Consider the following 72,089-nt stretch of genomic DNA (forward strand, 5'->3'; position numbering starts at 1 on the left):
AGACTGTCAGAGGACGAATGATTAAAGACTGAACAGTATGAGAGGTTCAGAGAATTAGGACCTTGATTTTGGAAGAACAGAATTAGAAGATATCCTCTGAAGTTTGAAGGACATATCTACAAGTAAAATGAGAACTTTTTGATGTGGTAGGTATGAAAAAATAATGGCATTAAGAAAAGTTGAAAAACTTAGCAGGTAGTACTTCTACCTTTTGATCAGTGGGAGGGAGAGTTAGAGATGACCTTGCTAGATTTCTAAACTGCACAGGAAAACACTGCTCAAATCAGCCCTTAGTGCCACTTCCAGACAGACTACTGAAACTGGGCTGTGCTTGCTCAAGATGACAACTCATGGGATCTCAGTCTATTGGTCTGGAAAGGACAGTAAAGAAACCTAATCTAGCTTTTTTTTTTATGGGTACAGGAACTGAGATGCAGAGAGGCAGAACTACTTGCCCGGTGTTATTCATTTCATGACAGCCTGGAATAGAAATATGGCTTTTTGACCTCTGGTCTAAAGTTCTTTCCACTATGAAATATTTGATCAACTAAAAGACATCTCTATATCCACTCAAAACTAAAAATCATTATTCATAGCGGTGACTGGATTGCTTCTTACAGAGGCAGTGAGTGTTAAGTAGAGTTAAATGCTATTACAACTTCTCTTGTGGTGATTGGATCTTGCTGGGGATCTATTTTCAACTACATAGGCAGGCAAAGAAGTCCACTATTCCATAACATAAAATGGATAACTTTAGAGTCAGAACAATTATATGAATATTACTGTAGAAAAAGTTCTTTTTTTAATAGCCTTGTATTTTCTCCATTTCCTAAAATAACGTACCGTATCTTAAAAAAATAATGGAGCTTAAATACCCAGATGCCCTAGGCTGACTCTAGTTGGCAGTCCTTGATGTTTGTATTTAAAAAGATGATCAAGGAACAGGAATTTTGCATTTGGCTCTCCCAAGTTTATCTTATGGAGAAGACAAGATTGTCTACCAGTGTGGATAAAACAATAATTTTAATCAGTTAAATATTTTGCCTATACAATTAGATTTTAATTTATATTATTGTTTACTTATATCCCTGTGTCTCAATTTAACAGTTTAAAGATTCTTGTGTCTTCTATATAACATTGCCAGCGTTTACAGTCTTCCCTAACTCTGCAACACTTTGTTCTTCCAATACTGCCAGTGCAAAGGAAAGTTTAATTTTAAGTTATATTTGCATATTTATTATATTTATTTATTTATTTATTTATTTATTTATTGGTGATACTGGGGTTCCTAGAAGCCCTTCTACCTCCGGGCTACACTCCCAGACCTATTTTATATATTTTTATTTGGAAACAGTTTCTCTTAAACCAGCACAGCTGGCTTCGAACCTGCACAATCCTCCTGTCTCTGCCTCCCAAGCGCGGGGATTACAAGCGTGTGCCACCACGCCCGGCTATATTTGTATATTTAAAATGGATGTTCAGATATTAAGTTGTACATCAGGGCAACCTTCCTTTGTTGGCATGCCCTTGCTTTGCTGTTTGTATGTTATGAAAATTTACAAATGGCAGATATGATGATAATGATTTAGGCATGTCATTATTTGACTTTTCAAAGGCCAAAGGGGAAGCTGTAGTTTGGGCCAATTCATAAAATCTTGGCCAACTTACAAATATTGGAATTAAATTTTACTATGTCCTTAATTTAGAGTATGGCAGAACATTTCAATTAGAAAACTTTATTTATTTATTTATTTATTTATTTATTTTTGGTGGTACTGGGGTTGGGTTCCTGGAAACCCTTCTACCTCTGGGCTATACTCCCAGACCTATTTTATATATATTTTTTGGTAACAGGGTCTCTTAAGCCAGCGAAGCTGGCTTCAAACCAGTGGATCCTCCTGTCTCCGCCTCCCAAGCGCGGGGATTACAAGCGTGCACCACCACGCCTGGCAGAAAACTTTATTTTTTAAAAAATAGTTTCTCTATTCTTTTTTACTTTTTTTTTTCTGGAAAAATAACTAGACATTTAAAAATGAAATCAATGAATTCCTCTAAGATCCACAAGATGGTGCTATGAAGTGGCATTTAGAAAAAATTTAAAAAATCATACAGCTTCTAGAAACAAACTTAGAGAATCAAATACATATCATCTTATAACATCAACCCTGGGTGAATGCTACATTTAAAAAGTAGTGGTGAACCAGATTAGTGGATATAAGGAAGGCATCAAATGGTACTTTAAAATATGCTATTCCATAAATTACACTTATGTTCTTGTGTGTGTGTGTGTGTGTGTGTGTGTGTGTGTGTGTGTGTGTGTTATCAGGGAATGAACCCAGGGGTGTTCTACCTCTGAGGTATACCCTGAGTACTTTTTCTTCTTTTCTTTTGAAACAGGATCTCACTAAGTTGTTTAAAGTCCTGCCAAAGTGCTAAGGCTGCCCTTGAACCCGAGCCTCCCAAGAACTTGGATTACATGTGTGTGCCACCATACCCAGCTTTAATTTTGCTTTTGATTTCAGGTCTTAAGACAAAAAATTTGAGACTTGGTAACCCACACACGCATACACATGATGTTTTTTGACAAAACTAAGAGTTGAAATCAGATCTCAAGAAGAGTAAGCAATAATGGAAAAAGTACTGGACTGAAAAAGAGACAAAATTTCTAATCCTGGCTCTTCTCCTGAATCGTCATATCCAGCAGTCTTTCCATCTATTTCAAAGCTCTCAGCCAAGGATACATTTTGTCTCTGAGGTATATTTGGCAACTTCCAGTGACATTTTTGGTGGTCATAATTGTGTGGGTGAGGGAGGGAGCTGCTGTTGGCCTCTGGTAGGAAGAGATCAGGGATGCCGCTCAGCATCCTGCAGGGTACAGGGAGCCCTAGCAAAGAACACCCAGCCCCAGGGTGACAGCAGTGCCAAGGCTGAGGAATGTGGCCTGCTCATTCACTTTCTTCTGGGTTGGTTTCTTCATACCTTAACTCAGCCACACATTCATGTATTTACATGTAGTTATTCACCCATTGGTTCTTCATTTCTTCAGCAAATTTTTATAAAATGTCTACTATCATTCAAGACTAGATTCAAGTCTAGACAATTCTAGATTAAGCTCTGAAATAAAAAAAAAGATAAGTAGTAGAGAAGGTTGAGTAAAATTTATGGTAAGACTGTACACTCAGCTGGGCATGTGGTACTTGGGAGGCTGAGACAGGAAGATTGAAGGTTCAAGTTTAGCATGTAGTAACTTAGTAAGTCACTATTTCAAAATGAAAAGAGTTGGGAGTAAAGCTCAGAAGTACCATGTCTCTGGGGTCAGTCCCCAAAACCACACACACACACACGCATGCACATGCACACACACACATGCACGCACACACACACACACAGTGATTATATATTGGAGACAACCTTAGTTATCGACACAGTAAACTAATAAACCCATAGAAAGATCCAATATATTCTGCAGACTAATCTTTTCAAGTATATCCAACATAATTTTTATATTAAAATATATTTCTTTATAGATGTGATTATTACTGATAGTTATGTCTAATATGCAATATTTAATATATCTAATAGATTGATTTTATAAGTACAAAGCAAAGTTTTGAAGCTAAAAGAAAACCTCACATGGTTCTCAGCAAATGCTTTAAGGGTATGAAACTCAGACCTAAAGAGCTTAAGTGATTGCCTCATGGCTAATATTACTTTTCTACTTAAAATTTAAGGATTATCTTTGAGGATGCCGTTCAAGGCCCTTCCCAGAGTGGCTCTGCTCTTTTTTTCCCTAGGATTTTCTCTGCTTCCCCCCCACCAGCCTTCCTCCCCATTCTAATCTCATGCTTACCAAACACATGTTTGACTATTATATACCTCTGTCTTTGCTTAAAATTTCATTCTATGATTCTGCAAATCTTCCTGTCTCCCAAGTACTGGAATTATAGGTATGCACCACCACACCTGGCTTCATGGTGTGAATTTTGGGTGAAATTAGTAATAATCAAATAAATATTTGATATAATTTATTTCTGACTTCCAAAATACATTTTCATTTTATAGTTTATATTTTTAACTTAAATTTAGATTTAAAATATAGTTGGCTAAAACCACTGCTGCATATATAGTTCTGTAGTCATTCCAAATTTGATGTCAGAGATCGAATGGCATAATGTGACCTAAAACTATAAAAAAGAGACAGGTACAGAAAACAAGAATAGGCCCCATGTAAACAAAATTCAGAAATCTCCTACAAAGAACACTGCCACCCTTTTGTCCAAAATAGAGAAAAGAAAATATTGATGTTAAAATTAACAGAGGCCCTGGGGAGGGGAGGGCTGTCTTACAGTCATCCACACTGGCTGATCACACAGTCACTCAGCCACTTTCATCCTTGCCTGCTGTCTGGACTGTAATCGTCTACTCAGATTGCATCTTTTTAAATAATTCTTTCTCCTTCCCCCAGGTCACTGTCCTTATGGCTTCTGTATCACATTTCCTTGAGTATTAATTAACATCTTTTATGGAGAGTTTTAGATTTGAATATCCATTTATATTTATTTTCTTCCATATAAATTATTAAACACATCCCATAATTACAAAGTAACATGGGCTTTTCAGAGTGCTTGCATTTTGAGATCACATCATGGCCTTCATTCCAAGATCGAGGGTTAATCTTCAAAAGACGAGAACCCTCTATGAGGTTATAAAAAAGGGATTCAAGGCAAAGAGAAGTGGATGAACTATGCTGTGGTTTTCAAAGGCACCTCAGAGCTCAGGGAGGGGCCTTGGAAGAAGTAGAAATAGGGACAAACTGCTGAACTGCAGGGAATGCCCCAGCTGCCCCCACCCCTGGCCTGGTCTCTCAGTTCTGTTTCCATCTCTATTGCCTCTCTCCAGGTGAGACATCATATGAACAAAGGGTTTTGAAGAGATGCCGAATGGTCTAGATTTATTGAGATCTCTTGTGCCCTGAGATCTTAGCAATTTTTGTTTTCAATTTTTGTTCACCATGAACATAGACTTCCAAGCTAAAAGAGCTGAATAGTGTTTGAAAGGCAGAGGTGTAGGAGATAAGAAACAGTAAAACCAAAGCACAGCTGGACATGGTGGTGCATGCCTTAATCTCAGTACCTGGGGGGCTGAGTCCAGAGGATCACAGGTTTGAGATCGGTCTCAGCAATAATGAGACCCTCAGCAACCTCCAGTGACCCCATTTCAAAATAAAAGATAAAAGTTGGAGATGTGGATCGGAGGTAGAATTTCCCTGGATTCAATCTCTAGTACTGCAACAAACAATTTCAGCACCAAAATCCAAAATATTCATCTTTTCTACTTTTTTCTAAGAAATTAGATATTTTATGTTTACAAATGATAAAAATGTATATTTTTGTTTATTTATTTATTTTGGTGGTACTGGGGGTGAAACCCAGGGCTTTCTACCAACAAGCTATGCTCCCAGACTTATTTTATATTTTATTTGGAAAAAGGTTCTCACTATGTTACTGAGAGCCTCACTAAGTAGCTGAGGCTGGCTTCGAACCTGTTCCTTCCAAGCGCGGGGATTACAAGTGTGCGCCACTACACCCTGCTAAAATCGTATATTTTAAAAAGTTCAATCCCTTCAAACTAGTAAATCAACCTTCACCTAAATCTTCAGTTTGAATGTCCTTAAGAGACAGATGTTGGAAATCTGCCGAAGATCAGGAATGCTGGTTCTTTCCAGAAAGGCTCCCTTTTAAACAAGGGATACCTCTGAACACACATCAGGAATCAGAATGTGGCAAACGTCAAACCTCACAATGCAACAAAAATTCATGTTACTCAGGGAATGATGTCCAAACATTCCCAGTAGTTTTCTGAATATAATGATACATTTTTCCAGGTGTGGTGGCGCACACTTGTAATTCCAGTATTTGGGAGGCTGAGACAGGAGGATCACAGGTTCACAGCCAGCCTCAGCTTCTTAGTGAGGCCCTCTGCAACTTAGTGAGACACTGTTGCATAATAAAAAAATAAAAAATAGGGCTAGGGGTATAGCTCAGAGAGAATGCCTCTGTGCTCAAACCCCAGTTCTGGAAAAAAAAAAAGAGAGATTTTATGAGTTATAATTTTAGAAATGATGTAGTCCCATAAGTTAAAATAAATTTAAAAAAATTCAAAGTGTATTTTAGTAATTGCTTTTCATTTGTGATACAACTATTAGTAAAGGAAATAAAAAAGAACAGCTTTGGAAAGCGGCTCCAGGAAACACGTCCTTGCATTCCGTACCTGGTTCTAGAAGAAAGGGAGCACAGCTGACTGGCCACAGGTAAGCACAGAAAGGAAAGGAATGAGCTAGGAGATGGTAGATGGTACGCATTAGCTTTTGACTAGTTAAATGAGATATTTCCTTTTTTAAAAGTTTTTACCGGCACATTGTAGTCATACATGCTAGTGGAGTACAAGATGGTATAGGCATACGTGCATAAATGAGATATTTTGGCTGAGAATGAGAAAGCTATATAACCAGTGACTCCAGTTACGCTGACATCAAACTTTACTGGCCTTTCATGACAAAGAGATCAGCAGAGCAGAGAGGAAGAATCCAATCCATATTGTGTTGAAGGAAAGATATTTAAGGTGAAAAAAAATTCTGGAGAATTTGTGGGACCTCTCCATCATTAAAGACAAAAATGGCTAGAAATAATTTTACATAATTAAGGCCTAGCTATACAGGCAATGAAGATGTTTCTGTTAGCCGCCATAAATTCCTTCTGGATATGATGTTCTTTTTTTCTTCATTTAGAGTAAATTAATATCCCAGCTTCCACCACACCAGAATAAAAATGGCAACAATGAAATCCACTTGTTAGCTAATGGTTATTAGAACACGTATTTTATATCATGTGATTTAAATCCCTTAAAACGCACAAGTAATTAGGAACACTTAACTTGCCCTAGAATGACAACTGAATGAAAGAAGAAATAAAAATCTCATGTTCCCCAAGGAAGAAAAAAGGCAAAATGAAATCTGGTTTAATGCCAAAAAAAAAAAAAAAAAAATTGTGAAAGTGAAATTGCCAAAGAAAAAGTTGCATTAAGAAAACAGACTTCTGTCTTTCAAAGAGTAATTCTCTACTGGGGTTTTTGTGAACTTTGATAAGTGCTTGACTATGAAAATGGATATATAGTATTAAAATGTTCTTTAAAAACATTTCAAACCCTCATTATCATATACTGAAATGCATTAGGTAAGTACATTTTTCTGCTTGTCCTAATGATGTTTTGCCTTCATTTGAAATAAGTTGACCCTCTCAACTAAGGCAGTCCATGTCTTAGTCTATAGTCTAAGTCTCAACTATAGTCTATATATGGCAGTCTAGCAACTCTTCAACAGGTTATAAATTGTATGTTCCCACTGGGTTGGAAATTTCTACCATTGACATTTTAGATTGTGTTGCCTGTGTGAGGGTCCAGACGACAGGATGCAGGCAGGTCAGAGGGGTTCAGTCCTACCATCCAAAATCAGATGGCCCAAACAGGGGCGGAGCCATAGCCTGAGGTGAGGCTGAGTTGGTTTACCACCAATTTCTTATTTTGCATTAATTTTGATTTTTTAAAAATACTGCAACACTGGGAGGGGGGAAGAAGGAAATTCTCTAAAACACACAATCTACTTAAATATTTCGAAGTCAACCACTAAGCCAAGCAAGGGAAGGAGGAATGGGGAGGGAATGGGGTGGGAATTGGTGATGTGTACATGTATGTACACACAATATTTTTACCCCAATATGATGTATGAATATAATGTACCAATAAAAATTTAAAAAAAACAAAAAATATTGCAACACTAAGATTTTTGGTACCAGCTTATATCTTTCCCTCGGGGCAGGGTGAGTGCCTCGGTCTCCTTGTCCCATCTTGGCCCCACTCATTCAGCTCCCCAGCTCTGGGCTCAGGCAGATCTGGAGCTGTGGACAGTGTCAGTGCTCCTTTTTATCCTCACTTTTCCTGGGCCAGAAAAGGCTCCTACAAGACCTAAGTTCTCCCCACTTGCAAAAGTGGGGTAAAGCTGGGTGTGATGGTGCATGCCTGTAATCCCACTGAGGAGGCTGAGATAGGAGGATTGCAGGTTTGAGGCCAGCCTTAGCAATTTAGAGAGGCCCTTAGCAACTTAGGAAATCCTGTTTCAAAATAAAATAGGGCTGGGAGTGTGAGCTCAGAGGTAGAATGCCCTTGGGTTCAATCTCTACCCCCACCAACAGGAACAAAAGGGGTAAAGTGTCCTCCGTCTCATTGAGAACCAGCCGGAGGAAGCAGTATTGTCACGGACAGAACCCAAAACTTGAGAGTTATAGCTGTTCCCTCGTCCAGTGTGTACTTGTTTCTGGTCAGGATCCATAAAGAGCAAAAAGTACTAGTTCCCAGAAGGTGGTCTTAGTAAGAGAAACAAGACATCAGTATAACTCATGACCTCAAAGTATGAAAGATCCCTTCCGAGAGTGGTAAGCTTAATAAAGGCGGGAGACCTGACGCGCACACGTTAGAGATGTGACATAAAGCTCTTGTAAACACGGGCGTGGGCAGGATTGCACGTGGCAGAGCTAACGGACACTGATGGCACCTTTCCACTCTTGGCGAGAACAAGCTAATACTTTCAGTCTTACCACTGGACTTCTCACGGGAAGAAAGCACATGTGTACAGTCGCAGGCAGGGCAGGCGCCGCCCTCCACAAAGGATCATTTGTGTTTGGAGCGAGTGCGGTGGAGAGGGATGCTCCCAGAATGTTCTCCTGGCGTCCGGTCATGAGGTGGGCGAGGACGAGGGGCTGCGGGAAGAAGCCCTCCCCCGGCCACTGCTACAGCTAGAGTCCTAAAGCCTGTAGGCCTCGCACTGTTCTTCCTGGAGGGACACGCCAGTGTTACCATACGCTCTCATTTTACTAAGTAGCCCCATCTAAGTGTTTGCAGAAGTAGAATACAGGGGCTTCGGCTCTTTGTCCCACTGTAGAAGGAAGCTTTGTACCCTAAGGTAGATTTTTAGAAATGGACACTAAAGCTATAGGCAGTGAAAGCTTTCAACAGGAAGGATGCAGGAAGTGAGGGACATCAATTTGGTTTAAGAGCTCTGAAAATTAGTGGATGTTGACATTAGATGGGTATTGGTTCTTAGGCATCAAAATATGTATATAGCCTCTGTATGTACATTTGGTATAAGAAATACCCAAATATGTATTTAATTCCATAGGATCCCAAAGCACTTTGAAGGTTTCAGCTGATAAGCCAACCTCAAAGGGACTGATTCTTGCAACTAAAACACAGACACCTCTGGGGTGAAACGTGGCAACAGTTTGACAGGCAGAGCAGTAGCTTAGGCCAGAAAGGATTTATCCAATTAAAATTATGGGATGAATTTTGGCTGGCAGAATGTAATTACCAGCCTTGGAATGGTTCCAGGATCCTGAGGTTAACACCCCTCCTCTTGCCAACAGTCCTCCTACCTGCCAACACTCCGAGATGGAAAAGGCTGGATCTGACATAATCGCACATAATACTGTTGTGACATCCAAGTACAATGACGATGCTGTGAGAAGCATCGTGAACCTGATTTTTTTTAACACTCGTTATGTTACTTATTTTTATGCCACATTAGGCTAGAAACCAAATGTCCACATAAATGTTAATTTCCTCAAATCTGTGTTTAAAAATTATAATTAGAAAATTTAAAAAATAGATTTAAAAATTAATGTATTCCGTCGAAGTAGATATTTAGTGGTTATTTCATTTTAGGAGCGAAACTGGATCCAATTGGTGACATTTAATCCTTGTTACCTTAAAAAATAAAACAAACACAACTAAAACCAGGTCCTGATTTTGGGGGAGAGAAATGTGTTCTTGACTGGCTTGGGGGGTGGGGAGAAGAAAAGGAAATGGATAAGGGGGTCTCCTTGACCCTCACTAATGGGGATGTGCACGTCCTAAGTGGACTCCGTGTGTGTGTGTGTGTGTGTGTGTGTGTGTGTGTGTGTGTGTGTGTATTCCTTCCAAGGGAACCAGAGAAGAGCCCCCTGCTGGTGTAGGCTAGCTAGTGAGTAAAGACCTCACCAGTAGATCCTACAGCCCTTCCACAGCCACCCACTTTCTGGCGGGTGGACACTGGACTCCGCTCAGCAGCCCCTGCGGCCCCAGCCCAGCGGCGGCGGCGGGAGGAGCCTGCGGGACCAGCCGGGTCTCTCCCCAGAGCTGGCCCGCGGAGCCTGGCCGGTGGGCCTGGGTCCACAGCGCGAAGGGGGTCGGCGGGAGGCGGCTCTCGTTGCGGTCACTTTCTTAGAGGAAGGTGTCCAGACGCTTGGCACTGGCGTTTTGCTTCAGCTTTTGCTGTGAAGGTAGATTTTTCTAACACCATCTTTGTGTGATTTAGCTGTCCACAGGGAATCAAAATGTGGAATGAGAGGACGAAACTAATCCTTTCTTTTGCACTGTTAGGGGTTGCCATAAACACCATTTGTTAAAAAGCATAATTATGTTGGGAAAGTGCCTGATGAGACAATTAAGCTACATAAACACACCGAAAACAAATGAAAACCAGAAGACGCCCACGCCCCTTGTGTAAAGCAAGTTTTTGTTTACATAGGAAGGAGAGAGGTCTGCATTGCTTTATTACAAGAATGTTATTAGGATCTAAAAAAGAACCTAATGATCGTGCTTTTATGAATCTTCAATGATAAGACGATGGTCACCATATGAAAATCTGTCTGCAAACGACTGCAAAGCATCTCTCTAGGTTCAGATGATCCGATCAACAAGCCCCGAGAACAGAAGCCAGAGGATTTATTTGTGGGGAGCACCATTATTTGTACCAGAGGCCTTCTTGCTTCTTCACTTCTTAAATTTCAAGTTTGTCTCGGGATTGGACACCATTCACTGCAGTATCCACCACACAAGAACAAACATTTCAAGACACAAAATTACTGTGTGTGTGTGTGTGTGTGTGTGTGTGTGTGTGTGTTACTGGAGGCTGAACTCAGGGACATTCTACCTCCTAGTTACATCCCCAGCTCTTTGTTACATTTTGTTTTTGAAACAGGGTCTTGCTAAATTGCTGAGAATCTTTATACTTGTTGTGGCTGTCTTCCAACCTGGGATCTTCCTGTCTGCCTCCTAAGTACTGGGATTATAGGCATGGGCCACCATGCCCCGCTACAAAATGACCCTTAGCAAATATTTGCCAACAGGCCCGGCGTGGTGGCGCACGCTTGTAATCCCTGCACTTTGGAGGCTGAGACAGGAGGATTGCACAGGTTCAAAGCCAGCCTCAGCTACTTAGTGAGGCTCTCAGCAATGTAGTGAGACCCTGTTTCCAAATAAAATATAAAAATAAATCTGGGAGTATAACCTGGAGGTAGAAAGCCTCTGGGTTCCACCCCCAGTACCTACACACACACACACACACACACACACACACACACACACGGGCACACCATTATGATGGCCTGTTCTTGAAAAGAGAAGTTATTTTTTAAATTTTGAGGTACTTTAATCTTTAGGTCATGATGTCATTTGAGTTATGGGAAGATGAGCTGACAAGTGCCAATCCAGTACACTAAGAAGGTTCGATGTACCCTCTGAAATCTGTGCAATGAATTCATTTCCAGCAAAACCATCAGCCCCATTTTTGGCATTATTGAGTAACATACACCAGAATATGTGTCATCTTTGAGTTGAAGGCATAGACCTGTTTGGAGGGGGCTTTTGATTGAGAAACTTTGGCGACCAAAGTACAAGGAAGAACTTAATTATTTGCTGCCATTTAAAGCATATAAAAGGGTCCCTTCCGGGTGTGTAATGTCCATGGCGTTACTTTATTCTTTATTTTTTTATTTTTTATTTTTGGTGGTACTGGGGTTCCTGGAAGCCCTTCTACCTCCGGGATACACTCCCAGACCCATTTTATATTTTTTAATTGGAAACAGGGTCTCTTAAGCCAGCAAGTCTGGCTTCGAACCAGCACGATCCTCCTGTCTCCGCCTCCCAAGCGCGGGGATTACAAGCGTGCGCCACCACGCCCGGCTTATTCTTTATTTTTTTGCCCACTAGTTTATGTTTGTAATAGTCGGCATATTAAATTACCACCCTCATTTCTCTTTTCTGCATTTTCCCAATAAGTCTAATTTAACAAAAGGACTATGCCTATTTGTTTAATAGCACAGACCTGGAAAACAGATAAACTATGGATGAACATGCTTAAAAGGGGATAACATACTTTAGTAAGGAAATTTCATGTACACAGCAGAGTCCATGCTAACTTGCCAGGCATTTTCCCATGTCACTGCTATGTTCATAGGTTCTTGTGTGCATGACCTATACACAGATGTCCTGTTTGAATCAATCTGAGGAGTTTTCCTTTAACATGTTCTCTAGGAATGAAAATTGAAGTGTTCATATTCTGACTCTGTGGTTGCCAAAAAGTTCTGATTTTTATAAGGAAGACTAAAATAACGAACCATTTTTCTTTTATTCTAAAAAAAATCATGTCTTCCTCCAGAGCAGGGCTCTGTTTGGTTGCCTGCTTACTAAACATTTCAGAAGCCAGAAAAAAATACATTGTTGAGAACATCGCAAAAGCAGCTCTTGAAAAACCTGGCAGGAACACGGGTCAGCTGAAGTGGGGATTGCAGCGTTTTGATGGTGGGCTCATTTTTTATATACTGCAGACTCTGAAGAGCACTTTTTCCTGGATGTTCCCCTTGGTCCTGAGCTCTTCCTCTGCAGTAACTCCGGGAGACTGAGCTAGACCACTTATTCAGATGTGCACATATGTTCTCCTCAAACGCCTGCGTGCTCTCAGCAGTACAGTTCCTCATGCTTGCCTGAGAGGCTGAGATGCCAATTGTTCAGGGTATCGACAGACTCTTCTATTTACAGAGAAATTTAATGTTTCCCTCATGGGCCATTTATTTGATCATTAATAGAATAAGCAGAGTCATTCATTGTGCTTTTTATTCAGCAGGTTAAATGAAAAATAAACTTGCCAAATGCCAGCCACTTTTCAAAGCTCTCCTTCCAGCCAAGCTCCTGCTATCACTGCAGCGTTATTATTTCTCCTCCATTTTCTCTGTATAAAGACTGTTAAGCAATTGCATTTAAGTGATGCACATAAGGTCACTCAGCGATTTAGTGACTGACACACATGCCTCTTTACTCTCTTGGCTAATATCACTGTGAGAGATATCGCCTCTCATGATACGTGCATGTGATAGCACACAGTTTAGATATCATTTGTTTTTACTTATACATGCACACACGTACACACGCACAAAATATAATATTTAAGACTTAAACTCATTTACACAGAAATGCTTTGTTATTAAGTCAGTTGCTTTTTGGCAACGGGTGAGCATTAGGGTCACAGCATTTGCAATAGTATATTTTAATTTATAATTGTCATTTTTGATGTGGTCTTCATGAGAAAGAAATGTTTTCCCCCAATCCATCTCTAACAAGGAGCACATTTAATTTGTTTTCTTTCAACTTTGAGGAGATGAAAATGTCTCTGAAAATTTCTGATAAAAAAGCCCTTTAAAGTGTGGATGCAGCTGCTTTTTGTCTTCTTCTTCTTCTTCTTCTTCTTCTTCTTCTTCTTCTTCTTCTTCTTCTTCTTCTTCTTCTTCTTCTTCTTCTCCTCCTCCTCCTCCTCCTCCTCCTCCTCCTCCTCCTCCTCCTCCTCCTCCTCCTTCTTCTTAAGAGCTAGCTTGGGCTATTCATTGTAGAAAGAGTGCATTTAATGGGACTGGGTTACCTTCGTCTGTGATTGAGTGAATGTGCCAAGACATTTGTGGAAGACACACACTGATGGATGCCTAGGTCTCAACTCACGTTTTTTTTTTTTTTTATCAGCTTATTAGTGGCAGCCGCTCAAATGGAATTATAGCTATTATACTCCATTACAAATACCAAACAATTTACCTCTGCTGAGATCCATACTGACAGCTCTCCTGCCAGCACTCGTGTTTTCTTCTGTTTGCTTAAGACATTGCAGGAGAGAGTGTTGCATTCTTTCGGCATTTGATTCAATTGAATCATATGAAACTGAGAATAAAAGCTTTCCAGAAGAAGATTTAGGATGAAGAAAATCCTATTTTTTTCTTCCAGAATATAGGGTATGTTGAAAAATTAGATAAAATATAAAGTTACATGATCTTGTTCTTGACTCATCTTTTATAGTTTTTAAAAATGTAGAAAGGGTAACACTAGTTACGAAAATGAACCTGTTGTTTTACAAATAATTTAAAGGCATTTATTTTTAACTGAGTGGAATTAAACTATATAAACTTTATTTTTTCTAATTAAGCAATGTGAGCACATATAAATGGCCTACAAAGGTCTTAGGTAAAGGAAACTGAATTATAAATTTTAAACTTACTCCAAGGCCCGATTCTATAGATGCTTGTTTGACTATGAGTGAGTGACATATGTTTATCTTCTCATGCTATAAAAATTAATAGTGTAAGGCTGCTGTTAGCTCTAGAGTTCCTGGGTGTAACTTCTTTTTCCTTTTCTCTGAAAAGTTTTGTTGTTAAGCTGCCAGGAGACAGAGGGACAAGGTATAATAGCATAGCTATTAGCTTAATTACCGCCTGAAAACTTTTGTCCTTCACTTTGAATTCACTTTTGTAGGCTTAAGGGGGAGTTTTAAGGAGCCTAGACCAGGCTTGTAAACTTCAAAAATAACTTTGGGGTTATGTATGGCTGCCATACAAGAGTATAGGCAGCTTTCTCCTCCAGGTTACACATTCAAGTAAGTCATAAGCCACCAAAAGCTGGAAGTCGTTAACATCTGAAGGCTGTTGGTGGCCCCAAAAGGGAGCTGGTGGAGTGGGAACAGTTTCTAATGGACAGGTGCATGCACTCGAGAAACCTCTGCTCTGGCCACTAACTGGAGGTTTTCTAGCCTTCATATCTTGACCTAGTTTGATTTCTAGATTTCAGAAGGAAATATTGACAAGGCCTGGGAGATAAACTCTAGAGACAAAACTTTGAATGATACAATTTGATCATTGGAAAAAGGTGTAGCATCTTAAATTGAGTAAAAGGAACTTTGGCAAATTCAGTAGGAAGTTTGATAGAAGATCCTATAGACATCATGTGCTTATGTTTTAATTGAGCCATCTGGTTATATAGTAAGGTGCTGTAAGAAGTGGACATTACAACTCATAATTTCATGCTTAGCCAATGTCAATTTCTAAGGTCACATCCCAGAATTTTTCTACCAAACTAAATTTAATTACATAAGAAGAAATTAAACATTAAGGTTTTATCACAGAAAAAATATTTCATTTTCATGATGTTTTCTTTATAGGACGGAAACATCCTGAAGTATCAGTGCACAATATATTTTCTGATCAAGACAACAGCAGATCAATCATTATAATAGCTGCTTCTGTTGATGAGTTGGGCAAGAGTTTAGTTTCTGTCTTTACAAATATATGTCTCTTTTGGTGAAGCATTGGATTTATTAATTTTTCCTTTGTTGTGACCAAAATACCTGACAAGGACAGCTTAGAGAAGAGAAGAGTTATTGAGCTCATGTTTCAGAGGTTCAGCCCAAAGTTGGCTGGCTCCAAGAACCATGGTGTTAGGGCCTGTGGCAAAGCAAAGCTTCTCTCACTTTATGGCAGCCTGAGGTTGGGTGGGGTTGGGTGGGGTGGGGTGGGGTGAGGGAGGGAGGGAGGGAGGGAGGGAGGGAGGGAGAGAGAGAGAGAGAGAGAGAGAGAGAGAGAGGGAAAGAGAGAGAAGAGAAGGAGAAAGAGAGAGAGAAAGAAGAAGGAGGAAGAGGAGGAGGAGGCGGAGAAGAAGAAGAAGAAGAAGAAGAAGAAGAAGAAGAAGAAGAAGAAGAAGAAGAAGAAGAAGAAGAAGAAGAAGAAGAGAGAAGGATGATGATGGTGATGATGATGATGATGATGATGATGGTAATGATCAGGGCATATGTAGTACCCAGACTATAACCCAGTGACCTATCTCCTTCTAGCCACGCCCTACTTGATTATAGTAACACCAAATAAATTCACTCAAAGAGTTAATCCATTAGTGGATTAATTCATTGATAAGGTTATAACCCTCATGATTCTGAACATTTTTGCATTGCCCCCACGTGAATGTTTCCAGGAGATATTCTACATTCAAACCATCAAAAGCATTGATTTTCTGCATAAATCTGAATGCCCCCGTCTATTCAATAAAGAATCTACCCCAAAACTGTATTTCATATTTTTCTGGGCATGTTAATCTCACACATTCCATTTCCTTTTTATTACAATGGACCTTTGCGTCAATTAGATTTACTAACATCCTTTTTCTTAGGGTGATCATCTATCCTTTGTGGTTAAGTAAAATATGCTCATGCCAGGCATAGTGTTGCATGCTGTAATCCAGGTAATTGGGAGCCTGAGATAGGAGGATTGCAGTTTCAAGGCCTGCGTGTGTGTGTGTGTGTGTGTGTGTGTGTGTGTGTGTGTGTAACTAAGTGAGACACTGTTTCAAAATAAAAATAAAATAAGGCTGGAGGGTGTAGCTTATAAGTAGAACCACCCCCTCTGAATTCAATCCCCAGTACCACAAACTACTACTACTACTACACACACACACACACACACACACACACACACACACACACACATACACACATATGAAAGGAAAGGGAAGGAAAGGAAAGGGAAAACTTGGCTTTAAACTGTGTGGTAATAGTGATGAAGTCAGCCTTGACTTCATTGAGAAGTTGGCATAGAATAAAATATACTAAGCAGTTTTACTTTTGGTTAGTAGCTTGAAATTTTGAGTTGGGTCATAGGTTGAAATGAAATGGTCTCCATATTGTATAGATAGGAAAGCTTGAATTTGAAGAATTTCTATTATGGAAACAAAAACTTGTATTATCTTAATATTTCTTAGTAAGAGATCCAAAATATTTTCAAATAAATTTGTTTTCAACATGGAAGGTTGTCTTCTTTCAAAGGGCATGTTTGTTTGGAAATAAAAGAGTTGACCTCTTACTCCCAGCAAGCATAAAACACATCATCTTAAGTGGTACTCATAAGATAAGATGTAAAATTTGCTTTCATCTTGATTGCTTAAACTGTAATGCTGTACTGCTAAGGGAAACTCAGAGTAATGACACAAAACTCTCAGATGTCTGTAGTATGTATTTAGATATAATAATTCAGTGAAAAATCTAATTACTAGATAAGAGCAGAACTAAAATAAGTATGCTTTTAAAGGTTTGTGGGAGTTGTGCATATTTTAATATAATTACTTATGAATCATTCTGAAAATAACAAGGAATTATATCAAACTAATTGGAGAAAATTGAAAAAATTTTAAAGTAACCAATTGTAAACAAGCAACAAATTTATTTAAGATCAACAATCATTGCATAATCCCTCTACTGCGGACAGGAAAATGCTGAGAATCCTGGAAGAATGTGAAGTTTTATGATTTATGAGGTGGGGCAAGGGGAAATGTTGAATCTTTTGTTTTAATTATTTTTGATGAAAAGACAATCTTTTGTACAGATGACTGAAGAAGAGCAATGCAGGAGGCAATGAAATCATATCAGCTTCTTTAGAAATGAGTCAAAGTTTAATGATCGGTTTTTTAATTTTTATTTTATTTTATTTTCATACTGGGGGTGGAACCTAGGGACATCCTGCCTCCAAGCTATAACCTCAGCCCTATTTTTTATTCTTTATCTTGAAACAGAATCTCACTGAGATGCAAGGGACCTCACTAAGTAGCAGAGGCTGTCCGCAAACTGTGATCCTCCTGTCCCAGCCTCCCGAATGCTGGGGTTACAGGTGTCGCCACCACACCCGGCTAATGATCAGTTTTTGCAATCACATTGTTAGGCAGCTCTGTTCTGGCTGCCCGCTTGGAGGCCTCTGGGCTGTGGATATGGACAGTAGGCTCAGGAGGGATTCCACCCCTGCCTAGGAGCAGTGGGCCTGATCCCCATTTATCCCCTATAGAGTGTCGGAGTGGAAGAGGGTGAAGCTGTGGCCAGAAGTAAGATAAAGTTTGGTGGTGGTTGTTCCTTATTGGAAACTGCGTATCCAAATGCAGGCAGCCGTGACAATCAAATTCACCCCGCCATTCCCTGGGAATAGTCAGTCTTAAAGACTTGTATGAGCAGTAAGTGTTCTTAGGGTGCAGTGGCACACTGAGTCTTGGTGCCATCCTTCCACTTTCCAAGCTATGCCATTATGGAACACAGGATGTCATGGACATGGCAAAAAAAAAAGAAAATATAAAATTTTGTAATTGTGTCCCTTACAAATTCACAATAGATTGCAAGGAAACAACCATAGTTTCTAATGAGTTCCTTTGACTCTTGGAGCAGAATGATGGCATGTTTTGCCCATCTGTGTCTTATTTTCTTGAGCAGGGGTAATGATGAGGTTGAAAAACCACTTAAATGTTAACTTCTACTCCCTTTTTTCTTCAATTTTTTTCTTCTTTCCCTCTGACAACTTTCTAAGATTTTCTATAGAGCCGATCTGTCACACGCATGGTTTCAACCCTAGGGGTAAGTTTAATTTGGAAAATTTGAGCTATGTCACTTAAGGTGTTTTTGAATTAGGAAAATTGGGAGGAAAGAAAGACCTTTTGCCTGAACTGTCTAGCTGCACCATGGCTAATTACGAGATGCAGAGGCTTAGGACCTTTGGGGAAAAGCTGGGCTAGGGATAATTACATTCTTCTCTGTATGACCTCAAAAATCCCTCTATGATGTTGCCTTGTTTGTATTTAATAGTAAATTGTCTAACATTTAAGATGTCGATTTGGACTTTAGCTGAGCTACATCAAGCCCCAGAAATAGGAAATGAAACCTGTTTCCAAAGGAGCAACCTTGCTGCTTGTGCTGCGTGGTAATGTGACCTGACAGCTGAAGGGTTATTTCCCAAGGAAATCTTGGCCCAAAATTTACATTACTTTTGATCCGAGAAAGAGTTAAAATTCAGCATGGAAGAAAACATGCTTCACAGAAAAATGAAGAGTTCAGAATTGTCCAGACCAGAGTAATGATTTTAATCGTCTTCAGAACAATTATGGACAATTGCATTAACTCTCAAATTAGCTAGTACATAAAGTTCATCCTTGCATCAGGGGCAGTCCACCCCAGATGTTCCTCCTGGGCAGGAGGCCATTGAGAACCAGAGAGTCTGGACATAGTATTTCTCCCTTTCTTGCCCTTTTGCTTCATTGGCAGCTACTGTACCTCATGATTTAAACATGGACATTTCTAATTAAATGAGAGCTCAGCTGCATTCTTGAACTAATTTATAACATTTGATTTGAAATGTAATAGCTTCAATCTTCATCTGATTAAAAACAGTCATATACTGTACATGGTTACTATTTTGATGCTCCAACATGCAGTTTTTATTTTTACATTCCCTTTCTACACAGCTGTTCATCTAATATCATCCAATTTTTTTAAGGTTTTTTTTTTTGTAGCAGCATGCTCAGGCATTCTTATGAGGTAGAAGTATTCACATTCTAGGCTCCTGCTGTTTTCAAAAGAGTGAAGAGGTATTTTTCACTAGAGCAATCCCTTTCTAAGGAAACCAACTTTTGGAAAATCCAGTTAGCTTTCTTTGGGGTAAAGGGCAATACAGGACATTCTGGCAACATAACTATTGACATAGTTAATATCAATATGTGTAATTCACGTATGCATTGTACATGAAAGTTCTGCAACTTTTTGTTTTCAGTTGTAAGTTTACAAATACCTTAAGGGAGGAGTTCTTAAAGTGAGTCCAAAAGTGGTGCTCAGGGGATTTATAAATGCTATCAACTTTGTTTTTATGCATGCGCTTTTGTGTATACACACTAGAAACATACACATATAATTTTGCATATAATTTTAGTTGGAAAATATCTAGAATAAAGGAGAAAGCAGTGCAGCGGTGAGAGCAGCCTGAACCCCAAGATGTGTGAGGCCTGGAGAGGACTGAGTGTGGCTGGCCAGACTTAGAGTTGATCCTACCGGATGAGAACGCTCTTCCTGGGAATGTTAAGAAATGAGGCTCAAGGGGTTATCAGAGGCTTAATTATGAAGCTTTGGATGCCAGGTCAAGGTGCACAAACCTTATCCTCAAGGCAGTACAAACTATTGCAGAGATTTGAGAAAGAAAATGGTGTGGTTGGCTTTAAATTTAAAAAGACCATCTTGCTTGTATGATAGAGTGCAGATGTGATGGAGAATGATAGAGAATGGAGAAGCAGGTGGGCCAGGCTGGGAAGATGATAATGCTCTAAGATGAGTGGGGGAAAGCAGTGGGATGATAGTGTCACCACTTAAGGTGATGCAGGAATGGGTATTTGGGGGAAAGAGCGTGAACACATTTTTGTTGTTGTTGTTGTTTTACACACTCTCTTTTGACTGTTGGATTTATAGTTTAGAGCTCAGGAAGGATATAGATATAGTCTATGTTTATTTAAAGCTTATAGGTTTTTTTCCCCAATACTTTGGTCCTTGGTGTTCATGTCCTGTAAAAACCCATATTTGATCCATTAAGCTATATGTAATTTTTATCTCTATGTGTCTCCAAATATTTCCCTCTTCTCCCTCCCTCTTTCTTCTTCTTTCTTTCTTTCTTTCTTTCCTTCTTTCTTTCTTCCCTTTTCTGCTCTTTTTTGTTTTTACAGAAATGATGCATGTGGATAAAAGTTAAATATTCTACAAGGGTTATTTAAAAAACTCTTCCCTCCCTAACCACCTGCCCCTACCAGGCATATACTGCATTTTCCTTCTCTCAGAGCCAAGTATTTTCTACTCTTTTACCTTATTATTTAAAATTTTACTCCAGATATCTATATATCATATTTGAATCAGTGCTTTTTGGTTTTTGAGTTTTAGGCATTATCTATTGACTTCTCAGTACAGAAGATGAGAATTTAGCTTTCTCTCACATGCCCCTCATCCCCCAACATACACATTCACACACACACACACACACCACACATGGAACTCCAGTCCTCTCTCCTCCTAATATGTCAAAATTTGGATGAACATTTAGTGATTATACTATAGCGATGTAATCATTGTTCATGAATCATTTATACTATTATTATTTTTATCCTTTTTGCAGTTTTTGTGGGGTATGGTCATTATCGTTTTTATTATTTGTTTACGTGGTATTTTAAATACATTCATACACTATATAATGGTGTTTTAGTTATTAATGGCCTGCAGATATAATATTCCATGTAGTCCAGATGTGTAGAAAGCTGTACCATCTAGGTTTGTGTAAGTACACTCTGTGATATTTGCACAATGACAAAATATCCTAATTATGCATTTGTTAGAACATATACCCAATGGGAAGCAATAAATGACTGTACTTATCACTACTTTAACCCAAAATTCTCTGTCAGTTAGTACATCTCTTCATGAATTCAAATAGAACAATCCATGTATTGATTGTTCTCTCAATTTAATTTTCTTAGAATTATCTTTTAGAACTCTCTGTCCTCTTCCAATTTGGACCAGCTGCCCTCATGCATTGAGGATAACTGTCATGGTGAAGTCTCTCTTTGCCATCTTGAGTTTCCCGTGTGTGTGTGTGTGTGTGTGTCACTAGGGGTTGAGCCCAGGGGAGTTCTACCTCTGAGCCTTATGCTCAATCCTATTTAATTTTTTTTATTTTGAAACAGGGTCTTCCTAAGTTTCTGAGGGCTTCATTAAGTTGTTGAGGCTGGCCTTGAACCTGAACTGTTCCTGTCATAACCTCCCAAGTACTGGGATTATAGTCATATGCTACCATGACCAGCTTCATTTTTCTCCATTTTTTTTTTTTTTTTTTTTTTTTGGTGGTACTGGGGGTGGAACCCAGAGGCTTTCTACCTCTGGGCTATACTCCCAGACCTTTTTTATATTTTATTTGGAAACAGGGTCTCACTAACTTGCTGAGAGCCTCACTAAGTAGCTGAAGCTGGCTTCAAACCCGTGCGATCCTCCTGTCCTGTCTCAGCCTCCCAAGCGCAGGGATTACAAGCGTGCTCCACCACGCCTGGCATTTTTCTGCATTTTTTTTATCCGCTGTTTCCTGAACCTGAACCACTATCACTGTTTCCTCTTCCTCTTCCTCCTCCTTCCTCCTCCTTCTCCTTTTCCTCCTCCTCTTCCTCCTCCTCCTCCTCCTCCTCCTCCTCCTCCTCCTCCTCCTTCTTCTTCTTCTCTCTCTCTCTCCCTCTCTCTCTCTCCTTGTTTTACTGAAATACATTCTGTAGGTGCTGTCTAGAGAAAAGGTAAACAACTTTTCTGAGACTTTGCATGAATGAAAATGCCATTTTCTATCCTCACATATAATTGTTACTTTGGCTAGGTATAGAATTCTGGGTTTGAAATAACCTTTGGAGACCTCATGTCACTGAGTTCTCACTTCCCGTTGCTGTTGAGACTTCTGAAGACTTTATAATTTCTGATCCTTTTTATGTGACCTATCATTTGCTGCTGGAAGCTTTTAAGCTCTCCACTTTGTTGCCTGTGTTCTGACATGTATGTGGTATGCCTTTGCATGGGCTTTTCACTCATTATGCTAGATACATAGCAAGCCCTTTTGATTCTCAGAGTGCTTGCTCTTCACTGCTGGACAATTCTCCTGAGTTATTCCATTGATCATTTCTTCCATTTGCTCCAATTCTTTTTGGAAGGTCTCATATTTGGATATTAGACCTTTTCTACTGATCTTCTACATTTCTTTTATATTTTCTCTCTTCTTTTACATCAATTTATAGTTTTAAAATACTTTCTGAGCTGGGCGTGGTGGCACATGCTTGTAATCCCCGCTCTTGGGAGGCAGAGATGGGAGGATTGCGCAGGTTCGAAGCCAGCTGCGCTGGCTTAAAAGACCCTGTTTCCAAATAAAAATATAAAAAATAGGTCTGGGAGTGTATCCCGGAGGTAGAAGGGCTTCCAGGAACCCCAGTACCACCAAAAATAAAATAAAATAAAATAAAATACTTTCTGGTGTATTTCCTCTACGATACTTTGTATCCCAAGCCTACAGTAAATTTTTTATTTCTCCCATGTTAATTTCAAAATGCTTTTATATACTCTCTGGATTTTTTGTGTGGTACTGGGGATGGAACCCTTCTACCTCCGGGCCACACTCCCATACCTATTTTATATATATTTTTTATTTGGAAACAGGGTCTCTTAAGCCAGCGAGGCTGACTTTGAACCTGTGCGATCCTCCTGTCTCTGCCTCCCAAGCCCAGGGATTACAAGTATGCGCCACCATGCCTGGCAACTCTCTGGATTTTTTATATTTAATTTGTTAATATAATATTAGGGTCTTATTTCATGAATGCATTATCAAAGGATAACATGGCACTTTCTTTTTGATTAGTGTGTGTTTCCCCACCCCTGCCCCACTCAGTGTGCTTTCCTTTTTCTCCACTTGCTTTCCTGAGGTGTCTGCTGGTTCCTGCTTAGTGTATGGAGCACTCTGAGTGGATACTAAAAGGCTGAGTGGATACTCTGAGCATATGTATGGCGTTTCAGGTGTAAAGTGATCTGACTCGGTTGTTTATCTGGGGAATATCCCTGTTAGTATTATTTTGGCCTGTCCTCTCTGATGTTGAAGGTTCTCAGAGGAGGATGCCCTAGCCGTTAGCCCAGAGTATAGGGACAGCAGCTAGTGTCCTGGAAGAGAGATGAAAAAGTCCCAGCACTCAGTGAGGATAGGGCCGAGTGGCTGCCTGTCACTGCGGGGCTGGGTGGACTCCAGCTGCTCTTAATCAGACTTCCCACCAGCGTCCCGTTTTCAGCTTCTCTTTGGCCTTTGCCTTGACCATAGCTCCCTGTGGGAGGCTGCCAGTTTTGACTGTCTTCAGGTGTCTGTAGCGTAAGTCAGCTTGCTTCTCCACTGTCCCCTCTGCCTTCTGAGGTCTGTTAACTTCAGAAACTTCAGCGTTCCTGCTCTCCAACTTCAATGCTTTTGTCTCCTATTTCTGTTCCAGTGAGTAAATAATAGGAACACAATCTCTTTACCAATTTTTAAAAAAGGTTTTGGGGTAGGGGATCCTGACTGAAGAACTGCAGTCACAGGGGTGACCGCGTCACCAAAGCAGCCTCTGTGCCTCTGACAGTGTCATGTCCTCATGGGTAGCCACGATTTTTAGGGGCCACAAAGAAAACACCTAAAGAAAAGAGTTAAGATCAAAAAACAAATAAATGCTATCGATGACCCTGATGACTTAACTCAGTCATCTGCAACAGTCTCAGAAGATTGTGAGCTGCCACGCCTTTATTATGAGAATAATTTATTGCTAACTAAACAACTTAGAATGGAGTGTAAAGATTCTGTTAGCCTATTGAAAATCTGGGATGCAGTTTGTTCATTTCAAAGATTAATAAAAATTTTAAAGAGTCACTGTGAACTACGTCCAGGACTGATTATTCATTTATTTATTTATTTATTTATTTATTTATTTATTTATTTAGTGGTTCTGGGGATTGAACCCAGGTGCACTGTACCTTCGAGCTACACCCCCAGCTTGATTTTTTATTCTTTATTTTAAAACAAGGTCTCACTAAGTTACAGAGGGCCTCAATAAGTAGCTGAGGCTGGTGGCAAACCCAGATTCTCCTGTCTCAGCCTCACAAGTACAGGTTTTACAAGCCTGCACCACCAAAGCCTAGCCAGGAAAAATTTAAAAAAGGGAAAACAAAGTCAGTGGACTAAAAAACTAGCTATAAGAGGAACAAAATAAGTGAAGGCACAGTTAGAACATGAAAAAGTGAGATGGGAACTGGAACTCTGCAATTTGAGATTTACCTTAAAACAAGAAGAGGGGAAGAGAAAAAATGCTGACTGGCTTTATCCAAAAGTTAAGCAACAGTTAAGAGAAACAGAAGAACAGTATAATAAAGAATTAGAATGAAGCAACAGCTTGAAGTATCTCTTAGAATGTTAGATATGGAATTGAAGAGTGTAAAAACTTTGAAGCAGGTTATGGAAGAGTGAAATGACATCCAGAGGAAACTTTCTGAGCAATGAAATGTCAAATTATTATAAGATGGTGTTCTGGCAAATCACCTTTGCAAACAAAAAAGGCTGGAAATAGAACAAGAGAAAAGAGTTCTGAGTTGTGAGAAGCACAGAATAAAAGCACAATTTTAAGCAGCATATAAAATAATTTTAGACTTCCGGGAAGATGGCGACCGAGAAAAGCGAGGCTTAAGAGCCCCGCTAACAATAAATCTCCATTACCACAAAATCAGCACCTTTCATAGCCAGAAAACACCATCACCAGAGGGGGGGGGGGAATCACCAGGCTCCAGAAGGAAAGCGGACTGAGAACAGAGCCACAGAGGAGATCCTCAAGCCCGAGGACACGGCCTCACGCCCGAGGATGCAGCAGTAGCGCCATACTGCCGGCGGCACCGGCGAATTCACGGGACGGCTACAGCAAGCCGAGGTGAGCCACTGCGGAATAGCCAGGCGGGATTTCTCGGCGCAGAGATAACCTAAAGCTACCAGTGGCCGAGCTCAGCACATGCTGTAGGGATTCAGAGTGGAAATCAAAACCAAGAAGAAAAACTCCAGCCCCACAGCTGAGAGTGTAGCAGCGGCGCCATATTGCCACCGGCGGCAGCAGCAGCAGCGAATTCACCGAATTCAGTACAGCTACATCTGCGTACTCAACAAGAGTGAGTCAAATTGCGGGCCACAGAGGAGAAATCCCAGTACTGTACTCCCTGGGACTTGACCCAGTGGGAGAGGGGCGGTGGCAGAGATATCACACCATAGGAGAACGTGCAACCTGGCACCCCCCAGAGTCTAAAGCAGCCTCTATCGACTCTCTGGGTCAGAGACTCTGTGATACAACCTAGTAAAGGAGTAGTGGGGTCAGAGATAATACTGACTCGAGATCCAGAAAACCTTAAGTGAAGTCATAGTGACCCAAGGGAAGAACCCATAGAAGGCACAAACATCCGAAATCATGGGAAAGAGGAATAATACTGGAGCAATGAATGCACACAACCCCACAACATCAGAACTCGATAAAACAGAAAATCAAAGATTTCTAGAAGATCAAATCAGGAAAATAACTGTAGAAATAATAGAGGTGCTGCTAAAAGAACTCATAGAGAGCCAGAAAGAGATAAAGGATGCAATTAATGAAGTAAAGGCCTCAATTCAAAGCACAAACAACCGATTACATCACATGGAGAACAGAATCTCGCTCTTAGAAGATGATCATTCCAAAAATGAACGCATAGTTTCTAATCTAGAAAAAAATATCCGACAGCAGGAATCTGATATTGAAGAAATATGGGCCCATTTTAAGAGAGCTAACCTAAGAATAATTGGAATAGAGGAGGGAAAAGAAAGTGAAACCAAAGCGATCAACAATCTCTTCAAGGAAGTAATAGCAGAAAATTTTCCAGACATAGAGCAAGAGGTCGATACGCAGGTCCAGGAAACATATAGAACTCCCTTTAGACAGGATCGGAGAAGAGGATCCCCACGCCACATAATTGTCAAAATGACCCATGTGGAAGCCAAGCAGAGAATCTTAAAGGCAACAAAAGCAAAGGGCCAAGTGACATTCAGAGGCAAACCAATTAGAATCACTCCAGACTTCCCAAACCAAGTTATGAGAGCCAGAAGGGCTTGGAGTAACATATTCCCAATTCTGAAAGAAAACAACTTCCAGCCCAAAATTTCCTACCCAGCAAAACTTTCTATCAAATTAGATGGAGAAATAAGCTTTCATGATAAACAGAAACTGAAGGAATTTATGTCTTCAAAACCAGCACTAAAGAAAATACTCAAAGAGATTAACTACAAAGAAGAAATAGGTAACACACATCAGAACTAGAGAAACAAGATTTTCCATCCAACAGACAACTAAGATTGGTTATCTGTGGAGATTCATTATTTATGTTAGTCTGTTACCTATCTCTAAAGGGTATTGTTTGCCTTTATTGTTGTTAATTTTTAGGATTTCTAGTTGGAATATTAATATACCTTCAGATATAGCATTTGTGAAATATTTTATCCCATTCTATTAGCAACTGTTAACTCTGTTTATATTGTCTTTGGATATACAATATTTTTTTTTTATTTTTTAGGGAGTTTGTATACTCTTCTCTTGCCTGTGCCATTGAAATCATAACCAAGAAATCACTGCCAATTTCAATGTTGTGAGGTTTTATGACCCAGATTTTCTCCTAAAAGTTTATAGTCTTAAGATTTATATTTAGGTCTTTTATCTATTTTGAGTTAATATTTGTATATGGGATTAGGTAAGGGTCCAATTTTATTCTTTTCCATGTAATTATTATTTTTCAACAATATTTAGTTAAAAGATTGTTATTTCCACCACCAAATGTTCATGGAAACCTTGTCAAAAATAACTTGACAATATAGGGAAGAATTTAGCTCTAGGCTTTTATTTAACTCCAATGGTTTATATATCTGCCTTTAGAATAGTACTACACTGTTTCAATTATTGTAGCTTTATATGGTTTGAAATCAGAAAATATAATCTTCTAGCTTTGTTCTTTTTCAAGATCATTTTGGGTACCTAGAGTCCATATTCCATATTAGGATAGATTTTTTTTCTGAAAAATAAATATATAAATATATGATAGTTTCACCTAAAAAAATAAAAAAAATATTCTCTGGTAAGATAGAAAGCAAAAAGAAATATTGAAATGTTATCTTTAAGTCATCAAAAGCTTGGTATCAGACAAATGAAACTGTTATGTGAGATTATCATTTTTAATTTTGGATAAATTGCTATAATACTAGATGTCAACCACTAAGCCAAGCATGGGAGGGAGGGATAGGGAGAGAATGGGGTGGGGGCTGACTGGGCATTGTGTGCATGTATGTCTACAAAAGTATGTATCCCACTATGATGTATGAATACAGTACACCAATAAAAAATAAAAAATAAATAAATAAATAAATAAATAAAATAATTTTAATATTTATAAAGAAAATATGCTGTGTCATATAGGAACTGTATCAGTTATGATAATAAGTACATCTTTGTGAAAAAATATTTGATATGTTTGGTAGAAGCGAAAATAAGCATACAGATCCACACTTGCAACTGAAGTTTTTACTTCTCTAATTCTTGGTAATTTTTAATTATCCTGGATCCTTCATGAGTCTACCTAATTAGTAATAATTGGTAAATTGACAGAAACACACTATCCTTTTAACTCAGTATTGAAGAGATTTACTTTGAATTTCTCTATTCCTATGCCTTCAGTGGTTTCTCCACACAAACTCTGTGGGCCAGTGAGCCTCTAGTATGTTTTCTTTTTCTTTTCTTTTCTTTTCTTTTCTTTTTTCTTTTCTTTTATTTTGTGGTACTGTGGTTCCTGGAAACCCTTCTGCTTCCAGGCTACACTCCCAGACCTATTTTATATTTTTATTTGGAAACAGGGTCTCTTAAGTCAAGGAGGCTGGCTTCGAACCAGCGCAATCCTCCTGTCTCAGCCTCCCAAGCGTGGGGATTACAAGCGTGCGCCACCACGCCCGGCCTCTAGTATGTTTTCCACGTCTCCATGTTGCCTGCTCGTACAAACTTTCATGAGGAAATTGAGTGGATTTGGGAGGAGGTCTGGACAGAAGGTGCCATCAGGGAGAGTGAGTCTATCTACTATGTAGCTCAGTGTTCAGCTTTCAAAGGCTAGAGCATAGCTGTGAGTTTTATGGAAGTAGCTTTTTGAAAATATTTTTATTGGTGCACTGTAGTCATATATCTTAATGGAGTACAAGATTGTAGAGGCATCATGCACCCACCACCCAAGCTTTTGATGTCATTGATCAAATGAAATAATGTTATACCATGCCATGTAAGTCAAAGTTCTTATATGGGAGATAGAGAAGATAAAGTGCTAGTTAAGTAAGTTATACAAATGAAGAAAGAGCTCTTGCATGCCTGATTTTAATTTTTAAGTTTTGCAAACGTATAAAACACTAATAAATTTGATTAGAATTATCAGGCTCAAAGATTTTTTGTTTTTAGTATTTTACAACTCGGAGGACTTGTGCCATAACACATTCACGGAGTGTCAACACTTGTGTGGTAATCTTGAGACCCTTTGATTACCTCTTTACAGAGTGTCAAAACATGTTCTGATCTGGCAAATCAGGAGCAAGTTTTCACTTCAAGAATTTTTTACTCTGAATCTTCAGTTGCTATGGAGATTGTCTCATGAAACAGCATTGGATTTGGTTGGTATTAGTCAATTTAGGTGCTGGGTTCTGATAGAGTTCTTGCCACCATTGGCATGGTAACAATAATAATAGCAATAATAATAATAGTAATAATAATAGTAATAATAATAGTTGATTTAACAGATAAATGCAATTGTATTTAGAATATAATATTTGGTTTGAGAAGTATAGAATAGTGCCACCATAAAAAATCTGAAGAAAGGGAGAGATGATGAGTTAGAAAAATACTTAGATTTCCAGTGAGGTTAGTACATTTTAACTATGAAGGAGTGTTACCAGGTTAGCCACACATATATATTCCTACCAGCTTTGTAAATGAGGGACTTATGTCTACTACTGTCTAGCAGACGTACTGATGAGGAAGGAAAAGGCTAAATGAAAGATGGGAAATGGCTAATCTTCCCTGATCAACAATTGTGGATGGACCAACTATACTTAAAAAGGCTGCAATGTTTCCTCACTTTGGTTTTGCCCAAACCTGCTGAAGTACCAGCAAATTAACACCTCATTGGGGAACCCTTGGCCATTAAGGGGCGGGAGCTGATAGGTAAATGCTCTCCTCTTTTTTCCCTGAGATGGACAGTTTTGTGGCCCATCTCAGCAGGATCAAGCCCCAGTTGCTTACGCCTGAGATCAGCTGGGTTAAATACCATTGGGTTAGCTTGTCTTCCTTCCTTGTCTCACTCCTCATTCTTACTGAGTAAGACCTGTTAAAATGGTGTCAAGCCAGGTATGGTGGTACATGCTTGTTATCCTGGTACTTGGGAGGCTGAGATAGGAGGAATACAGGTTTGTGGCCAGCCTCTGCAACTTGTGAAGCCCTCTGCAACTTAGTGAGACCCTGTTTCAAAATGAATAAAAAATAAAGCTGAGAGTGTAGCTCAGAGGTAGAATGCCAGTACTGCTAAATAAATGCCAGTACTGCTAAATAAAAATAAAAAATAAAAAAAATAAAAATAAAAAAATCAAATGGTCATATGAATAAATGTCCTAGAAGAATCTCTTAACTGAGCTGAATAGGTAGAATGCATGGACTCTTTGCTGTTTGTGCACTTCTAGAGATCATATTTTAAAGTTGGGAGGCTCTCCCCTCTCCTGAAAACCACTTCACCTAGAAAAAGATTCCTTTAGAATATTCAGAATTAAGCCAGAGGTCATTGTGGGAGACATTAAGCATTTACCCCTTACTTACAAAGGTAGTTCCTTGGGGGTTATTGAAGTTTAGGGGCTTTAGAGTTCTTATTTTTAGTAGACATTTATAGCTCTGAGAGGCTGATACTTTCTGCAGTTGGTGGTGGCATTTTAGGGAATGTGGACCTAATAGCTTTACAGTAGGTCACTGCATACCACACTAACCTACTAAGCCCAAATACACTAGCCTTGGAGATGCTTTTCCTGAATTTATTTTCCCTTTTTACTCCTTCCTAATGATGTTAGTGGCATTGATGGTGCTATAAGCTGAAGTGTGTGTGTTAGTCAGCTCTTTGTTGCTGTGACCAAAATACCTGACAAGAACAACTTAAAGGAGGGAAGGTTTATTTAGCTCACAGCCCAGAGGTGCCTACCTCAAGGGAGAAACATCATGGTGTCAGGGATGGAGAAGGACAGCTGGTCAGCTCATGGCAGCCAGGAAGCAAAGAGAGAGAGAGGAGGAGAGAGAGAGACAGGAAGGGGCCTGGGACAGATAGAGACCTAAAAGCCATGCCCCAGTGACCCACTCCTTCAGCTTGGTCACAACTCTGAACCTCACTGCATCACATGAGCCTTTGGGGGACACTAATGATCCAAGTCTCTCCACAACCCCAGGTATCCACCAACCCATCCACCTGGTCTCTATTGGTGGAGGAAGTGTGTGCTTCTCAGGAGACTCAGAGCATGTGATAGCCATAATGACAGCAACATATGACTATAATATTATGATATTAAAATAATTATAACATTATTTAATATGTTGATTATTGTGTGACTAATAAAATTACATTTTATACATATATTTGTGTGTGTGTGTGTGTGTGTGTGTGTGTGTGTTTGTGGGGATTTAATCCAGGAACATTCTACCTCTGAGTGACATCCCAACCCTATTTTATTTTTGTTTGGAAACAGGGTCTCACTACTTACTGAGACTGGCCTCAAACCTATGATCCTTCTATCTCAACTTCCCAAATACTGGGATTACAAGCATGTGCCACTATGCCTGGCTCTAATATCACATATATTAACTGATTCATTCTCCAATTTTAGCTTGCCAAAAATATGGTATGATAATATTTCCTGACCTTACTTGTGTTGTCCTTCTCCTGTAGCTCATGCGTGACTCTGGGTTATCTCCTAACTTGAGGTGCTCATAGGATTGTCATGAGGATGAAGAAGCAGCAGTCAGCACTCACGACCGACTTACTGACAGGCAAAAGCAGAGGCCTTGGGAAAGCAGGGCACAGGGCACATGGTGACAGAATGAGGCAATAGAGAAACAGGAGGCTTCTTGGCACTGCCCCTAGGGATAAGAGGACAGAGTGTGGTTTGAGAGGAGGGCATGAGAAATAACTCATTCCTCTTTTTCTAAGTTTTGAATCAATTCCATAGACAAGAAATGGAAATACTACCTTTATTGCTATTAAGATTAACATTGGTGGTTGGGCTTACTCAGCCAGAGAATTAGACAGCCTCATCCAGGGAGGCACGCACAGCACCGGGCAGCACGGTCAGCCACGGGACAGGACAGCTTTATGGTAAGGAGGAGTGGACAGATGTGTGTGTTTCCGGCTGACAGCCAGCTCCTAAGAAGGAAGGAGAAGTCGGGAGGCATGTGCATATGTAGTTTCTCTCCCAAAAGCCCCATCAGGGAATGAAAAGAGGGTGAGAGTAAGGCCAGCATATTAAGTTACTAGGGCTATATAACGAAGCACCATAGGCGAGGTGACATCACAGAAATTTATTGTCTCATAGTTGGAGGCGGAAGTCTAGAGGCTGGAAGATCATGGTGTCAAGGGGATTGGTCCCCTCTGAGGCTGTGAGGAAGGATCTGTTCCATCTTGGCTTGCACATGACTGGCTTTGTGTGGACATGGCATTCTTCCTGTCTATCGTCTGTGTCCAAATTTCCCCTTTTTATGAGGACACCAGTCAGATTGGATTAGGGGATCAACCTACTGCAGTATGATCTCATCTTAATTAAATTTATCTGCAATGACCCTACTCCCAAATAAGGTCACATTCTGAGGTTCTGGGGGCTGGGACTTCAACATAGGAATTTTGGCGGGAAAACAGATTGACTCGCAACAGTCATCAGGACCAGCAGAACTGTTTCTGTGTGGAAGGAAATGTCAATCATGGGAGACAAGCATTCTTCTCCAAAAGGAGATTGAAAAAGGTAGGAGTGGGTTGTGTAGAAACAGGCCTTGCCTGAGTAGTGGTGATGAGAAGGGAGATGCCACCTGACTTGGGGGTAGCAAACAGTGAGAGCTGAGGCCAGGTTTGAGACTCCTGAGAGACTGTCAATTCTTGTGTGTGTCCAATGGCCAGGAAGAGGCTTGGATCTGGTACCCACAAGGAAAACGAACTTATTCATGCAAACTATTAATTTGTTGTTTGGGGCTACATAGAATGGGTGTAGGGGCCAAATTAACTATTAGTTGCTGTCTGGAGTGGGCTCTAAGTTGAAGGTTATTTACAGATCGCTATTATGTTGTTTCAGAACAACTGGCACCAGTTTATGAGACCCGGCCTCAAGATCCTATGTCATCCAGGAAAGAGGGGCAGATAGAGTGAGAGGATAGAACAGAATGCACTTTTCTGGGGGACTTACTGATGATAGTGTGGTCCTGGGCAGCAGCAAGGCCAAGTGGATTCTCAAAATTGGGGTATACATTATTGGTTAGGACAAAATGACTTCACATCAGCCAGAATGTGCCTGGTTTATCTTATCTGGTATCAGAGTCAGACACACTTCTGGTGCCGAGGTCTGATTGTCAAGCTTTATATAGCGCTCTAATGGTTTTGTCTGTTTACACAGTATGCTGAGAGATGTGCAGAAAAAAACTAACTAGGGTTCCCTGAGGCAGTCATGGCGGTCAGCACTCAAGATGACTGTATTCATACAAGCTGAATGCATACAGCTGTCAGCAGATGGCTCTGCCATGTCCTGTTTGAGCTATTTTGGGGCACTCTCAGCTTTTTTATGGGCACCTGAGAGGTTCTTGATGGAGTCACAGTATTTGGAAGCAGCAGGTTCAATGCCAATCTTACCCATTTCATATACATGTGTATCTGTCTGTGAGTTTCTGATCAGCATGAGCTCATGAGTAATGTCCTGTGGACAGGGAAGCCAGACGCTAGGAAGGCCTAATGAGGATGGCAGAGCTGAATGACATGAGTTCAAATCCCTTGTCTGCCAAACATGAGGAAAGTATTTTAGTGTCTTTTTCAGTCTTAGTTTTATAACTATAAAATGGGAGAATAGTATCAGACTATGGGGATGGTTATGACAAATGACTATGTAAAATCTACTTTACCTCCTACCAGGCATCAGTATTTTGAGAGATTCTCTATGAACCAGCAACGGGGGTGCTGAGCAGTTGGGGCCCAGACTATTTCCTTCTGTCATAAAACGACAGATCCTTCTTCTCTGTTTTATCAAGATTCCAAATAGGGTGGTTTTTGAGAAAAGGGATTGCAAGACAAGATGTTAGAAAACCACTTGAACAGGAGATGTCTGAAGGGCTTTCAGCTCTGAAATTCCAAGTTATATAGCAAACTGCATCTCCCCACCAGTTCTTTATTTGCAAAATGATATTCAATACCTACCTTGGAGAAGATAAATGGAGAGGTGTTTGCAAACATCCAGGCAGTGTGGAGTGCCTGTTATGTATCCATTTCTCATGGTAAATGCTGTCTTGACTATCAGAGAAGTATAGTAAAGTATCTTCTCTCAACAAAGCTGGGGCCATGCAACTTGTATACATAACAACTAGAACCATGGGAGAGATGAAAAGAAGTTACCAGATACAGTGTAAGTTTAATATGTTAGTTTACACAGAAAGTTTCATTTTTAAAATGAACCATACTATATCTGCATAAAGTGATAACTACATCAGCATATGCCCTACAAAGAAATAATATGTTTCTTGGATAATTGGATAAAAATATATATGTAAAATATGTTCCAAAGTCTTAATATAACATATGCTTTCGTGAATACCTATATCCATTTCAATATCTTCATGAAAGTATATGCTGTATTAGGAGTTTGTGGCACGTCATTGTTCTGTTCATAATGAGGATAGAGGATAAATCTGATTTTATTTTCATTTTGTAGCTAGAGAATAGACTTGGAAACATTAATAAGCTTACTCATAGTTTTCTATCAGGTAGCAACAGAACAAAGGCTATTCACATCATTTTTTATTAGGCTTGCCTGGATTTTTTCTTAGTTATTTAAAAAAATTTTTAAGCACTATTAAACTTTACCTCTGACTACCATTCTCATTTCTGATTTTCTGAATCACTCTGCCAAGTTATAGTATAAGTATAGTATGCCTCAATCCAGAAATTTCCTCTTGCTTTTACTTGCCTATTTGTGTCTGGTCTCATTATCCCCTAGGCATTGGTTCCAGGAGCCCTTGTGAGCGTATGCTCAGTTTTCCTGTATAACACAGCGTGGCTTTTGTATACAGCCTATGTATACCCTCCTGTATACTTTCACTTACCTCTAGATTATTATCCGTGGTTTAATGCAAATACAATGCAATAGTCGTTATGCTATATTATTGTTCTAGTGTTTTGTTTAGGAAATAATGGCAAGAAAAAAGTTTGTATGTTCTCATTACAGATGCAATTTTTTCACAAAAATGTGTGGGAGGGGGGTACTGGGGATTGAACCCAGGGGCATTCTACCTCTGAAATACACCCCCAGCCCTTTTTTATTCTTTATTTTGAAACGGGTTCTTACTAAGTTGCTGAGGCTGGTTGTGAACTTGCAAGCCTCCTGTCTCGGGCTTCCAAGAACCGGGTTTACAGGCAAGCGTCATCATGCCTGGCTTCCGAATATTGTTGACCCATGGTCGATTGAATCTCTTGGTGCATAATTTGTGAATATGGAGGCCCTACTGTATACCTATCAATTTAATATAGCATTGCTTATGTTCAAAATACAAATGACGTGCTATAACTTTTTCATTCAGCAAGATATCTTGGAAATCTGTCCATGGTATTACATATAAATCAGGCTCATTCTTTTTAACTGCTGTATTGATATCACAATATGACTACATCATATTTTGCCTGTTCTCTTGTTTGTGAACATTCAAGTTGTTTCTCATTTTTCCTGGTACCAATAACGAATACTTGAACATTCTTGAAGAGTCTCGTGCACAAATGCAAGGCTTTCTCTAGAACAAATGCAAAATAATAAAATTGTTAGTTTTCAAATATTTTAAAATGTGTGAACCTAGCAATTTTTATATGAAAATCAATGAATTGCTCATCCCGGAGTCCTTTCTATGTATGTAATGAACAACACATTTTTCTTTGCATTTTATTTTTCACTCTCATGCAGGGACAACTCGGACGCAAGGGAACTTTCTTTTTCGCAGCAAGGCCCGTTCATTGAGAATCACCGAAGTTGTTTCAGTGTGTCACTCCATAGGACCTTCTTTGTCGTTTTGAAACGATTCATGACAAACAGTAGCACCCAGTGATGTGCAGCAGAGTTTTTGTTTTCCCCCTCAAATTATTTTCTGCTACCTCAAGAAAGAACAGGCTACAGACTGTGTGAGTCGAGATGCAATTTAGAAATTGCATTTGATCTCATTTTTCAGCCTAATGTTTGCTCTTTCATCATAAAGATCAGCTGCACTTTATTTTTTCCCAGTTCCTTAGAATAACATCCAGTTCTAGTCAGCATGTTTAATGTACTTCTCAGAGATGTTCTAGCACAATAAATTTTTGTATCTCGTGCATGTGTACATATGGTAAAAATTTCTCCAAGTTCTAGCCATGTGGGGGAGGAATATTGCGGTTGCTTTGTTAATGCAGTGTTTGTGTTGGAGCGGGGACGGCCCCGTGCTTTAACTCTCAGCACTGGGCGTAATGAGATGGCTTTGATGGTGGTGTAAGAGTCTAGTGGGATGGTCACAGCTTCACACTTCAAAGCCGAGCATATGGGGTGAATACTGGTTAGCTTTGTACTCTTTGGGGATGGTTGAGAGACAATTCTTAACAGCTCTGTTTAATGAAGACATTGGAAAAGAAATGTTCTATCTTTAAAATAATTTTGAATTGCAAAGAGAGAAATTTCCACCACCCCCCTTCCATAGACTAAACTAAGAATAATTTTTCCTAGTCTGCACTTAATTAGAGACACTGCGGCATCACTGATATACTGTGTTTTCAAATGCCGCTCCTTTTAAACGCACTGTAGCAAGATTAATCGGCCAGTTTTATTTTAGGGATTTGTAGGGTTTAGGCAAAAACTTTTAGGGCTATCTGTTTTACCATCTGAGAGATTTTTATCACTTCTGGTAAAGAATTTTCCCCCTTCTCATTAAAAAATACATAAATAAAAAGTTAACTAAACAAAAAACTTGGCTATATTAAGAGAGCTATACTAAACCTACAGGGTGCTTATAAGATTTCAAGTCTAGCACCCAGTTTAATTTTTAGATTTTGTGTGGTTTTTTTCCCCGCTCTACTTGATTTAAGTCTGAGGTGCAAGGGGTTGAAAAATACTTTTTTTTTTTTTGAGTGGTATGTGTTTCTGAAAAGATTTCATACTTTTTTTTAGTATCACTAGAGTTATGATTTAAGAATAATAACGACAAACCATGCATTCATGCAGCAGATCAGAGGAAAGAGAATTTATTCCTAGAGAAAAGGGGTGACAGACTTGAGGTTTCTTTCTAAGTTGTGCATTTTGGCTGGTATAAAACATATAACAAGACTAAGCTTAAGAGTTGCGTTCCTTGAGCTGCTGAAATACAATTCTGTTTAACAGTTAAATTTCAACTCCCTTTACACCAGTAGTCCTAAGTTGCCCCTGAAAGAAACAAAAACAGAAGGGAAGAGAATGGTATGAAAAGACCACAGTAGACATGGGGTGTGTGTTGGGGTAAGACAGGCAGGTATATTTAATTAAGCAGGCTCTTAAATGCAGTCTTCTTGCACTCTTTTTACTATTGCATATTCTCAACAACATACTACATTTCAGCCAGTTACATCTGTTACAGGCTTAGAAGACATTTGTGTTGAGAATAGGAGGCTTAAATTTCTCATTGCATCGAGAAATATCTCATTGCATTGATTCTCCTTTTGCAAAGAGGAATGTAACTGAACTCAAAAGCCTCCAAAGTGAAGATTGAAAGTGTTAAGTATACATGTATGAAATGGAAAAAAATTAGTGTTTTAGTCTATAAGTTCAGCCGCAATGAAGGCTATGTGTGTGTGTGTGTGTGTGTGTGTGTGTGTGTGTGTATGTATGTATGTGTATGTTTATAACCAAATCAGCCTTTTCACAATACAATTAGAAAAAGTAGAAAGATTAGGGCAACTGATAATAGTGGTAGGAAAAACACCTATCAAAATAAAAAAAGTTAAAAAATTAGTTGTTTTTTTTTTATCGCCGGGCGTGGGGTGCACGCTTATAATCCATACACGTGGGAGGCAGAGACAGGAGGATCGCGCTGGTTCGAAGCCAGTCTCAACTGGTTTAAGAGACCCTGTTTCCAAATAAAATATAAAATAGGTATGGGAGTGTAACCCGGAGATAGAAGGGTTTCCAGGAACCCCAGTACCACCAAAAAAAAAAAAAAAAATAGTTTTTTTAATTAAGTGCAATTTTAGAAGCTGCAGAGTTTTTAAGACTCTATGTTGGCACAATACTTCTTCTGAACAAGGGATTCAGATGTATGCCTTAGCTGACCAGAGAAGCTGGCTCTGATAGCCCACAGGTACATGTGACTTCCACTGCTGTGCATGGGACCACCATTCCAAGGCCCTCCAACCAAACGTGAACACAAAGGAGGGACACTAGTCCCTGGTTTCTCAGCAGGGATGCCGTGGAAATGTTGAGCCCAGGTCTCATTTCCGAGGCTAATGGCATGTGACTTTCATTTGTAAGTTTATGGTGGACACTGATATCCCAGGTCTGCAAAGTGCTCAAGAACCAAAGTCAGTTTATTCAGTTTAACAAACCAGTAAGAAATGCAAGACATCACTCTGAGGGAGTGCGGAACCTAGAACAGGAGGCGAAAGCCCACAATTAACTATTTAATGCAAGTTGACTAGTTAAATAAAAGCTGTAAAATATCATACAAACACAAGAGAGGAAGAAATAAATTCCAGTGGAAGGTGAGGGCAGTGTGGGCAGGAATTAGTTCAAGGAGTCCTTGTTTCCTGGGACTCTCTGGGAAGGCTGTCAGTCCCAGCCTAGGAAGCTCTGACTCCCACGCAGAGGACAATAGAGCAAAGGGCTAAGAGAGCTAGAGTTAGTGGAGGTTTTTCAGTAACCATGCACAGAAGTGTTGCTTTAAGTAATAGCTCCACTTACTTGAAAGTGAAAAGACAGATTCCCACAGGACTAGACATGAAGTATTCACAATTTTAAAGATCATTTTAAAGAGGCTATTTGATTTGCATGATATAGACATTTGGAATTACGGGGAGTGATCTATATATAAACCCATTGAGAAAAAAAATCAAATGATAAAGTCAAAACTAGCTCTTTTGAATATACAATATATATATCACAAATAAATTGGCTTGCTAGTGAGTACTCTTCTAAGTGTGAGACCTTTCTTTGAGATGCAGGTTAACTTTGTTTTTCAACAAAATTACAAATATCTCCCTGCCACGGGCCCTCAAGTCTCAGAAGCACAAATGTTATTTCCTTGGGTAGGGAGAGAAAAGTGAACTGCCTCTATTAATAGATATCATTTTGGCCTCGGTCATCTCTTCACTGTGAGGACAATAACGCAATATTTTGTCTTCTTGCTTCATTAGCAACAGCAATTAAGCTTGAGTCCTTTGACTTTGAATTTACATAGAAGAGATGATGAAGGAGGAGTGTTGTTAGAATATTGAGGGATTTTTAGGAGGTAGTAGCATGCTGGTTCAGGAGGATATTTAGAGCATTCACTGTTAAGAATTTTGAAGAGTGGTGTAGCTTCAGAGGGAAAGGACTAAGTTCTGCAAAGTAGGCACTGGCTAGGTGCTTTTCTAAACTTGATTAGTCTTAATCTCTCCATCCATTCTATGAGAAGTTTTTCTTTTCTTTTTTTTTTCTCTCCTTTTATCTTCCTCTCCCCCCATAATTTTATTAAAGAATTTTAAAGAAAATTCCAAAGGTCATGCTAATTCATCTTCTATATAATTAATATGTATATCTAAACATATAGATATTTTCTTATATAACAACAATGTCATTATCACACCCCACAAAAAATTATTCGATATCATCTAACACTCAGTGTGTAATCTGTGTAATCTAGGCAAACATCATTCTGTGGGGACTTGTTTGATTCTTGACTTAATACGGTTTACAAGTCACATTAGTTACTTGTCTGTAAGTCTCTTTTACTCTAACACGAGTCCCTTTTATCTGCCCACCACACACACACTTTTTCCTTTCACTTGCTTGTTGCAGAAATTGGCTTGTCCTATAGAATTTCCACGTTCTCAATATTTCTGTTTGCTTTTTTATGGTGTCATTTAATTTGTATCTTCATTCCTCACAGTTCGTGAACATAAGTCAGCTCTAGAGACTTGATTGGACTGAAGTTCAGGGTTTTTCCTTTTTCTTTTTGGCAAGAATTGTTCAAGCTTGATGTGGAGGCACACACTTATAATCCCAGTACTTGGGGGCTGAGACAGGAGGATCGCCGTTTAAGATCACAGATCGTAGACTGCCAACCTCAGCAGTTTAAGAGGCCCGCCACAACTTGGTGAGACTCTGTTTCAAAACAGAATAAAATAGGAATGGGCTGTAGATCAGAGATATAGTGCCCCTGAATTCAATAATGTCCAGTACCCCCCCACACACACATCTTCAGAGATTCTTCAAAGGTAGACTGTGAGCCTCATACTGCACCATTACACATCTGGAGACTCCCCACCATGTCTGTTCCTGGGATGCAAGCATGATTGTCTTTATCTGCCATTATAAAGTTCCTAATTGAGTTTTTATGCAGGTTGCACTTACTGATAGTCTTTGCCTAAAGCAATGTGATGCTTAGGGTCTGCAAAATGCTGATTTTCTGATTCTATCATCATTTCTATATTTGTTAGTTTTTATACATTTAAAGAATTATTTTCTTCCTCAATTTGAGCTATCTGGCTCCCCTAAAATATTCATTTAGGAAAGGCAGGTTGAATGTTTAAATGTTTTTTCTTTTAGTTGACAAATTTCTAGTCAAGGAGTTAGTGCTCTAGCGGAAGCTATTTTTTGTTGTTTCATTTTATAGACAGAGAAGTTGAGACTCAGAGATATTAAGGAAATCATCATGATACCAAATACCTATTCAGGAGCACAAATTGTGTTTAAATCTCCTGGCCCCAAAGCATATGTCATTTCCACTAAACCAAATACACACTTGCTCTCCAGCTCTCTGCACCCCCTTTATTGACACTGGGGCTTGCTACTACAAATATCTCCATGTTTTGCCCTTTAGAAACCAAGCTGGAAGAATACTTAATAGCAGGCTTTCTGGGCTACATACACTTATGCAACACTCCAGAATTGTAGCTCCAAGCAAGGTGCTGGCCTGGATAGGCAAAGAGCTGGGCAAAGCCAGAAATCATGTTAGTGTAGTTAGTGGGAAAGGCGCTTAAGCATCGTATTTTGTACTTTAGGCCACTGCAGCAGCCAAAGTGTGAGTCACTCTAAGTTATGGTTGGAGCAGACACACGTGACCAGAACAATTTGGAGAGTGGTCAGATGTTCAGATGTCTTAACATCTTAACTCTCCTGATGCTCCCCCACTTCTCTTGCCTCCTCCCTCCCGCTGCCATTCAGATTTAGGGAGATGATTTAGCTAACTGCTTAAACATTATTTTGCAATCTTAACCTCAGTTGACTGTCCATGGCATTTGCCCCTTCCACCTGACCCTCCCCACGTAAAGCTGTAGTGCTTTAGTATCTTAAAGTAGCATTGAAGAAGCCACGTGTGGTGGCACACACCTGTAATCCCACTACTTAGGAGGCTGAGACAAGAGGACCATAGGTTTGCTGTCAGTTTCAGCAATTATTTAGGCCCTCCACAACTTAGTGAGATGCTGTTATAAAATAAAAATAAAATCGAGTTGGGAATGTGCTCAGAGGTAGAACACTTTTGTGTTCAATTCCAGTATGCTCATAAAAAAAGAAGAAAAACAAAGAAAAGAAAAAGTAAGAGATATGTTGGTAGTGTTGAAGAAGTAGAAATCACATAGACTTTAATAAATTAAGGAGATATCCTTAGTTTTGTGGCATCTACATATCATGGGTTTCCAGTGCTAGAGTCCTTGCTGACTCAAAGAACATTTCCTAAATCAGTTTTTTTTCAGTGTCCTCCACATTTCATTTTTTCCATCCACATGGCAGCCTACACAAGAAACAAATGGGCGGATAACCAACCCTAACATTGTAGTCTGGAAGGTTCCTGTGATTATTGTGGCCAGAGTCCCTGTCTCAGTCTCTGATGTTTCAAAATGTGTCTCCAAATAGAGAAGGCCACATTTTTTCACATATGGTTAACCAGTTTTGCCAATACCATTTGTTGAAGAGGCTATCTTTTTCCCACTGTGTATTTGGCCCCTTTGTAAAAAATCAATTGGCTGTTAAGTGTGTGGATTTGTTTCTGAGTCTTCTGTTCTGCTCCATTGGGCCAATATGTATACCCTGCACAAGATTCAATTCAAGATGGATCAAAGACCTGGAGATCAGATCAGAGACCTTGCAGCGACTTGAAGAATGCATAGGTCCAACACGTCAACACATAGGCACAGGTAAAAACTTTCTCAACAAGATCCCAAAGGTACAAAAAATAAAAAAGAGGGTCAATATATGGGATAGTATTAAACTGAAGAGCTTTTATGCAGCAAAGGAAACTATCAAGAACCTCAACAGAGAGCCAACAGAATGGGAGAAAAATTTTGCCAACAACTCCTCCAATAGAGGACAAATATCTAGAATATATAGAAAATTCAAGAAACTTACCTCTAAGAAAACAACCCAATCAAAAATGTGTGACTGAACTAAATAGACACTTCATAAAAGAAGAAATTCAAATGACCAATAAATGTATAAAAATGTTCAACATCATTAGAAATCAGAGAGATGCAAATCAAAACTATCCTGACATTTCACCTAACTCCAACTAGAATAGCAATCATTCAAAGCACAAACAACAGTAAATTCTGATGAGGGTATGGAGAAGTGGGAACTCTCATATATTGCAGGTAGAACTGCAAATTAGCACAATGACTTTGGAAAACAGAATGGAGGCTCCTCGGAAGAATGGTAATGAACCTACCACATCATCCAGCAATACTACTTCTGAGTATCTACCCAAAAGAATGGAATCCAAACTACCAAGGTAATGCATGTGTATCTTTGTTTATAGCCAAACAATTAACAATTGCCAAACTATGGAACCAGCCAAGATGTCCATCAACAGGTGAATGGATTACAAAACTATGGGATATGTACAGAATGGAATTTTACTCAGCCAGAAATAAGAACAAAATTATGTCATTTGCAGGGAAAGGGATGGAATTTGAGGACATTATGCTAAATGAGATTAGTCAGTCACAAAAAGTAAAAAATCATATGTTCTCCCTAATATGTGGAAGCTAGGGAGAAAATGGGTCATAGGAAGAACTCTAGATGAAGGAGAATCCTTAGATGTATAAATAAGGCAACCTGAGGGGGATGGGAGGGGAAAAGAAGGAAATTCCCTAATGTGCATGATGTACATTCACATGATGTACATGTCAAAGGCCATCACTGAGCCAAACATGAGGAGGAGGGTGGGGAGGGAATGGGGTGGGACTTGAGGAAGGGCTAAATGGGCTATGTGTACAAGTATGCCTCTACCATCTTATGCCCCATTAAGATATGATTATAATGTATCGATTAAACAAAGAAGGCCATACTCCTGTTGTCCTCTGCCTGTACCCAAATTCCCCAAGTACCTACATTTGTAATAAGACAGAAGATGGATGCTATGTTAGTCATTGCTTACAGCAGACTGTACTTCAAAAAAGATACCATAGCTGAAGCAGAGGTCCTCTGGAACAAGAATCTGGAAATAAAAACAAAAACAGGCAACCAGTTCTTTAATATACCTTTAGAAGATAAAGTCAGGTACAAAGAATCAGAAATTTAAAATGGCAGAATAGTATAGAAAAAAAGGTTGTGCCATTTAGAATAGCTTCAAAGTATGTTCATTACTAGGCTTCCTTGCAGAATATCTGGCACAGTGTTGTCCAATAGAATTTCTGTGATGACGGAAATGGTCTAATTTGTGCAGTTCAGCATGGAACTACTAGCAGTGGACGGCCACTGAGCGCTTGCAATGTGACAAGTACATTTGAAAAATGTAACACCTAATTTATTTTTATTAACTTTAACATTCTGTGACCTTAATTAAATTTGTGTTAACCTTAAATAACTAATGTTACAATTAAACAACATATGCAGTGATGGCTTACTGTATTGGACAATGGAGAGTTGACCTTTACACCCTTAACTCTTTGTATCTATCTCCCAATAAATATAAATAAGTTGTAGTTGTTAACAAAATCATTCAGAAATTGAAGGCAACAATTTTATTCATCTTCATGATGCATTTTCCTTGTGAAATTAGATTCATAATGGGTTAAATATTCAAGCTTCCTTGCATCAAGGCAAACTTTTATTATGAGACAAACTGCAAGGGAAAATTAATGAATTAAATTACAAAAACTTTGGTTTTTGTAATTTGTATAAAGGATATGCTTTAGCAGTGATGGGTGTTCAACACTGTTTAACTCAATGCCACTCGAGCGGATACCTAGAAATGGTTAAAGTAAATGGTTAAAGTGATCAATTATATGTTAAGCACATTTTGCCATCACAGCAAAATTCACACGCTATATTTTATTTTATTGAGCCTGATTTCGTTAAAATTTCCTGCTCTGTAGGCCTGGCAGAGGATCTGGTCCTGCATGTCCCTGACAGCAACGCGTTTTTCTCTTTGGTGAAACTGATCTGCCTGAGAAGCTCAGTCTTATCCAGAGAAGGAAGCAGCAGGTTCACACGGAGGGATATCAGTGCCGTTGAGCCTGACCCGGGAGCTGTCACTGTGTTCTTGGTTCTGCTTTGTTCCACTTTTTAAACTTCGTAACCACAGCCTGAGGTCCCCTTATTTGGTCAGGCCCCATCAGTGCTGGGAGGGTCACAACAGCAGCTTCTTCTCGTACCTGGTGAGGGTTTCCGCTCAGCACTTACTCCCTCCCAATCAATGGTATGCCAGAAACTCTTGTTGGTGACTCGATGAGGCTCCAGGAATGCTACAGAAGCCATGTATAGGTCCTGCAACATGGCCGCTGAGGATGGGAAGGAGGGTAAGCTCTTGGCCCAGGAGCAGCATCCTGGGGGCTCCAACTCTGCTGGCTGTGGGGTTGTGCCCTGAATCAAACAATTTTATATTGAATCAAACAATTTCATATTGTTTGATTCGAAACAGACCAACCCATAGGATTTCTGATTTTTTTCTCTACTTTTATTCCACATGGAGATCTGTGATTTATATGTTCTTTCCAGCTGGTGGGAAAGTATTTTCATACTTGAAATCCACTGTGGCCAAACTGTTGCTTGGAAAGTCAGTTCTAGAGGCACCCTGGGGCAAAGATTGTCTAGAGGATGGGCTTCCAAGATAAAGAAAATAAATACCAGGGAAAGGGATCCCCCTCCCCATCTCACCACCTTTGGCCTCTCTCAGCCTCTCCGGCCCTCAGTGCCCATTCCACCCCATAGGCATTTCTTTAGGAAAACGCAACGTCCTGTCCCTGTTACCTGCACTGTGCTCTCCTAGGCACTTAGTGTCTTTTATTTAATTCTTAATGTTTTCATTCTGTAATATCTTCTGTAAGGGTCACAAATCAAACTACGTTAGATCACATTTTGGTGACTAGTTATTACCTTAGCAGTTGCTAAAATACCTGATACCCCAGGAGTATGAGGTGGAGGAGCGAGAAACACATTTCTCATGGTCCAGCTCTCTCAAAGCCTTCAGAATCATTTAGTTACTAATCATTTGGTTACCAGCGCTGGAATTCTGCTCATAAACTGATACTGTCTATAATCACTTACAGTAGTACAATGAGATGCACATGTTTTGAGGCAACTTTCAAATCCTGGCTTTGCTACTCAGCATCTGCGTGACCTTGGAGAGTTCCTTAATCCCAGGAAGCCTCAATCCCTGTATCCATAAAGTGGATGTGTTAATAGTGTCTCCTTCATAATATTGTGGCATTGAAATAATCTCCGTAAAATACCCGACATAGTACTAAAGAGCTCTTTTTTCTTCTCTATAAAGTGGAGATTTATAAAAATATTATAGATGTTTTTCATTCAGTATTTTGTTTCAGAGAAAGGGAAGAAACTGATTGCTTTCTGCCAATTTGACATATTTTTCCATGATTTGTCTCACAAATGGAGAAGTGTAAGTTTTATGACTAAATTTTCAGAAATCTATTTCCTGGTTTCTAATTTGAGCCTCCATAAAGACTGAAGGGATTAAACCACAAATGTAGTCAGCTTGGTGCCAGGTGGGCTGGGATTACAGTCAGATGTATTGGAATTACAGTCAGGTGGACATGAATTAGAACGAGGAATACTGGTGATAGAGTACCCAAAAACTGGTTTTAGCCCTCGGTTAAGCAAACATTCGAATAATTTAATTCTCAGTTTTGTTGTGCTATCAAAATATTTTGGGAAGACTTTTATTCAGATCTAAAAGGCAGGTCTGAATGAAAGGTCACATGCTAGTATTATCTCTAATCATATTTACTCTCCCAAGAATAAACCTGATATGTCATTGTCTAAACCAAAGCGAGCACTGCTTCCCAGTCTCAGCTGTTGATTACCTGCATCTCTACTCCATCATCACCTCTTTTATATTGTTTGATTCGAAACGGACCAACCCACAGGATTTCTGATTTTTTTCTCTACTTTTATTCCACATGGAGATCTGTGATTTATATGTAGAATTTCATCAAAATCTGCAAATCCCAAGTTAAAATGTGAATATGCCAGTATTGGCACAAACACATTTAAAGGTGGTAACTTAAAGGTAATATTTAATACTAGTGATGATGTAGTCAGAGACACTTGTACTGCCGATGGTAGTGTAAATTGGTATAAACTCTGTGGATGTAAGTTTGTGATATGTACCAAGAGCTTTAAAAAAGTACATAACTGCCTCTTAGGAATTCTAGTTCTCGTGATAAATCCTAAGGAGATAGTAAAAGTTACCAGCACTTATATGTGCAAGTATCTTTATTGAGGCATTATTTATAGTAGAAAATACTGGAAAAAATGTAAATGTTATTTGGAAATGCTTGACTGTGGCATACTCTCAGGCATTAAGCTTAGAAGAACTTTGAGACGTGTAAAATATAATCTAAGGTAGAGAGAATTCATGCTTAATTCACTGGTGCAACAAATATTTATTAAGAACTTGCCAGAGAGTATTATCAGTGGGAAAAATAGGATCTACATACATTCTAGGAGTTTGTATTGTAGTTGGGGGAGTAGTGAGGAGATGGGCAATAAATAACAAGCTTAATATTTAAATGAATTTTAAAATTCATTCAAGAACAAGTGTTATATACAGCCAAATAGGGGGGGAAAATAAACAGAACAAGGGCAGTAAGAATTGTGGGGTGGGGGTAAATTATGAATTTAAATTTAAATTTAAAATAGTAAGTTATGAGTTTAAAATTAGGCCTCATCATACAGTCAGAATTGTAGCAAAACCTGGAAGGAGTGAGGTCCTTCCTCAGCCATATGGAGATGTGGAGAAGGGGCTTAGGCAGAGAGACTGGCCAGCATCAAGGCCAAAGGAGCTCAGACAGAGAGTGTGATCTCACTGTTGTAAAATATGCATGCTTATATTTTATTTGTATCGCACAAGTATAAGAAAAACGTTTTTAAATTCTTAAAGCTCTGAACTTGTTTTTATAATATCTCTAAATCAGTATCGTGAGAATTTTCATCATCTTCCTTGAAGGACAATTATGATGGTTTATCAGTGGTCAGTTTTATTCAGGCTGGATTTCTGTGCTTTTATACAGATTAGGCATGATGGAGGACTAGTGATGATAAGAGAAAGGGGATGCAACGTCCCCTCAGATGTCTTTTTTTTCTTTCATTAATACATGCTGGCAAAGGGTAGAAGACTGAGTTTGTAGAAGAAACATAAAAAAGTTTCTAGACGGAACATTTTTCTTCTATCATTTAATAGGCTCAAAGCAGGTGCTAAGAGCAGAAAAGCAAAATTCTTTAAGGAGAAATAGTGTGTTTTTAATTTTCACAAACCATATAGTAATTAGTTTAAGACTTCTAACTGAGATCTTAGGTCATCACTTGCACATATTCTTCCTTAATTTTTTTTTATGTAGAAAGGAGTACATTGCTTTCATCTTTTGAAGTAATAGATATTGAAATAGAATTTATACAATCTCTTTCCTTAGGGTAAAATGCCATTCATTTAGTTTTCCAGTGAATTTGGGAGCCAATAATAGCAAATTTCCCCTTCTTAAATGTCTTTATATATTATTCTAACCTTGTTTTAATGTCTGTGTTTCCCAACATATTTTTATATCCTCCCACCAAAACAGAAGAACTGTAGCACATTATTTCTATGTTTATTTCTTTTCCTGAAAAAATTAAATAAAAATAGCTGGTGCTATCAACTGAATACTATCATCAATATCCCAGCAACAGTACCCTGGAGGAAACAGAATCAATAAGGGAACAGGTTTTTGTTTTGAAGTTCCTGAAGAATACTGTAAACAGAGAGAGAGAGAGAGAGAGAGAGAGAGAGAGAGAGAGAGAGAGAGAGAAAGTGAGCCCAGAGATGGTTAACACCCTTCAAGAGTGCCAAACACACAAAATCTTTTCAGCCAAATTCCTTCTAAAAGTTTGTAGTTGGCCAGCTCTTGGGGAACATAAGTAAGGGCAAAGCAGTAATAGTTGATATTTTTAGATCTATAAATAAATACTTGATACATATGTATTTAAAAACCCTAAGCATTTGTGGGATAATTTAAACACTGCTGCCTGATATATGGTGTGAATGGTCTGGATTTATGTATCTCTGTTTAAAGACACAGGAACAATTCCTTGAACTATAGTTTCAGGTGATGCCTTAGCAATCCTAGATGGAGAGATTTGGTAGGTCTTGGGAGCAGGCAGGCATCTTGTTTGGTATTTAACTAGCTTACTGAGAACTTCCTTTGCTTAAGTTTTCCACTATAAATAGGAAATGCATCATGAGGCACTTTTCTGGACATTGAATATTGCACTTCACACCGCACCTAACATTTCGCCTGATCTTGGAAAAAGAATTCCTAATTGTAAAACAAGTCCTGTTTTAAGGAGCCCATTTTATTATTTTCTGATGCTTGTCTGTAAGTCTACTTGGAGTGATAGAAATGAAAGTCTCAGGTGCAACTAAGTATGTCACCTTTAATTGACTCATGACCACTTAGACTTTGCATTAATTTGAGGAGGGTACTGTTCTACTGTCAAAACCTGGGAGCAGGTCACTGGAGGGGCCCCTCATCTGAAAGATTTAAGGTCTGTAAAGTGAAGTCAACAGCTCCTCCTCATGTGGGAAAACAGCAGAATCATTTTGCAGGACAGTTGAGCAGGGACAGTGTCCTGTTGAGATGGACTTGAATTCAGACGCAGAGGGAACATTCCTCATCCTGTGCCGCCCAGTTCTCACTCAGCTTTCTTTTCTGTGGATTCAGCCACATAGACAAAAGTCCTGCATTCTTCCCGCTGTGGGAGCATTGGATGTAGCAATTATGTTTGTTTTATGGCTTTAGTCATCAAATGCCCAGTTTCAGCTGTGGTTTCTCTTTAGTGCATGTTCTAAAAAATTTAAAGAACCAATATGTAATGATAACTAATTCTTTTGGCATAATGTGTGTTTATAATTTTGAACCTGAGTTGGAGTCTGATGTTTTGAGCTTTGCTTGTTACTCTAAAGCAAAGACCACATTTAGGCCAGAGTGTATTCTTATTTTTACCTTGAAGTGTTTTTATGCCTAGCAACCTGCAAGGTCGTGGCCATTCAGCAGGTTTTTAGGAAAACAAAACAAAACAAAACAAAAAGATTTCATGCAGAAGTTGAGTTGGTGGAAGTGAATCGGTTTATTCAAAGTGTAATTTAATCCACAAGTTTGTTGTTTTTGCATCAGGTAGGAAAATGCCAAATATTCTAGAACACCTTTCTCAGCCTTCTTGTGCATGTATGAATACTAGCCACCCAAGAGGGGCTTAATATCATCTATAGAACTTCTGAGGACATCTCTGAACAACTTCTGACCTCCTACAATGAAACTCATTTCCGTGGCAGGAAATACAAATAGAATCTTTTCACCTTTGACTGATTGAAAACGATAATGTCTGACACTATCTTTGAGAATAATTTTGATCTGAAGGGAAAACAAGTCCATGTGTTTCTAAAGATCCAAGAGCTGCCTTTTCATTTGTCTAATGGGCTCTTCACTATTGTTTTGTCTGAATGCAGTTTTTTATTTGTGTTATTCCAGACGTGGTCCTACCACAAGCATCTTTAAGCCAGACATTAATAGCATAGTTCACAGTCATTACTGTCAGTGCTCAAACACAAATATTGCATTTGTGTTTGCAAAAGCTACACATCAGATGTTAATTAAGTGCATTTGGAGGTTTTTTTTTTCCTTTGCTTAAACAATCTGGCATAAAGGGTTTACATCTCTATCAGTTCACCATAAGGTCTCCACAATATCTGAATCACCAGCCGTACAGTATATGATAAATACAGTGTTTCCACACAAGAAAATAACAGAATTGTCAGGAAAACATCAGGCCTGTTATATTTCCCTGTGAAATAATAGCAACTGAATCTCGGTTGCTTTTTCTTTCTGATTAAAAAAAAGTATTTAACTGGGAGTAAACACCAATATTGAGAATGATAAATTTTTCATTAAAGAACACATGGAAAGTGAAATCATACCAGAGATTTTTCCCCCCTTGTTTTTAGCTTGCTTCAGGGCGTTGTGACAGTTGCGTTGGAATAAAATTGGAATTTCAGCCTTGCAGTGAGGGGATCCGTGCCGCCACCAGAGCAGCCGAGTGCCAATCTGCGGGAAGCAGGAGGGGAGTGAAACCGCAAACTGAGAAACAAACTTTCACATCAGGTTTCTAATTTTAGAGCAAAAAATGGAATTACTTTAATTATATGACATTTAACTAGAAATACGATTTGCCGGGATTAATTATCTCTCTCATTTAAAATACCTTCTTAGTAGGTTTAAATTAACATGAAAATCAAATTCAGCATTTAAATAAGGTCAATGGGCTGCTGGATTTAAACACAGAACTTGATTCAGTATAATTGGATACCATATTGGTTTTGACTTGGAAGGAGCAAATGGAGGAAATTGGAAAAGCATGAATTTGGGCCAAAAGGGAAATTTTCTTTTCTTTCTTTCTTCCTGTCCCTCCTTCCCCCTGGGAAAAATGGGTCATGGCCTTACAGCCCATTGGAGAAGAAACTACCACCCCGATTAGGTCAGAAGCATCTCATATTCAGTAACTGTCTCTGTCTATTCACTGCTTGAATGAGACATAGCATAAAACAAAACAGAGTTATAAGTAAAGTTTAATAGAAAAATCTAAAATACATATATCAAAGACATATATGGAAAATGATTCTATGTTGTTTAATTATTTACCTTTATTTGTGTCAAACTGGGGGTTGAAATCAGGGGCATTCTACCTCCAAGTTACACCTCCAGCCCTATTTTTTATTCTTTATTTTGAAACTGAGTCTCAGTAAGTTGTGGAGGGCCTCACTAAGTTGCTATCCTCAAACCTGTGATCCTCCTGTCTCAGCCTCCCAAGTATTAGGATTACAGTGTGTGCCACCACGCCCAGCTTATTTAACTCTTTTTTAAAAAAAAATATAAAATTTTTGCTGATTTTTAATTTAATTTTTAAAGAAATGACTCTAAAGCATGCCGTTGAGTAATTTTAAAAATATTTTAGCCAAGTAAATCAGTGTTAAGACCCCTATACATGTGTTCTTTATGGAACTCTTGTGCCTAACATATAAACTTGTTCTCTTTAATTATTTATCTTGGGCAATAAGTTCATTTATTGGCAGGATTGATCAACTTTGGAGATTCTACTAAAAAAGTGACAGTTGTTGAGCCTGTGACAGTAAAAGATGCCCTACAATTTGCTGAGTGAATTCAGAAAAAGTCCTATGCCTCTAGGGATAAAATGATTCATGCCACAATGGTGTGGGACAAAAGTCCTCAGTCTATATGAGGGAACATCTTTTGAAAGTGACATTCTCCCCCAAACTGGTAAACTCTCTGTGAATTTCTATTTATTTTTAAATTTTTGGTACTGGAGATTAAATCCAGGGGCATTCTATTCTTTATTTCAAAACAAGTTCTCACTAAGTTACAGAAGGCCGCATTAAGTAGCTGAGGCTGGCCGTGAACCTGCGATCCTCTTGTCTCAGCTTCCTAAATACTGGGATTTATACTATGTGAATTTCTGAATGTTGATTTGGGCATATCAAAGGTTTAGAGTAAGATGGGGCCCGGGTCGCGGGACTCTGGGCCCCGGCCGAACTGCGCGTAGCACGCCAGACCCCTGGAGAAACCAGGCCCAGTAAGACGCTGGGTTCTGGGCGGGGGTCGCGGGCGGGGCACGCCAGATGGGGCCCGGGTCGTGGGACTCTGGGCCCCAGGCCGAACTGAAGTAGCACGCCAGACCCCTGGAGAAACCAGGCCCAGTAAGACGCTGGGTTCTGGGCGGGGGTCGCGGGCGGGGCACGCCAGATGGGGCCCGGGTCGCGGGACTCTGGGCCCCAGGCCGAACTGCGAGTAGCACGCCAGACCCCTGGAGAAACCGGGCCCAGAACAGAAAAAGATAAAGAAAAATATCGAAGAGGTGGTAAGAAAGCCCTTATGGATGCCAGGACACTGGAGATGCAGACAAAACTTATCTAAATGCACTGGAACCTATGGAAAAATTCGCCGTGAAAGAGGACTGCTATTTCTCTATATTGTTAAGAATCTCAGACATCACATATAAGGAGAGAGTTTAGCGGAGACCAAGGAGAAATGCGGTGTTGAAAGAGTTCTCCGCGATGGTGGTGGAGACTTGTATTCAGGAGAAGCAGAAACCGGATCTTACCAACTTTATTTTTTTGGAGAAATTACACCAAATGTTGAATGCTACCATCACGCATGCTTAGGAACACTGGACAACATTCAGAGTGGAAAAAGAGCCTGGGAAGGATTTGAAACGGTGGAGGCAGTGGCAATGCCAGTGGCCAATATTCGGGGGAGGCAGAGATCTGATACATTACAACTGGAACCTTTGAAATAATAACCACAGAGACAGTGATCGGAACCTGCGGAGGGGTTAGGCGGGCGCCGGGGCCAGTGGCCGACATCGGAGCTTGCTGTGAGGCAAGGCCACTACTGAGGCCTCCGTGGCTGGGATTGGAACCTGCAGAGGGGTTAGACCGATGCTGGGGCCAGCGAGGCCGGCATTGGAGCCTGCCATGATGCAAGGCTTGTGCTAGGGCCTCCGAGGTCGGGTCCGGAACTTGCTGAGGGGTTAGGCCGGTGCTGGGGTCAGTGAGGCCGGCATCGGAGCCTGCCATGAGGCAAGGCCAGTGTTGGGGCCCCCGAGGACGGGACCGGAGCCTGCTGAGGGGTTAGGCCGGTGCTGGGGCCAGCGAGGCCGGCATCAGAGCCTGCCATGAGGCAAGGCCGGTACTTGGGCCTCCGAGGCCAGGATAAGAGCCTGCCGAGGGGTTAGGCCGATGCTGGGGCCAGTGAGGCCGGCATCGGAGCCTGCCTTGAGTCATGACCAGTGCTGGGGCCTCCGAGGCCAGGATCAGAGCCTGCCGATGGCTTAGGCCGGTGCTGGGGCCAGTGAGGCCGGCATCGGAGCCTGCCTTGAGGCAAGGCCGGTACTGGGGCCTCTGAGGCCAGGATAAGAGCCTGTCGAGGGGTTAGGCCGGTGCTGGGGCCAGCGAGGCCGGCATCGGAGCCTGCCTTGAGGCATGACCAGTGCTGGGGCCTCCGAGGCCGGGATCGGAGCCTGCCAAGGGGTTAGGCCGGTGCTGGGGCCAGCGAGGCTGGCATCGGAGCCTGCCGTGAGGCAAGGCCGGTACTGGGGCCTCCGAGGCCAGGACAAGAGCCTGCCGAGGGGTTAGGCCGGTGCTGGGGCCAGCGAGGCCAGCATCGGAGCCTGCCGTGAGGCAAGGCCGGTACTGGGGCCTCCGAGGCCAGGATAAGAGCCTGCTGAGGGGTTAGGCCGGTGCTGGGGCCAGCGAGGCCGGCATCGCAGCCTGCCTTGATGCATGACCAGTGCTGGGGCCTCCAAATCCGGGATCGGAGCCTGCCAAGGGGTTAGGCCGGTGCTGGGTCCAGCGAGGCCAGCATTGGAGCCTGCCTTGAGGCAAGGCCGGCACTGGGGACTCCGAGGCCAGGATAAGAGCCTGCCGGGTGTTAGGCCGGTGCTGGGGCCAGCGAGGCCGGCATTGGAGCCTGCCTTGAGGCAAGGCCAGTACTGAGGCCTCGAGGCCAGGATAAGAGCCTGCCGAGGGGTTAGGCCGGTGCTGGGGCTAGTGAGGCCGGCATTGGAGCCTGCCTTGAGGCATGACCAGTGCTGAGGCCTCCAAATGCGGGATCGGAGCCTGCCAAGGGGTTAGGCCGGAGCTGGGGCCAGCGAGGCCGGCATCGGAGCCTGCCTTGAGGCAAGGCCGGTACTGGGGCCTCTGAGGCCGGGATTGGAGCCTGCCGAGGGGTTAGGCCGCTGCTGGGGCCAGTGAGGCCGGCATCGGAGCCTGCCGTGAGGCAAGGCTGGTACTGGGGCCTCCGAGGCCAGGATAAGAGCCTGCCGAGGGGTTAGGCCGGTTCTGGGGCCAGCGAGGCCGGCATCGGAGCCTGCCTTGAGGCATGACCAGTGCTGGGGCCTCCGAGGCCGGGATCGGAGCCTGCCAAGGGGTTAGGCCGGTGCTGGGGCCAGCGAGGCCGGCATCGGAGCCTGCCTTGAGGCAAGGCCGGTACTGGGGCCTCTGAGGCCGGGATTGGAGCCTGCCGAGGGGTTAGGCCGCTGCTGGGGCCAGTGAGGCCGGCATCGGAGCCTGCCGTGAGGCAAGGCTGGTACTGGGGCCTCCGAGGCCAGGATAAGAGCCTGCCGAGGGGTTAGGCTGGTGCTGGGGCCAGTGAGGCCGGCATCGGAGCCTGCCTTGAGGCAAGGCCGGTACTGGGGCCTCCAAATCCGTGATCGGAGCCTGCCAAGGGGTTAGGCCGGTGCTGGGGCCAGCGAGGCCGGCATCAGAGCCTGCCTTGAGGCAAGGCTGGTACTGGGGCCTCTGAGGCCAGGATAAGAGCCTGCCGAGGGGTTAGGCTGGTGCTGGGGCCAGCGAGGCCGGCATCGGAGCCTGCCTTGAGGCATGACCAGGGCTGGGGCCTCCGAGGCCGGGATCGGAGCCTGCCGAGGGATTAGGCTGGTGCTGGGGCCAACGAGGCCGGCATTGGAGCCTGCCATGAGGCTAGGCCGGTGCTGGGGCCTCCGAGGCCGGGATTGGAATCCTGCCAAGGGGTTAGACAGGTGCAGGGGCCAATGGCCAGCATCGGAGCCTGGCGTGAGGCAAGTTCACTCCTGCGGCCTCCAAGGTCGGGACCAAAGCCAGCTTAGGGGTTAGACCGGTTCAGGGGCCAGCGAGACCAGAACTGGGGCTTCCCATGAGGCAAGGCCGCTGCTTGAGCCAGCGAGGTCTGGATCAGTCCACTGAGTAGCCAGGCCACTACTGGGACCATCAAGAGTGGGATTGGTACTTGCAACACAGCATGCACAGAGAAATATCGCAGAAAATATAAATCAGACGCTTCTCTTAATCAGCAATAACTAGGAGGAAAAGGGCAACAGGAAGAGGTTGAGCTATAGAAAGGGCCCTATAGTGAAGCAACTAATGTGACCAACCAGAGGGTATGTAATACTGGAGGACGGAGACTCTTTAAAACGCAGGAGGTACATAAACAAATGTATCAAAGTAAATCACCAAAGAAGCGTGGGATGGAGGGAGGGGGAGGGAATGGGATGGGGGCCGGATGAGGGCTAATTGGATGATGTGTGCTTGTATATCCTCTCAAGTCTTGTACTCCAATGTGATTGATATATGACTACAATGCACCAATTTAAAAAATAAATTAATTAAAAAAAAGGTTTAGAGTAGCAGAGCTCAGAGGTGAAGCACTGTGGACATGGGATATATCGTACTTAGGTGTGCTGACTGTAACTTCAGTATGTACACACTCTTCAGCCACGCCTGCGTGTGATCCAATTGGGTGTTGGACTCCTGGTAATGACATCACCACTTCCTGAGTCAGAAGAGGCTAGGTATGACAGGTCTCATGAAGTGGCTGTATTTGTAACATTACCTGTTCAGTCATCGAGGAGAGAAAACCCATATTTGGATGTTTTCCATTAGTTAATAGTACTGACCAAAAATTCTAATTGTACTCTGAAATGGTAGAACTGATATAAATTTAAAAATATTTAGAAAAAGTGATTGGTGTATGAGATTATGAGAGAGAGAGATGTATCGGCTGTTAGGAAATTTAATTTTTTATGAAGTCAGCATTATAAAGAAATACTGTAATATGATTCATTTCTGCAGAGTTCCCAGTCGGATGAGGTCCAGCCTTGGGAGTTGAAATTCTTCATTATGTACATGTGTGGGAAAAAGATGAAATGTGGTTTCCGTGTGCTGATTTTCTGTAAAACGTCTATTAATCTCAAAGTAGCCAGGCTTGGCAACAATGCCCTCAGACCATCGGGGTTTGGGGAAAGAGGGCCGGTAAGCACATCTCTGATGGATCTCTGACATAAAGCGCAGTGAGTTTGAAAGCAGTGAGGAAAAGCGATAGGAGTAAAATGATGTGGAAGCGGACGCTGAAGAACTGTCACATGCTGAAGATGAGGTCAGCCTTTTATCTCCGTCAATCGTTAGTCAACTTCGCTTTTAGAAATGTAAGGTTCCCCAAGAATGAGGAAACTGCAAACCTAAGCTTTTATACCAATGCTAATTTAACCAAGTTGTCCATCTCACAATGTAAACTACAATTAGAGCAGATCTATTTATGTAATGTGAGCTACGCCATCCCCGAGGCAGGGAAATGCAGTCCGTTTGCCCCTGAGCCTTAGAGTAACGGGCTCTGGCTCAGTGATAGCCTCAGGCTCTTGAGAAGCTGGGGATGGAAGAAAGGGGTGCCTCTCACCAATAGCCCCAAAAAGAAAGATATGACATTTTTTTTGGTTGTCGTTTGTTTGTTTTGGCACTGAGGATTGAACCCAGGGACATTCTACCTCTGAGTTACCCCCCCCCCAACCTTTTAATTTTTTTTTTGTTTGTTTTGAAATAGGGCCTCTCTAGGTTGCTGAGAGTTTCACTAAGTTGCTGAGGCTGGTCTCAAGCCTGTGATCCCGCCTGTCTCAGCCTCTTCAAATACTGGGATTATAGGCATGCACCTCCAAGCCCAGCTGGCATGAGGTTTGTATAGTTCCAAGCCCTGCCAAACACATCATCCTGACACACCACAGTCCACTGCCCTTCAGTGATCTCCTTCCCAAGCCAAGAACTGCTGTTGAGCTTCATTTTAATCTGATATTACTCTAGTTCAATGACGGCAGGTGACTGGGGAGGAAGTGGCAGGTACAGGTATTCCTGTCTCCAAGATCTCTAGGGCAGGCACTGAATTCCAGGCCCTGTGGAGATGGCCATGGAGGTGCATGGGAGCCCAAGGCCTGCTACTGCTAATGATACTTAATTCACAAACGCACTTTCTTTTCTCCATTGGCATTTTGGAAAGACTGGGTTCTTCTTAACTCATTTGGAAACATATATCCCTCAGATCCTCTGAGTAGGCAAAATTATCTGTTGTAGCTCAAATACCTTAAAAAAAAAAAAGAAGAGTGACCTTGAGAAAATTTTAGAGCTAACAAGGAGGCATATGTGTATTAATTTAAAATGAAACCAAGTAAAGGAAACTCCTTTGATGCAAAGTGGCTAAAGAGGTGAAGCCTTTGACCTGCTTGATTAAAATGTTTTTCTAGCAATTTAGGACTTAGGTGTCTGTATAGTGCCAGCTGTATGTGATGAACTGCGCAGCATCATAGATTCTCTGGACTTGTCTGTGGGAAAAGAAATTGCAAGTGCCATTGAAGGCTCGAATGCTCGTGGACTGAAGGGTGCCCGAGGGATGGCTTTTCCCCATGAAAGGAAAATTGAGATAGCCTACAATGTAGAGAGTTTTGAAGATCACGAACTACAGAAAGACTCAGGAGACTCTCAATATGTGGCTTACAGTGTTCTTGGGGACCATTTCTTTTATGTGTCTCCTTATTACATAGAGGCTCAAGTTAAAAAGTTGGCAGGTAAATGGGGAATTTATATGGTAGGGAGAATATTAATTGGATTTACACTCCAGGAGTGCCAAAACTGTGCCAAATATGCTATAAAGGAAAATGTTGGAGAATTCTGGAAGACTCAGGGAGATATTTTCATGGAATACAATTTAAGGTTTCATTAAAATTTTAACCAAAAAAGTCAGTCATTACTTTTGGCCAAAGATGATAAGGGGAAGATAAAAAGAGCTTAGTTGTGGCTATGTATTGGGAAATTGGAGGTATTTTTTGTTCAGAAAAGAATAATGTTTATAGGTTATCCATCATCACCTGTAGTATTTCTAGCCATCATTAAAACTTTGTGAGAAGTTTTAAAACCCTGTGTCCAGCACGTTAGAGGCTGTTCTGAATAACTTGAGCAAAATGGCCATGGTTGTTGAACCATCTTTATTGTGAATGAAACTAAAGGTGGATTTGATTTGGTTTTCCTGAACTTTTTTTGTTTGTTTCTGTGGTTCTGGGGATCCAACCCAGTGCCCTACGCTCAGTACCCTATCACTGAGCTACACTCCAGCCTGGTTTTCCTGAACTCTATTCCAAGTGCTATATTCAACTCTCATTTTTTTTTCTTTTGAGTAATCAGTCTTTTAAATTGTGCATTTAAAAAAAATCAAATATTAACTGATTAAAAGGTGGAGAGAATTCTAAAATAAAATCTTTCTTTCAAAGTCAGACAAGGCCTTTCCTTCTTTACTTTAAAATGACCTGCTGTTCATTCTAGAGATCACTCCATAATCCAGATTCTTCTAATTTTTTAAAGTTTATATGTTGACACAGCATGGAAGTGTTGGGGATGAGTTCAAGGAAATGTTTTTCCTTTTGGGAATTTAAATGGAAAGTCTAAAGATTTAGAGAATCTATTACTTTTGAACAAAAAGAAGGATATTAGCAGAAGAAATTTTATTTAAAATAAATTAAATGTGTAACTTTTTTTGCAAAGTAAAAGAAGCTCCTTTTTGATTTTGTCAAATTTTGTAACTCCTTGGTGTTTGTATTATTCTATTACAAGATGCTATCTATCCTTAAAAGAACAGAACATGATTTTTTTCCCATTAATGTTGTTAAGTAAAGAAGATTGTGAATAACTTTATTTTAAAGAAGTAAAAATAAAAAGAGGTTGAACACAGTCTTTTGTGGTACTGGAGATTAAACCCAGTGACATTCTGTCTTTGAGCTATACCCCCAGCCCTATTTTTTTATACTTTATTTTGAAACAAGGTCTCACTAAGTTGCAGAGGGCCTAAGTAGCTGAGGCTGGCCACAAACCTTTTTCCTCCTGTCTCAATCTCCGAAGTACTCTTATGCCCAGTTTAACTCAATGTTTTTATAGTTTTATTTATTTATTTATTTGTTATTTATTTATTTGCAGTACTGGGGATGGAATCAGGGTCATTCTACCTCCAAGCTACACCCCCAGCCCTATTTTTTATTCTTTATTTTGAAATAGGGTCTCACTGACTTGCAGAGGGCCTCACTAAATAGCTGAGGCTGGCCACGAACCGCGATCCTCCTGTCTCATCCTCCTGAATGCTGGAATTACAAGTGTGTACCACCACGCTGGGATTATAGTTTTTAATGATTTAACCTTTTTATTTGTTTTTACTTGCACATGACTCTTGAATCTTATTGGATTTATTCTACTTCTTTGTCTATATTATTACAACAAAGATAGAAAAATGATAAATTAGGTATGGTTTTCAGACACATGGAATCTAGTTCCTCTGGTGAAGAGGCAAAAGCTGTCCAGTTAGACCCAATGGGTCACTTTCTCCGTCTCTGGGGGCTGAGAAGCATAATACCTAGTTCTTCTCCTCAACTGAAGCCATGTGGCCAAGTAGGAAGATCACTGGGCAGGGGACTGGTGGGCTGGGTTCTGGCCCTTGTTCTGCACCTCCATGTAACCATACTTTCATTACTTGTCAAAAGGGTAAACAATATGGGGCGTGGTGGTGCAAGCTTGTAATCCCAGAGCTTGGGAGGCTGAGACAGGAGGATCCCACAGGTTCGAAGCCAGCCTCAGCTACTTAGTGAGGCTCTCAGCAGCTTAGTGAGACCTTGTTTCCAAATAAAGTATAAAATAGTCCTGGGAGTATAGCCTGAAGGTAGAAAAGCCCCTGTGTTCCACCCTCAGTACTACACACACACACACACACACACACACACACACACACACGGCAAACAATTGTTACCCTGAGAACTGTGTTCTGGGGAAATGAATGCTTGTTAGCTGGCATATAAAAATGAAATGTATTATTAATAGTTTTTGCCTATAAAACAGAGCTTTGCTTCAGTTTTATGTGCCATTATAAACCTCTGAGAGGGGGTAAAAGCATGTGAGGCCACTGATTCATTTAGGTTTGTAAAAGAGAGGGATCAATCTACTTGCCGGTTATCTAAGTTAATCTCCAGGTTCCTATTTCTGTGTTCCAGACTGCAGACTTTGGGTGAGACCTATTTTCAGCCATGACGCTACTTAAAATGGGTATAACTGTTCAGTTTGGGAAGATGAAGAAAGTTCCGGACATGGATGGTGGTGATGGTTTCCTAACAATAAGAATGTGCTGAATGATACTGAATTATATACTTAAAATTTGGTAAAATGATAAGGTTTATGTTATAAATATATAACCACAGTTAAAAAGAACAGAAAGTATATATTTATCCTATAAAAGTTAAGAAAACAAAACACATTTGCATAAGACAATTTTACTAAATCCATTGTTTCTAAATAAAACATTGTCAAATTTTTAAAATCCATTAATATATAAAAATATATGAGAACTATTTCCATTTTTAAATGTATTATGATGGACTCTGGTGTTACTTATGAAGTTTAGTCAATAGTTTAAAATAGAGTTGATTATCTCAGCACTTGGGAGGCTGATACCAGAGAATCGCAGTTCACAGCCAGCCTCAGCTACTTAGTGAGGCCCTTTGCAACTGAGTGAGACCTTGTTTCAAAATGAAAAATCAAAAATAAGGCTGGGGTTTAGCTTGGAGGTAAATTCTCCTGGGTTCCATCCCCAGTACCACAAAAATAAAGAGAAGGAAGAAAGAAAGAAAAGAAAGAGACAAATAAAAATAGAGTTGGTTAAGTTTGGCCTTTGATCCAGCTCTCTATTTAAAAGCAATAATTAGCTATTTTATGCAAAGAATTTTCCAAGCCAGCAAGGTCACACCTCTTACCTCTTCCTCATGGTCTTGCTCCTTTTCCTTCCCATTATCTTTGTCCCCCTCCCACACTGCATCATGGTTCTTTAGGAAATAGGAAGCAGCTGTAGATTGCTGAAGGTGCTCCCGTGGATTGATAAGGTGTACGACCTGACACCAGCTCCTTCTATTCAGGAGCCGGGATGGAGAAACAGACCAGTTTGTGCAAATGTTTCTTCAGTATTTTTTGTTTTTGTTGTTGTTTATTTTTTACATCTTACCCCAAAATGAACTTTTAAAGTACATGGCTTTATAGATCCTTTCACCTTCCGCTCTTGCAGTTGACTTTGATTGTGACCGGAGTCTGTTGTGAATAGGCTCAAATCTGTGTGGACAGATAGAATTGACTTTTGGTCAACTCTTGAATGTTTCTGTCCTACCCAACTTTAAACTTCAGCTTTCTAGTTTCTTAAAAGAGGAATAAGAAAACTGCAAGGGAGGCCGTGAGGGCGATAGGTTTGTTTGCCTGTGGGTAGATGGGGGAGGGGAGTTGTCTTTTGTTTCCAATCTAAATTTGGGCTTGACTTATGATAAATTAAAATGATTTCAACCAAAGGCCAGGGGTGGGAGGTAAGTAAAATATAATTGTGAATTAAAACAAAATGGGGGGTAATATTTTCATTCTTTGACATAATGAAAAGCCTTTCTCCATAATTGGTTTGCCCTGTCTTGGAAGTGGCGTCCGTGGTCAACAAAGGACCACTCTATGAGAGATCTGCAAGGAATTTATCATTCCCTCTGGCTGAGCCAAAGCAGGCTTGATATACAGTTTTGTTTCATATAAATATTCTCATGTTACTGTTTACTCTGTGGGAATATGAGGATCTCTCTGACAGGGTACGTGCTTCATTGCCTTGCTTTTAAAGGCATTTATTTGACTCTGTTGTTTGTACTTGCCCTGAAACTTCAGAAAATGGCCCAGGAACTTGTTTGATAAGCATCCAGACCATGCCCCGGGAGTATGTTGTGCTTGGGGGTTAGAAAAGCTTATTATTTTAAGCAAGCCTGCACATGGCGTCCGAGGAGCCCATTTTTTTGTAGGTAAGGACAATGAGCATAACAGCTATTTCTTAGAATGCTTCTTGAATGTGAAAGAAAATGACCCAGGCCGGGTGTGGTGGTGCATGCCTGTAATCCCAGTACGTGGGGGGCCAAGATAGGACCACAGGTTCAAAGCCAGCCTCAGCAATTTAATGAAGCCCTCAGCAACTTAGTGAGATCCTGTTTCAAAATAAATAAAATAAAATAAAATAAAATAAAATAGGGCTGGGGATGTAGCTCAGAGGTAGAACACCCTTTCTTTCCATCCCCAGTACCAGTAAAAGAGAAAGAAGAAAAAGAAAACGACTCTGTGAGCCCTAGCCTTTAGATTACTCTGCCAACTTCTTTTGTCCCTAGTTGAAATATTCTGAGACAAATTAGCTTATTGTGAGTTAAGATGAGAGCTGCAGACCTAAACATGGGATGGATTTCTCTTTCTAGGATCTTAGTGTTCCTGTTCTTAACCTATTTTCTCAGCTACACACCCACCTTTCCATCTTCTGTCTTCTGATCCTGGGACTCTGTAAACCACATTTCTTCTTAGCCAGCTGGTTTCCTGTTAGGCTCTGAAATGAGAGGTGCTAGACAGGGGAGTGCAGGCTGGGGGAAAGGGGGAGACCTGCTCTTTCTGTCCACTGCTGTCTCCACAGCCCCCCCACCCCTCAGTAGAGGCTTCTTCACCCTGGGTGGCTCTTGGTTCCAGGTTCCATTTTTTTTTTTTACACTTTCAAAACCAGCCTCAGCATGACCCTCAGAGGCATCAGTGTGAGCTGAGTGGTGCCAGCTTCTCAGATGTGTGAGCCCCAGGTCTGCAAGGCCTTTTTCTCTGTCAAGCCCTAGGCTCCCAGGGTCCTAGCCTCTTCCTCACACCTTAGCAGGTAGTGCTTTCTGTAACTCTCCTGTTATTCCATCTTCTTTTTTGCTTTTTAAGTTTTCTAGTAACTGTTGACCAGATTTTCTCTCCCTCTTTCTTTCTTTCTTTCTTTCTTTCTTTCTTTCTTTCTTTCTTTCTTTTTTCTTTCTCTCTTTCTTTCTTTCTTCCTCCCTCCCTCCCTCCCTCCCTCCCTCCCTCCCTTCTTTCTTTCTTTCTTTCTTTCTTTCTTTCTTTCTTTCTTTCTTTCTTCTTTCTTTCTTTGTGGTACTGGGGTTCCTGGAAACCCTTCTACCTCCGGGTTACACTTCCAGACCCATATATATATATTTAGATATTATTTAGAAACAGGGTCTCTTAAGCCAGCAAGGCTGTCTTCGAACCAGCGTGAACCTCCTGTCTCCACCTCCCAAGCGCAGGGATTACAAGCATGTGTCACCACGCCTGGTGTCTAGATTTCTTGTTAAAATAATTTTTTTTTTTCAGCAGAGCTTATCTCTTTTGAAATCCATAGTATAGTTTTTGTTTCCTTGACTGGACCCATAATGGGTCCGATCAGAAACAAACTAATCAGTAGACCAAAGAGAGGGCCTGGGGGAGACAGCGGGGACATTTCAGTGTGAACAGCTCCTAAAGAAACTATAGTGTCACCATGGGGCATTACTCCCCTTTCCTTCCCATTAGCATTCTCTTCTCTTCTCTGTATTGTAACCCTAACCCTTTGACATTCTTGCTAATCTTTCAACTAGTAGGGGTCTGAGCAGGGACTTGAAATAACGGTGGGAAATATCATGACAGACATTTGGTGGAGTTGTCTAGCGAGTGTTGATCATGTACTAGTTTATTCTGACATTTAAAATGCAGGCTAGCTGAGCATAGTGGCACACACCTATAATCTCAGCACTTGGGAGGCTGAGACAGGAAAATTATAGGCTCAAAGCCAGTCTCAGCAACTTAGCAAGGTTCTGTTTCAAAATAAAAAATAAAATAAAGCACTGGGGGAATGCAGCTCTGAAGTAGAATGCCCCTGGGTTCCATTTGTAGTAACACACGTACATACACACAAACATACACAAGCACACACAATGCAGGCTAATGTAATTATGTAATATAAAAACATTAAAGTCTTTTAATTCTGTAATGGTTGTCTTTCCTCTTGCAGTTATCTTTTTTTTTTTTTGTCAAGTACTTAATGTTTTGTGCTGTGATAGGCCCCCAGCCAAACAGCCCTTATGCATACCATCCTAGGCTCTTCCACTGAGGAAACCCTTCCCACAGCCAATTATTGTTTCTTAACTTCTTAGGAAACTAACTTCTCACTTCTGTATCTCCATGAAGACTAATTGCTTTTGAAAAAGTAATAATTTAAATTGGTGTACTACTTTGTAATAAGTAATAACTCAATTAGCAATGTGTGTGTGTGTATATATATATACATATATATGTGAATTTTAATTTTTTTGGTAGTAGAGATAGAACTCAGGGGCATTCCACTTCAAAGCTACACACCAACACCCCAAGCCCTATTTATTTTGAAATAGAATCTTGCTAAGCTGCTGAGGCTGGCCTTGAACCTGCAATCCTCCCATCCAGCTTCCCAAGTACAGAGATTATAGGCGTGCACTACCATATCCAGCTAGCCTGAATTTTTTTAAATGCTAGAATAAACTAGGTGCATGCCACCATGTCTGGCTGACCCATTGTTATAAAGCCATCATTCCTGGTAAGTATAAAGATTTCTGATAATTGATAAATATCACTCTGTTTATCCAAAATTATGCTTAGTAGTTCATCTTCCTTTATGGTATCCACTCCAATATTTTTTGAAGGTAAAATAGCAAGATACAAGAAAAGAAGTCTTGAGCAAACCCTTTTGGCATTACTATTTGTATTTTTTATTGAGTGCCAGCTGAGCATCAGGAACTATTATATGATTTTTTTCAACCCTCTGGAGTAGGTGGCTGTAAATTAATGCAATTCTCCAAGTTCTCTTAGTCTACTGGGTCAACCAGCAGACCTCTCCTATCATATATCCCATATATTATAGGATTTTGCCACTTAACCCCAAGCAATGCTCTGGGACCCACCTCTTCAGGACTCTAGGCTTCTTCTAGGCCTGAGCAGCTTTTGTCCCTAGTTTGTTGTGATCCACTTAAAACTTATGTGTTCAATCTAGGCATTGTGGTACATGTCTATAACCCATTGCTTAGGAAGCTGAGACAGGAGGATTGCAGGTTAGAGACCAGCCTCAGCAATTTAGGGAGACTCTCAACAACCTAGAGAGACCCTCTTTCAAAACAAAAATATAGTGTTGGGGATGTACCTTGGAAACAGAATGCCCCTAGGGTTAATTCATATATATTATGAATTCATATATATATGTATATATATGTATATATGTGTATGTATGTGTGTGCATATATATATATACATATGTATGTGTGTGTATATATATATATATATATATATATATATATATATATGCAGTTAGTTGACCAACTCCTCTTAAAGGAGGGTTCACCTCAGATCCTAAGACTTCTTCCATACTTCAAATCTCTCTAATACATCTGTACTCTTTCCTCATTCAAAATTTCTCCCAGGTCTGTCTTTTCCAGAGTTATCACATAACGCATGTTGCCTATTTATTCCTTCCTGTACCTGGTAGACCTATCAGCTCCTAGTTCGGTAATGATAACTTCCTCCCTGGAGCATCAGTGCCTCCCCATCAGGACTGTGCACTCTGCACTACCAGGCACAACCCCATCTCATGAAGTGGGGGATGAATCCCACACCTCCAGATTTCTCCCAGCTGAATTTTCCTAAGTTAAGTCATAAACTTTCTCTAATTGGGAGATTCCTGGAATCACTCCCACTATCCTAAAAGAGACAGGTCAGCCACAGGACTCAGAATGGTCATTAGTATTTAAGTGATAGAGGAAAATTGCCACCAGGTGGGACCAACACTGCAAAACTCTTGGCTGGGTCACTGCAGTCACTGGGTTATTATTATTTTTTTTACTTTGAATTTTCATTCCCATATTTTATGCAACTATAGTTTTTGGCTTTGATGTGTTCAATGGTGGAGGGTTTTATTGGCCTTCTTTAGTTTGTTTTGCTGGCTAGACTGTAAAGTCCCTGTGAATAAAACTTCATTACCGAGTGTTTATTGAGCACCTATTGTATTTCTGCAGAAGCAGATGCATTATTATGCTAATGATACTTAATCTGGAGTACCCTGACTTGCATGCATAGTAATATTCTCACATAATTGTATGGTTTTATAAACTTTGCAAAAGAAAGATATTTGGGGTTCATTTGGTTGAAATTATTGTCTCATCTCACCTCTCCTTCATTTATTGGGTCTTCTGACAGGTGCTTTTGGAGCAGCCAAGGTCAACTTCATGGGCCTGCAGCCTAGGCGGCAGCACTTGGTCCCAGGCTTAATGTTCTGCTATTGCTCTCCTGAAATTCTGGATACTTGTAAAGGGAACTCACATTTCCACTTTTCATTTGGCCCCGCAAGTTATGTAGGTGGTTCTGGGAGTGACAATGGACATTTTTTGATCCAGATAAAGAAGAAGGTTGAGTTGAGGATAATTGGGACTTTGTGAGATGTATTTAGGAGGTTTCTAGTTATTTCCATGTGTCATTAAGTTCTTGCCAGCTCTTTCAGTACAGGAACGGCTTCCAGGAATATTCCTCTTACCCTTCATGATGTTTTCCTTCGTGTTGTGTTGCACGAAGCAGGGCAGAGGGTTATCACAAATCAATACGTCCCCCAGAGCTGGGTAGAAGAAGTGGAGGAGAACCAAAAGAAAAAGGTATGAGCCAGCACCTCAGCTGTGGAAAAATCTTCCCAGTGTTAGAAGCACCAATGTATAAGCAAAGGATGCAGTTCTTCAGAATCTTCATCTAAAAAAGAAGCTCTCTGCAGCAGGAATATATGTGTTGACATAGTATATGCAATTGTAAATAATACACTGGGTTATTATTTTTCATGATAATCATGGGAAAAAGAATTGATCAGAATTCCTATTATTTGCAAATAAGTCTTTGGTAGAATCACAAAGAACAAGTTTATCTGGGTGGAAATTGCATATTGGGAAGTTGCATTTCGAACATTAACAATTAAATACAGGTATCTATCAACCATTCTAGAAGAAAGTATGAATTAGCTTCATATTCTCTCTAAAATGGCATATAATAGGATGACAAACCATTGTCATTTGAATATGTGCTGCAAAAGGATCAGACCCATGCCTGTGATCCCAGTACTTCTTAGGCTGAGATAGGAGGATCACAGGTTCAAGGCCAGCTTCAGCAATTTAGGGAGCCCTTTAGCAATTTATTAAAATCCTGTTTCAAAATAAAAATTAAAAAGAAAAACTGGGAGTATAGCTCAGAGGTAGAATGCTCCTGGGTTCAATGTCAAAACAAAACAAAATATAAAAAAGTATCGGGCTCAGAACTAACAGGCAGGAGTGCTAGGGAGGTGCAGTGGACAACACAGCAGTGTCGTCATTTGTACATTTGTACATCCTGCCTTCATAGGGGTTGGTGGGTACCTATTCCAGGTACCAGCCACCCGTGTGGAGGGGACCTTCACGCTGTAAGTGTATGTGTTTTGTAGTTCTGTGTTTTCGTAAACCAAGTCATCTTGAAGCGGTGCGCACCTGTATTCAATTTTCTCTGGAATGTACGACTGAATTCTCTTACACTTCTCATTTCAGATGAGGTTTTCTGGATGACACCATCTGGGAAATGTCACTGTGATTAAAGTAAATATTCAGCATAGTTAACACTGGGAGCCTATTTGAATTTCTCTAAGTAGCCACATCTTACAGAAGCAGAAGACGGGCTGTGCTCTGGGCCGGGAGGACTCCAGCCTGCCGCATTCCAGGGCTTGGTGTTCATCGAGTGGCAGTGTGTGGCCGACTGGGCTCTGAAGTGTTGTGTATTTTCCTTTTCTTACCATTGGGCTATTTTTTTTTTTCTTCTCCAGTTTATTTTGACACTAAGAAGAAAATATATAAAAATAAAAAACTCAGCTTTATGAGTGCCAAGTTTTTCTTTCAAACTTAAAAAAGAAACCAGTTGTTGAAAAAGGATGATGAATGGTGCGCTTTGTTTTATTTTCGGTGTAGCACACGAGGGCGCTGCCCCTGGAGCGAGGCCAAATTCCCCAGGCAGGAGGGGACCTGCGACCCAGAGCAGGCCTAGTGACTTTGGAGGTCCTGTGTCAGGACTTCCTCTCAGCTGTTGCAAACATCTCTTTCATTTCTACAGGATTCCCCGGAGGGCCCACGCCGCCTATCTTCCAGGCATCCCTGTGTTTTCAGTGCTTTCTTCTGATGAGGATGTCATCTATTTGTAAGAAAATGCTCTTGGTAGGATGTGAGGCTTTCAGCATTTATGTTGTGGTTTTCCCAGCTTCCACAGCTACTGATGATTTGACTGTGGGATCATGTACGGTTGAGGGCAACAGCCAGTCGCTAATGTGTAAGCCAGCCTTAAGAATGTCAGCATTATTCCTTCTTTATTGTTGTCCTGTCACCACGTGGTCGGGGAGAACCAAGGGATAGAGAAAAAGTTCCCCGCTCTGGAAGTCTCTCTCAAAGAAGTCCTCCTCTGATCTGTCTCTGTCCCTCCCCTGCTGTAGGGAAGAGAAAGGGCTGGTGGAAAGGGTCACACTGAACTTTCGAGGAAGCGAAGGGAAAGTCTCAGGTGCCTTTAAAACATCCACACATCTCCCGTGAACACAAAAATTGCTCTAATAACATGGGTACACCATCTCAAAAGGACCTGGGGCATTCTGTCGATTCAGAAGAACTCTCTGAAAGCTTCTCGTACCTTGGCTGGGGTATTTAGCTCGCCCTTCTTCCTTCCTTCCTTCCTTCTTTCTTTCTTTCTTTCTTTCTTTCTTTCTTTCTTTCTTTCTTTTTTTCTTCTTTTTTAGTACTGGGTATTAAACCCAGAGGCATTCTAGTTCTGAGCCACACCCCTAACCCTTTAAAACTATTTAAAAAAATTAAAACATTGTCTTATTAGGTTGCCAAGTCTCATTTCATTCCTAAAGCTGTCCTTGAACCTGCAATCCTCAAGTCTCAGCTTTCCAAGTACTGGGATTTTTATAGGCCTGTGCCATCATGCCTGGCTTTTAGCTCATTTATTATAAATTTTGTTCCTAAGGGTGTTTTCTCCTCTAGACTGTGTTTTTTTTTTTTTAAACAGGCTGTTTTATTAAACTTCATGACTCTAGTGCATGGCCTCAGAAAATCATTGTTGAATAAATTGCTGTACAGATTAATGGAGTTCAAAGCCTTGGTATAGAGTCAGAGCCGGACAACTCTAGATGTAGATAAATTAATCATTTGTCAACTGACTTGAGGTTTTGTTACATAAAGTTGAGTTACGTTTATGGGGTACAATTGAAGGAAAGAACTGTTTAGAACTTCTAGGAAATGAAGAGATGAGCTGATCTTATATCTGAGGCTGGGAAAAGGGAGTGAAGACATCAGAATCCTCCTTAAAGACGGACATAAAATGACAGTGCAAACACCTGACTTCCTATGGATACATCAGTGGGGAATAGTGTTAGTTTGAGCTCCTCATGACTCTTCCCATTATCTTTACTCTAAAATTCAGGCTGTCTCTGAAATGCCCCACGATCCACTTGTAAATTCTTTAAGCAAAAATTATGCCAGGTTCTGTGGCTACCAGATTGGAGCTTTTCTTTCCCTGTTTCATTCAGTTAATTGAGCGGTGTTGGAAGCTTTGGTAATTTATTCTATGGAGTCTTTCTGTGCAAACCATTTCAAGCTGAGGGAAGAAGACTTAGCTGAATCCAACACTTGAGATGCAGGATTCGTGTTTTAGGAAGCACCAGTGAGTCAGTGTCCTCAAATGTAATCAATAAAAGACAGTCTCCATCATCAGCTTTTCATTAACTGAGCTCCGAGTTGTCTCCTTTGATTGCTTTTTACGTGTTTACAGTATCTCATTCTTTCCTTGACTCTGGATTTTCACACCATATGGCCACATCTTTAAGTCATTTTTCAGCTGCTCTATTAAATAGTAAAATGAGATTCAGAACAGATTTCTTTGATTTTAAAATAGCATTTTGGGTGTGTGAAATTTTTTTTGTAAATAAAAAAAGAATTAAAGCACTCCAAAGCATGAAATTTCAGGTATTCCTACCCAGACAGTGTAATGTGTAGCTTTCTTCCTACTTAGAATAAATACATGTTTATCTTGTGGAATTTTACCTGCAGCATAAATTGATTCATTCATCCTGCGTATTGAGACTCATTTCTACTTAAGTGAGATTTAGTCTTTACTGTTGCTAATGAGCATAGATTGAAACCGAAATTGAAAGTATATCTTTGTAACTGTTCAATAGTTTATTTCTCATTAGAAAGGATTGTGTAGTTTATGAGCATATTTACTACATATTAATAATGTTCTATTGCTATAATTGCAGTTGTGATTTTGCTATTTAATAATATAAAACATAGGATTCTTTTACATTTTTTTCTGGACTATTTCTTTAGAAACTGCAGAGTAAAGAATGTTACTGCTAAAACTGAGAACAGTTTAGGGTTGGTCAATGAGGGCTTAAGGCGTCTAGTCCTGCAGTTTCATGCTGTTTACTCTATAAAGAGTTAGACATTTAAAAGTCTGTTTTTTGTTTGTTTGTTTGTTTTTTTGTTTGAGCAAGGAAGGACATTTTGGTGGTGTAGGTTGATTGGGAATTCTCCCCCCCCCCTTTTTTTTGAGAATGATACTTAACAAAGGGAATCTGCTGCATGAGCAAATTTTGTAATATGAGTAAATTTGCTATTGATCCAGACTCCAGCAGCAGGGACTGTGTCAATCATAATTAATCAGCTCATGAGTATGTGTTTTTAAATCTTTAATTATCCATTAAAATCTAGATATTGACTTGAAGAAGCAATTGACCTAGAGTTGATTGTTTAAAGTTAAAACCAAGTGCACTCAACATCCAGGTCAATAGTCTCTTAATTGTAATCCAATAAGTCAATTTTAAGTGGTATACAATTTGTGAGTTTTATAAATACAGTTCATATATTTTAACTCCAATTATTGCAGTATTTGCTAGAGAAATATGTATCTGTTGAAGATAAGTCCACTGAATAAGTGCATTTTAATGGCTATCAATATTTTTAGGTTTATTATTTAATGATACATGGGAAAGTAGCGGTTTAAGCCAGCCATCCTAGATAATTCAGGTTTAATTCCGCTTTGTAAGAAATTATCCTGTGAATATTTATTGTTTTTATTGTCACCATAACAAGCTTTAAAATATTAATTTTAAAGTAATAGTAATAAAGAGGTAAAAACTTATTTTTAATCCTGCTTAAAATTCCAATCTTGTCTGCATGCTCTATTATATTTTTTAAAAATATAATTTCTTCTCTCTGGAAGAACACAGATTATATCTCCCAATCTGTTTTGTGGCATTTCTAGAATGTAAAGGTAGTCTTCAAGCCCCAGATTAAGAGGCCTACATCTTTTCCACATAGCAAAAATATCACCTTTTATTAAGTATCTAAAAGATATTAGTGGTAGAAAATTTTATAGATAAGGCGCTTTTTCCTAGGAACTTGAAATCAGGAGAGCTAGCGCTTACTCAAATAAAAGAAATATGAGTGACAGTGGGATTACAGTCAGCTCACTGTGACATCAGAGGGACTAATATTCCTCACATTCTCCTTTGACATATTTCGACTGGAGATTGACACAGAGGGTCTTTCCTCCTCGAAGATCCACCGGGGAATTCGGAAGATGTTTCCATATCATCATCTGGAATACGAAGCAGCTTATTCTTTGGAGAAAATTATTTATTCAATAAATATTTATTGAAGTTTATGGTACTGGGGATGGAACCTAGGGGCATTCCCCCTCTAAGCTATATATACTCCCAGTCCTATTTTTATTCTTTATTTATAAATGGGTCTCACTAA

General features: G+C 40.3%; 1 protein-coding gene across 1 annotated transcript; it reads left to right on the forward strand.

Moving 5' to 3' along the window:
* Positions 1 to 12,512: 12,512 nt before the first annotated feature.
* Positions 12,513 to 44,595, forward strand: FTCDNL1 (formiminotransferase cyclodeaminase N-terminal like; the record flags this gene model as incomplete). The annotated part of the gene is given in 5 exon segments (XM_080689354.1): positions 12,513 to 12,624; positions 15,341 to 15,436; positions 44,402 to 44,442; positions 44,445 to 44,506; positions 44,508 to 44,595. Coding segments are annotated over 5 exon segments (399 nt in total).
* Between the last annotated feature and the right edge of the window lie 27,494 nt (positions 44,596 to 72,089).

The sequence above is a fragment of the Muscardinus avellanarius genome, assembly GCF_963383645.1.
Source record: "Muscardinus avellanarius genome assembly, chromosome: 2".
Lineage (NCBI taxonomy): Eukaryota > Metazoa > Chordata > Mammalia > Rodentia > Gliridae > Muscardinus > Muscardinus avellanarius.